Raw genomic sequence first — 72,089 nt, 5'->3', positions numbered from 1 at the left:
GTAATTGCTTGTTTGTAGTTTGTATGTTCTAATGTTATTGATGTGTTCGAGTATAAAATTTTTCAAATCATATTTTCCTGTATTTTTTTGTATGCATGTTTGAGAACTTATACTCGTATAAATAAAAAAAAGCACATTTCTTAAAGATGGCTGGACTAATTCAGTTATTTTTTCCTTGAACTTAGAGGAAGGTTTTTATAAAGAGAAAAAATAGAAACAAAAATTTGCTTTTATTTAGTAAAAGCAAATAACCTGTATGGGGTAGCATAACAAAATGTTCCATGTGTTTGTTATATAGCTACTAAAAAAGGTAGGCTAAGTAAAAAAATCATATTAAGGGGAAACGATGTTCACCGGGCAGCTAGTAAATAAATAAAAGTAAGATTTTTTTCCTTTTTTTTTTAGTTTTTCTCTTTACTACGGTTGGCTGGAAGCGATCGCTTATTAGCGATAAGGCCGCCCGTTGCATCCTTTATAATTTGTATGTGTTTCTTTTATTTTTATTGCAACGAACTGTATATAAATAAGATTTCATAGCTTCTCATCATTGACATTATAACGTTTGTTACATTAGTATTACTTCATTTATAATTAACCCTTTTGGAATTTAACTCTTAATGTTTTTCTTGATAATTTCTAAATACATTTATAAATAGAAGGGCGTGTTTACATCTATGTTATCGTTTGGTCTAATTACCGATCCCTTTCATATTTCACAATCAGTGATGAAATATGTATACACTTTGATTGGAAGTATATATGAATACGATCCTCCTATATCCACGTTTGTATCGGCCATTACAGACAACCCAACATTTGTCCAGAACCCATTGTCTCAGCTGCCTTTCACGATTATTATTGTTATGTGATTCGAATCGAAATACAATACGATTAAATTCCCTGGAAAATCGAGTTTCCTTAAAATTATAGCAAACGGGGCTTAAAAATATAAGTATGGTATATTTTGTAACTGTAGCCAGTTTATACTAAACAATATCTACTTTTTACTTATATATTGGCTTAAATAGAGAAGGGTTTTTGGTAAAGGACTAGTTTTATAGAAACACTTTAATATTTATTAATATGTTACACAGCAATAAACTAATTGAATTTGTTTTTAAGATTGATTTAAAATTAATTACATAAGTTAGATATGCAAGAACTTCGAGAACAGTAATATATAAAATTCTCGTGTCACATTCACGTTCGTTCCCATAGGTACACCTCCGAAACGGCTCGCCCGCTTCTTATGGATTTTTCTATGCATATTCAGTAAGTCTGAGAATCGGCTACTATCTTTCAAACCCCTAAGCGATAAAGGTTGTCTAAATTTTTTTATTTTTTAGACAATTTTTTTTGTTTTTATTTTTTATACAACGTACGAAAATACATACAACCCCTTTTTATTATATGTAGTAGACAGTTATTTTTATTGTACTAAAAAAATGTTTCCTAGAAATAATATACATGGCAAAACAACGTTTGCCGGGTCAGCTCAGGAATTGACAAGTTTGATGTATTCGGCTGTTATAACAAGTGTCTGGTTTGTATGAAGACTTGTACAATGCTTATACAACGCAGAGGCCTAGTTTAACGGGTGTATAAGACAAAAATTGCGTAATTTTATCTGATTTCGCGTTTGTCAGCATTTTTTGACTGTTTAGTTCAAGGAAAGATTTAAGTTAGTAGGTATTTGTGTTTGTTGAAAATAGATTTTATAGATCAAATGGAAGATTTAGATAATATTGATATGCAGCTAATACATACGATTTGCCGCCTCCAAGGAAAGTCTAAACATACCAAACTCGGTACAATCCGTTATTACTTTCGCATGGCGATTTCAAAACAAAATACCGCTTTTCAAAGAAGTATGTTATGAAGATCTGTGACATAGTGCGAGTTGATGTCGAAAAGAGTAATAGAGGTGGAGGGTTTTCGATTTAGGTGTCTTCTTCATGGCTTCTCAGTGTCATTAGAAAATGCCAAATTATATATAGTAGCACTGGCAATCCTCCACAATATTGCTATTGATATCAAAGAAGACCTGGATGTTACGTATGATGACACTGAGAATGCTCCAGAAGTACCAAGGCCAACCTAGACGCCCCCAAGCAATCTGGCTGGACAAGCTGCTAGAGCTGCTTTTATTGAAACATATTTTTAAGGCTGTTTTATTTACATAGGTGTAAAGGTTTTACATAGGTACATACTTGAAATAAATAAAAAGTTATATTTCATTTAAAACAGGGGTTTTTTTTTATAAGTATATAATTATTCATTTAATTGCTGCTGTAACAATTTGAGCCTTAGAAGATGCTCCTGTCTAGCCCTTTCGTGAGCTTCGGCAAGTTGCTTCTGTTTGACCTCATGTGTTTCAGCCATCTGCCTTAGTTTTGTTTCGTGCTCTTCCTGCAAACACTGGAACATTACCGTGTTGCGGAGTTTGGCACTTTCCACTATTTGAGATGATCTAAAAAATTTAAGTATGATCGTTGAGGGGTTTTGAATGAAATAGTCCTTTCTCTATCACATTGATACTATCCTCTTCTAACTTTTGTACTGCAGAACGCGGCTTTTTATGTAAAATTCTAGTCCTCTTTGTCTGAGGTTTTGGAGTTTCTATTAGCTGCAAATAATAAAATGTTATTAGTATATTAAGTAAATGTGTATATAATTGTGTTGGTTCATAAAATAAATACAACTTACATTAGAATTATGAGTTGTATCAGAATTATTAAATCAAACGTCAATCAAACACGGCGGGTTGCCAGGGTAACAATAAATAAGGGTCGTTTTGTTATTCAACCAATACACATCGATTATTGGTCAAAGAGGTGTTTATGCCCTGTACAAGCTCTATTCACTGAATTACTATCACCTTGTTATAACGCATGTATAGTAATTTTTTATTAGTAAGACCGTATATGTTTACGTATAAGAGCGTATACGTATAAAATATTTTAATTAAAAAGAAAGTCCACGAAGTTGCAAATCCGGCTAAGCTTACCCGCCGTATTACGGATAAAACTTTTCCATATTAAAATCATTTTTCATCTCAAGGATTTGAACTTTTGCTGTAAGGAATTTTTAAGTAATGAGTGTCAGTTTTTTCAATTACAAAACATTTTTCATTACAGTTAAGAATTTGTTGACGAGCACTTCACCATTCTCATACACTCTCACCTCCCTTAAAATAATTATATCGTTTTATCAAAGCCCTCTAAAATAAATTTATACTAAACTATCGTATGTTAAAAGTGTAACAATTATGAACATGAAACCTACAACAGAGCTGGTGCGGCTTGTGAAGCGGCTGAAAAAGCTAAAGCATGCAAATACAGGGGTCTAGGCTCAGAATATGATTTTGTTCTATTCGGTGTCGAGACCCTTGGTCCGTGGGGTCCTAGCGCTTTAAGGATTTTCAAAGAAATATCAAAAAGGTTAGTCGACATCACAGGAGACCGAAGATCTGGCTTCTAGCTACCTCGGACAAAGAATTAGTCTAGCTATTCAAAGGGGGAACGCTGCCAGTATCTTCGGATCCTTGCCTAAAGGGACACCTTTTAATAATATATTTTATTTATTTATTAATTATTATTATTGTTATAAAGTAAATTATTATGAACATACACCACTTGGCAAAATTACATAAATACATTGTGGTAATAAAATACATGACTATTGTAAACTTTCTATTTTTCATGAAGTAAATTTAAGTGAATAATATTATTATTATTATAATAATAGTAGCAATTGACGTTTAAGACGCCAGTAAAGTTTTACCACTACTTAGCATTTTTGGCGAGCACCATCACTATATGGAACCAGCTGCCCACTGAAGTATTTCACAACCATACGGTCCTTCAAGAAAAAAGCGTTTCGATTCTTAGTAGGCCGGCAACGCACTTGGGAGCCTTCTGTCAATGTCTATAGGCTTAAAAGTGGAGCCTCTTGCCCGTTGCTCTCTGTTATATAAATATATAATAAAAAAACTGATTTTTCAATCTTCTTCAGAATTCGATAAAACTTTAAAATGTACTTCAATGTCAATTTTAAATTACGTAACAACTTCAGTTTTATGTATTGATTTTTATATTTATCGGAGATAATAATAAAAGAGAGATTTTGTATTCCCAAAGACATTTTACGATTGCAGTTAGATAAAGTAATAAAACAGAGCGCATTGTAAACAATGAAACGCGTTAAATTTATAATTGAAACAGATTTCTGTCTTTATTTCTAAAGTTATTTTAAATATACAGATTACGTCTATTAACATACTAGTAAACGAGTCCATGTCATAGGTTTAGTAATCATTACAATGAAATATACCTACGGTATTTATATTTTTTTTTACAGTAAGAATAAAAATTATTAATAATTAATAAAAAGAAAATTAAAACAAATCTAAAAAGTTTGGTCCCTTTGGTAGTGTACTTATAACGCTGGCAGCATTTCTTCGCTGTATTGCGATACTTAAATCTTCAATTAGATTTATTATTTATTGATCTACTAAAGTTTTTATTATTAGGGTAAATAACATTGGACTGGTCTTAAAATAATTTAAAGATACACCAATGCAACATAAACTGATTAAAATCTATAACTTTTTTAACATTCACATTAGTAGGCAAGAATAAGGGTCCTTCAATGTCGCCTCTTCCTAAATAGCGACATAATCTTAAGTAAATAATAACGTGTATTTAAATAAGTGTTTGATCCAATTATAGAGACTAAATATATTGGTTTGTGTTATACAATAAAAATAAATTTTATGTCAAATAAATAAACCTAACCAATTATTCTTTATTTTTACACGCTTTATCTTCAGCTTCACCTGTATGTATGTATGTAACCGACTCCTTCGGACTCGATTTTGACCCACTTTTAACGGACAGATTTAATTCAAACTTTGCGCACCTGTCAAAGATCGATGACAATGCAATAATCCGAAAAAAAAAAAAAAAAATTTAACTAAAAAATCTATCTATCGAGCAACCCACGCTTTTTCACAATAATACCAGTATTTTTTGTTCATTACCATTTTCAGCCTAAATTAGGACTTATTTTTCACTTTTTAGTTTGATGTGCTTTAAAAGCGTGTTTTTTAGTTTTTTTTTAACTATTATTTATTTATTAATTAAAATATGTAACACCAACTAATGACGTGTTAATATAGAATAATTAAAAGAAATATTGCAAAGATTGGAAAACAAAATTAGAAATAAGAACTTTAAAGTTTCAACTGTTCCGACACGTGACTTTTTAAGTTGAGAGAAATTAAAATAAAGCTTCGTCTATACAAGTTACTGTATTCGAGACGTCGCTGAAACTACTTGAGACTCATAAAAACAACTTGCAGTGCGCGGACGTTTTTATTCCAATTTTCAAAGAATGAGAGGAAAGCATTTGTTTCATAGTACTTTAATAAAGTATTGTGGAACAATGTATACTTTTGGATGAATAACGCTGTTATATGAAGAGTTCTAAAGCTTGCCTGAAATTGTATTTTCGTAGATTTTTATGATTAAACTAGTAGACTCGGCCTAGCGTTGCCGTGGCTAAGATTTTTGTTATACATAGTAGTAAACTATTCAAGAGAAACGGCAGGAGAACACCAATCCACCATGCTTTTTTAGTGGTTATGCCATTAAATTGTAGCTTATGTGAAACGTTGGTAATTATTTTGATAAGGATCAATACCTAGGTACGAATAAAGAGCCTTTTCTAGCGGTGGTATTTTAATAAAAACAATTTTTAAAGGGACGCTTATTGTGACGTAACTATAAAACATAGAGACGTGCTGTCGCGACATTTTTTATAGATAGTGATATGTCCTGAAAAATTGTAGTACATCATTTAGTTCTATCATTAATAGTTTTCGCAGCGCACGAGATTGAAGGAAGTTTTTTGTTTATTTTTTTACACCTTGGGTTAGATTATTCATGTTTTAGTAAGCATTCCTAATTTTTTTTTAAATTAAACATAGCCTATGTCACTCGGGAATAGTGTAGCTTGCCAACGGTGAAAGAATTTTTGAAATCGGTCAACAAAAACCAAACAGAAAATCAAATCTTTCCTCTTTATAATATTAGTATAGATGAAGCATATGGTAGATACATAATAACAGTGGCGCTACACCTTTTAAGTCTAGGTCTCAGATTTGTATATCGTTTTAGGATCCTTTAAGTTCTCTAATAGGCAAAAAGGTGATCTCTATGCCTGACACACGATTAACTTTTTTTGGCTCTAAGGCATGTCGGTTTCTACACAAGGTTTACTTCACCTCACTGTAGTACTTCTTAGTGTAAATTGCCTGCGAAGACAGAAAATTCATTGGTGTACAGCCGGGGTTCGAACCTACGACTCTAAAGTCGCACGCTGAAGGCACTAAGCCAACGTGGCACATACATGTCTGTCTTTTCTTTACCGATTTTGAAATAAAACATCTTTCAACATCGGATATAAACAGCGAATTTCATATTAAATATATACCTACTCGACGTTTCGAGAGACTGCTACATCAAGTTACCATCACAAACTTATCAATAATGACAAGAAATTTAGATTTCTTTATTAAATATATTCGTCTTGTTCAAATTAAACATTATTTAGTTTCAATCAACAAAACAAAACACATAAAACCCTCAAAAAAGTTCTACGAAATTAACAAAAAAATGGGTTCAATGCACTCCAATAAAAATAGACGCTCATAACCGCAGAACTAATATGGTTTATTGGAAGGCAAATTACTTTTTTATAACCCTCGCATGCTGTGTAATAAATCTTGAAGTCTGTGCGTCATTTCTCGCACCTCAGTGGGCAGAAGGGCCGGCATTAAACACTTCGACCTACGCCCTTCACTTTAATTCTCACTCGAGTATCTATAATTCATAATTATAGGATGTGTACGTTCTATTAAACATAAAAGCAGATAACCGCGGCATTATTTCAATGGCCTTTATAAATATGTGAGGAACATGTATACTAACTTTTTAAGTATAGTAGTTTTATTCTAAGAGTACATTGTCTTCACATATAATTATTTAACTATTGTAAACCTATTTTAAAAGACAACTCCACACTTACGTGTTTCACTTGGAGTTTCTTGCCCATTCTTCTCCGCACGAAACTACCTTTTGGAAGGTGCAACTAGAATCATCTTTATATTTTATTTGACGTTCAAAGGTGCCATTTTAGGTGGTCTAATTGAAATAAATGATTTTACTTTGACTTTATTATAATGATAAATACATTAATGGGAATCTTGTATAATAAATAAACAACCAAATACGATGTATATTAATTAATATAAGATCAATTCGGTAATGATATATTCCAATTTCATACGTACTAAAGTATACAAATATGTTGCCAATTGGAGTATTAATTGTACTTGGTTTGCGTGCATCTAGATTTAAGTAAATATTAGGCTATGTTAAAAAAGCCTTTACTCGATTACTATAATAGAAATTATATTATTGTTACATAAAATACTAGAACATGACCTCAGAAGGTGTGAAGGTGTCCTCCATATTCTTCCACTTGTCTCTCATCTCCCGAAACGGCTCGACCAATTCTTATGAATTTTTTTATACATATTCAGTAAGTCTGAGAATCTGACAATATCTATTTTTCATACTCCTAAATTTTAAGGGTGGGACATTTTTATTACCCCTACATTTCTATTTTTTAGACAATACTTTATTTTTATGATATTGTATAAGTTTATTGAACTAAAAAATGTTTCCTAGAAATAATATACATGGCAAAACGACGTTTGCTGGGTCAGCTAGTAATGCTATATTTCCCTTTAAATCATTTTCATAGGATTCTTGTGGGCGCCCTATCGTTTTTCGGCCCACAGCTAGATCACGCTATATCTATCTATATTTTATTATATTTCTGTTTATAAAGGAGTAGATGCCACGTGTTTGTACATTTAAAAATATAAGTAAAAGTGAATAAGAGCCAGAAAAAAGAACATTATTATCAAACTATCTCTTCGTCTATGGCTCTGTCCGTACACGAATCTTCCAAACTGCACATAATTCAGCAAAAGATAAAGTTTAGTTTATTTAGTAGGACTATGAAAAATTATGAAAGAAATACCGTAATTAATTTTGTGTAATTAGTGTTCATCGGTTTAGTATTCACGAAGCTATCTAGGTAATAATTAACATACATATCTTGTATCTTAGACCAGAGAAAACAAGTAACTGGCAAGTTATTAACAGGTTGCAAATTATTGGTACGGTCATGCTGCGTAGGCGCCGGCGCCGACCTACGCGGCATACTTGATGATTCGACTTGAAATATTGTAAGCCAATTATAGACTGCAAAATTTACCGCTCAAGACATAATTACTTATTGGTAACGCATTAATCAAAGTGTTAATACATGTGGAAAAGTAAGTTAAGTAGTCTGTGATGAGAATGGCATACAAACTCTGGTACTAATCTATACCCAATAGAAATTCTAATAAAACAAACTAGTAGCGCCAAAACTCATGGTTATGGTATCAGATTACTGTTTCTATTTTTTTTTCTTAATAGGTAATGAGTCTTCTGTGCATAATAAGGAAAGTTTTCACCAAATTTCGTTTAAAAAAATAAATTTTTGTAAAAGATAGAAATAAAAAACCAAAAAGTTGTTTTTTTTAATTTTTCACATAAATTTTGAGGTTATGTGAAAAATGTGTGAATACAAAAGTTTTAGATCTTTTTATTACCTACAACTTTGCGATTTAACTTTCTTCGATAGGACTTTTAGTTTTGCCGGAAATCGAGATAAACCGTTTTTTACCCTTAAAACTCCCCCCCTACCCCTTCCCGAGCTCAGATCGACCGTAATTTATTTTTCCTTTCATTTTGATCATATTCCCCTGCTTTTCTAATGGGTTTCATCCTACTGTAATTTTTTTTGGTTTCAAAAATTATCGGCACTGGTCTATAAGGGATAAAAGGGATCTAAATCAACAATATCTTAAGCTGTTCCGAAATCATAACACAAAATTGACGAATTTTTATATTTGTTCACTTACCGTCTGTCTTTATAGAAGATTAAAAAAATAAATACAATGTACTCGTGATTTGGACACGTCTTAAATAAATTGGCTGTTGGAAAGCTATTTGTGAAGTAGGTATAAAATGTATGACGATTTTTAAAATATCTTTCCCATTAACATTTAATACGATCGATAAAAAATAATTCATTAATGATTCGTATGATATGTAATATATAAATAATAATTAATACCTATTGAATTCATTTGTATACAGATCCAATGTCATCAAACATAAGATCTTGCCGCTGATATTGCAAAAACGTTTGATTTATTCTCATATAATATTGTATACACCTCCAGTAGAAAGCGAGACAACACACTAGCTGCACTTCAGAAGATTAATGACAATTTCAGTGATTCCTTACTAACAGATGTTCCACATTTAAAATAAAACTCGGAGACAAATCGTTTAATCTATTAGCCTTAACACGCCTTGACTTTGACATCCACGCTTCCTTTCAGCATCGAAGCGTACATCCAGCTCTTCAGCGCTTGATGGGTGGCGCATTAATCACTTGATGGCAGACGGGTTAAGCGGCGGAAGTACCCGTAAATAACTGCAAAACATGCCAGTAGTCCACTCATTAATCAATAGCTGCTCAGGGTATTACAAACCAGCAATTGCGTGGTCGCGATGTCCTAGGGAATAACCTCGTTAATGCGGGTATGACGGTATTACGTTTTTTCTATTGTCCCTTTTACGTTTAATCTAATACAGTGATATGTAATTGAGTTTTACAATAATAAACTAGTGGCGCAACCTTTTTGTAATGTAATTTCTTGAAGTCCAAGCATTCTATATGTCAACATCAAGTATTGGGTCTAAGACATTCCGGTTTACTTACGATAGACTATAGTGTAACATTGTAGAAAGTAGCAACTATTAATTGCGCAATATAAACCCCTATTTTTAAAGTATTAGTCTCTGTCAATATTATAAATATAATAAATAAAACAGCCTTTAATTTTTTGTTTTCTATCCCAAGCAATATTCACAATTATTCGTACATGTGTCACAATAACAAAATTGAATTCAAAATTTCTATACAATAGATATCAATGGATAAATTGTAATTAGTAATAAAGTCGTAAGTTTGTTTTCTTTTTTTAGTCATATCAGGTATGTCTTTAGTTAGTTATGCTTTCCTTGCAGGAGAACAAGTGGAACTTGGATAGACCCTTAGAAGAGAATCATATCCCAAGCAGATGCTTGATTGAAACCCCCAAGGAAAACGGAAGCGCTCTGTCAAGCAAACTTGGCGACGTACAGTTGCAGATAAAACAAAGAGGGTCTCTTTGTTAAAAGGAGGAAAGAGCGAAGTGAAATTGTAAAGTTCAAGACCAAAACGCGATGGAGGTTCATTGTGGACGCCCTGTGCCATGTCCCCAGGACATAAGACATCAAGTTAGTTGTATGAACCCCTTTTTGGAGGGCAAAATCTCCTCTAGTCGTCATAATAAAAGTAGGAATGAAAATGATTTAGGGATAGAGGACGGATAAGTTCTACATAAGTTCCAAATTAGCTATTTATTACTTATTGATAGGATAAACACTATTGTTTCGTTTCACGACTGTCAGATAGCGCTATTCGTCACATAAAGTCCATCATATGTTATGAGTCCGATGAATGTCAAATAGCACAATTTATCTTCCAAATAATGTATGTGTTGCATAGCTATTTGGTAATTTATGTGATTGCTATTGCGTAATTTATTGTGAAACAGACCCTTAATGATATAACTAAGACACTTTTTAATCAACACAAGAAGATACGTGCTCACCACACCGGTCACAAAATATTCTAGAAGTATAACTTGTTTCTAAACAAGGATACATATTTTACAAGCGTTTGTTTGAACACTCAAGCAAACATACGCCTCGTTCTGAGAAAGCGACTATTTGTTTAATGCTGGTTAATATGTTTCTTATTGAAGACCTTAATGCGATATTAATGTGGGTATAAGCTTTAAGTGCAACTAGTAACACTGATTCACTAAACATGATAACAGGCAGTCTAGTATCTAAGACCTAATAGCGACTTTGATCTCGAATAATATCGTGTTTTTTGTGCAACGTAATTTGCGCCATCAGGAATGTTTAGAGAATTGTTGAAAGATTTTGTCGTGTCAACGACAAGAGATTGAAAGAGTGTCAATATCAGTAAATAATTAACTAATACTAGCGACCCGCCCTGGCTTCGCACGGGTGCAATGATGATACTAAATTCAAAGTGCTATAGGGGAACCGCGGCGTCCGAAAATATTAATTTAAATCATATGCTGTAAAGGGCCATATAGATCTATATTATATCAACAATGTATTTAAGGTATTTAATTGGAATAGGATTAATGTGGTATTGGTTAAAATCGCTTCGAAAATTAGCCATTATTTGTCGTAAAATGTAAATGACAAAAAAAATTTATTGTGGGATATCCATATGAGATAGACATATACCATCGCGGAGTTTTCTGTAGACCTTTTCAATACTTAGTCCATTATTAGGTTCAGCTTGCGTGCAATGTAAGCGGGAAAAATTTAATTATTTACGACATCACATTAGAAACCTCAAAAATAACAGTATTTCTCCACTATTCAATGGATGTTATTAAACATATACACCTTCCTGCATCAAAATCCGTACCGTAGTTTTAAAGATTTAAGCATTCATAGGGACAGAGAAAGCAACTTTGTTTTATACTATGTAGTGAAGTGAGTTTCTTATAAAAACCAGTAGTTGTACAAACATGCGTTATCTTTAGAAGACATAAGTAAGACTAATACATAAGTCCTATATTATGTAACATGTAGATTGTAATAAAACATACAGTTTATGAATGTAACATAAAATATGTCTTAACCCATTGTTAAGTATTCAACGCCCGCCACGTTTTATGTTTAGGGACAAGGAAATTGTCACAGTATTTTCGATTTGATAATATCAGAACAGACGAGTTTCTTTTGTTTATGTGTTTTGTATTGTAAATCTCTAGGGTACTTAAAACTTACACTATAAAAGATAAGTTGGTAGTGTGTTGCCCGTATTTAAATTTATTAATTACTTTTTTAGTATTACATAAACGGAATAAAGAGGAGAGAATGACTACCAGAAGCCTGGGAAGTTGGAATAAATACCGAAGAAGGATTGGAAAATGGTGGCGATTATGAGAGTCAAGTGGAAGAGGAGGTGGCCTTCACTCCGTCGGAAGTCGTGTACTAATGGTAAACATAGTGACATGATTTATGTTATGTATTATGTAGTAGTCGAATATAGCCTATTTTTAATTTTAAGACAACTAATAGTTAGCAATATTCTCAATTGCATAAATTGCCTAATAATCTACGAAACGAACGATTAACTATTACGTCATACTTTTACAAACCTGCTTATTTTACATAATCTCACGCAATTTGTTTTCTTTAATAAAATTTTGTAAGTCCGTTTCCGAGATCTTAACCGAAATTACTATTTTCAAGACACTATTTTTTTTAAATTACTATCTACCCATAGCCGACAAGCATGATTGGTGAATGTCATAAAAATGATGCAGATGTAGATGGATGCAGCATGAGAGGTATGTCCGGACCGTAGCAGTAGAGATCAGAGGTCTCTAAGAAAATATAAATAAATAAATTAAATAAAAAAAGATTTTTTTCTGAATAAATTACAGATGATTACTGGTTTTGTTTCAGAAATGTATTTATTTAACAACAAACAACTCTTTTCTAAGTAGATAATAGCACAACCCTATAGTTCCAGCCAAAATTGATAAACCACATGAACTAGGGGCGATATAATATTCAAAGGCCCAAGATAATTCTCGCTTCCACTGTTTATTTTGTGTCTATTGGCATTTCGAGCACGTACACTTGGCATCCGTGTGTGGCTTCTGTTTTTCTTCTCTGATTACGAGTTTGTATTTACTCCACATTTTCACTGCCTCTGTTACGTCATATTTGTACAAAATATACGAAATTACTTCGTAAGAACCACGTTTTTTGTAAATATTCGATTGCGTAAAAAATATATCCCAAAATTTTAAATTTTATGCGCAGCATGCTATGTTCTTCATGAACTAAAGAGGAATAGACATGTATCTTTATTATTATACTATAAAATTATTAAATAATAACAATAAAATATTGTTTCAAATTTTGATATAATGTCAGCATAGTTTTTTGATACATTTTAAGGTTTTTAGAAAGTGTTAGTGTCGTCTCGTTCTAAGTACGCATACAAACTGCGTCTCAAGTTAACTGAAACACAAATGAAACACATACCCAACTGTACTTTTCCCAACTGAACTCTACCCAACACTACTCTTAACGAAGCTTATTCAGCGCATAAGCATGCAGTAGATAATATTGAAGCTTATTCAGTGCATATGCATACAAAAGTTAAAACTAAAGCTTATTTCAGTGAATATGTCCGCAATAGATAATATTGAAGAAATTTTTTAAGTTTGTTCAAATCAATTTTATTTTTAGAAAAAATATCGTAGTTGATCAATTCTTTTTATTAGCATAGCAGGCGGTTAAAAGAGTTTCATAGCATGGTTTGAGCTTGCCGCAAAAAACCAAAGCATAATGAATGTAGAAAATTTTCTTTATCCAACATTTATTTTTATTTTATGTGTGTACCCTCACACATAAAATTGTAGTCTAAATGTAGTATTATTTTACACAACTTCAGATTCTTTTTGTCACAAATTATCAATTCAATTTCTTTTTTATTTGTCAATTATACAACATACCAAATACCAGTTGCACTATGCAGATGAGAATGAAGCGCCGACTCTATCAGAGCAACGGTTTCTTAATTAGCAGTTTGCATACCAAATGACATGAGAAAATAAGACATAACTAGATAAAATTCTTCCGTCAAATATCTATGGGATATAATTTAAACTTTATTGTCAAATGCCTAACTCATTACCCTAGATATCGAGATTAGAAAATCTAAATTATCTTGTCAAAATGCAAATTTAATTTTGTTATGTTTATGTTTGAGGCTGATTTTTGTTGATGTTGCTATATCCATATATTTCCAATATGAAATAAACGAATTGAATATTGAAATAAAAATACTTTATCAGGTTAAGACTATGTTTACTAAAATAAAATAACTGTCTTAGAATCCCCTGACTTTGCGTCTTGTAAAATACATGGTCGGCAACTAACAAATTTGAATAAAAAAAATAACTATAAAATTGAATTTTTAATGAATTATACTCGTGTAAAATACAAATTGAATTGGTTGCATATAATTCAATTGTCAATTCCACGTCATCATTTAGTAGATTTTGTTGAATGCTAATATGATTGCAATCTTAGACAAGATTATAAGAATTTTATTTCAAGTAGGTTTTTATATTCCATTTTCAAAGTACACACACAATGAAGCTCGTGATTTAAATTTAAAAAAAGAATACCAAAACACAGCTCTCGAGACAAAGTGAACTAAAAAAAGGGTTAGGTGCAAGCCTCACCTATTAGCGGCTCGTAGTTGTATGGGTGCTATTGTGCGAACTGTGAATGACCTCTTCAGCATAATAATGGATGGAGGGATGCGCAGGAGCGCGTGCGGGAGGGGCGACCGGTTTGAAATTAGAACGTTTTTTTATGAACTGCCTTTGTCGGCGCCCGCCCGGTGTGCATGCGCTAACTCGACAAATACATCTAATGAAATAAGCCGTATTTTGTTTCGTTTCCTTTTTTGAATTGCCTTTTGAGTTAGGGAATATCTTGAGGGGTTAAATCTCAGGTGATTTCAGCTGAGGCTGAGGTGAAATCTGAGTATGAAAGCGCACAGCTGCAAGCAATTAACTATTGAAAAAGTACAATAGTATATATAATAATGTTTAAATAAAAGAGTAATTATAATTTTGGAAGAAATTTTTATAAAATATCTACGTAATTCAATGAAAATTACCATATATTTTTAAATTGAACAAAATTACCGCAAATTTGAAATATGATATGAAAATAATATCATAAAATAGTAATTAAAAGTAATCAGCAAGATTTAATGTACTGGAACTAAAGACAATATGCCGTACATTAGATTTTCTGAAATAGTTATTATTTAATGTATTAATTTAGTTTATTAAAATTGTAACACTGAATCAATGAGGAACATCAAATTTTCTTTTGTATTATGTATTTTCGATATATAAGGTTAGCAATCGATAAAGTATTATTTACTAAGCTTTCTATTTCTATTTATCTATTCGAAAATCTTTACGCTTCAGACAACGCCCTTACCCTTTGTTAATAGAGATTGCTTACTCTCCGAAAACACGCAACAATTAAGGGATTAAATACCATATCATCGCAAGTTCACAGGGCTGAATGTTTATTTACATTAGGTCAAACGCCAGTTGTAATATCACGTAAGATCAACGATACGGCGCCGTCGATTCCCCCCATTAAGAGTAAACAACTAAACAGATGTGGGAGGGACGCGATAGTACGAGACACGACTCGGCGCGGCTTGGTTGTGTTCGAAATTCGAACGCACGTTATGTTTGCGCGGGAAAAAGTTTTGACAGTGCAATAAATGGAACGTTTTTTTATGCTGCCAGTATAGTGTTGTGTAAAAATGTAAATTGTCAAATAGGAACTCCATGGTGTGAATAGTGATTTATCTGTGGCAGTATGGTGGATTTCGGTGGGAATTGTGATAATGTCGTAAATGGAAAGAGTCAATTTGTTTATCTCGTTTTTGTGCATTTGTTGCTGATCAGTTTGGATGGAACTAATGGTAAATATTTTTTATGGATATTTGTAGATTAATCGGTGATGTATGACTAAAATTATTAAGCTATAAAATTATTATTTTGAGTAATATTTTATACAAAACTAATGAACCCATAGAAAAATAAATCTTTTGTTAAATTCAACAACCCAGTGGATACCCCAATTTTTGACCCAACCCACATATTACGGCGAAAAATCGCCAATTGGTTCGAATCTTTTAGACTAATAAGTAATAACTGGTAAAAAAATTTTTTTATATATTTCTTTAGTTAGTGTTAAAATTGGCATATATAAATATTATAAAACATTATCTCGTGTTGTAAGACACATTTTCTTAAGTATTTACATATCTTTTTTAATAAAAATGTACTGTAACTTAAGTTTAATTTTGCAAATATTAACACAAATTAATAGAAACAACGAGTTGTATGTTGAAATCTAGCAGACAACAGTCTGAACTAACAAAGGATTCTTTCGATTTTTAAAAATAGAATAATTTTTAAATATTGTTTTTGTTTCGCACAAAAATAATTCTCCTTCTCTACCCCAATTCACATTATAACATTGCACAAAACCGATTGAATTATTATTAGTCAAATAGCCATCGCACACATCTTTTATATTCATTTAATATCTTAATTATTTTACGCTTCCGTTTAATGTTTTAGGCAAATACAATATACTATTTTTGTTCCATATTCAAATGTACAATTTCCTATGTCACTATACAATTTGTACATATATGTTGCTGTGTTTGATATAACGGCCAATGTCTTGAGGCTTGGCTTACGAGCTATATGATAACATTCACATTACGCAATATCGGTATCTCAATGTTTGACTAACGTCCGTCGTGTAACTGTCCATAACCAAAAAATACAAAAATTAAAGGAAAAAACGCTTTGATTAATATTAATAGACAATAAACCAGTGACTCCACAACCCTTAGATTATTTTAATTTAGTAGCCTTCTGATTTAAGACCTGCCAGTGTTCCCACGATGTTTTCACCGTATTAAGAGCGAGTGTCCATTGGTACACAACCGGGAATCGAACCCACGATCTCAGGGATTATTTATATAAATATAAATTCTTATCTGTTGTCTGCCTCCACTTCACCTTCACACCTTCAAAACAGAATTTTTAAATGATTCGTTTTTAGAATTAGGAGTTATAAGGCGTAGAAAAATAGTTCTTGCATATCGTAGTTAAGTTAGATTATATCATTAATATGGTAAAAGCACTTGTGTATATAAAGTGTAGTCTTTCTTAAGTAATTTAAAAAATACGTTTTTGTTAAATAGCACTAGCAAACAGTGACATGGGACAGTTTTGTTATTTTTAATTCATAAAGATTATCCGATATTAAACGCGTTAATTGCTATAAATTATATTCCCATCCATATTTAAGTATTTCTCTTAAAGTGTGTCTTATACTGGTATATAAACCAAGATATAAGAAACAATAAGAGGATCCAAAAAAGTAGTTTCCTAATTTAAGAATTCCTGCTTTACTAACCTGATAAGTACCTATTTATTAAAAAAAAATCTTGTGTTTTAAACTGTATACTAAAACAGTATTGTCGTCACGCGGTAAATACATTCAAAAATGGAATATTTGTCATTCATGCATGCTTCTAATCTTTTTTAAAAGTTTGTATTGCCATGCTTCAAAACATCGCATGTCACAGAGAATAAACAAACGAAAAAGTCATAGATAAAATAATAGAGTCAACATTTATTTAAATAATCCCATATGTATTCCGCCATAATATAACATCCTGCCGTTATTGTAATCTCAGTATTGATGTCGTGTACCAAAGGAGCAATAGAACTGGATTTTAATTCCAAACGTGACATACATGTATCGAATTACATTCTCAATGGCTGTCTGAACGATGCTCGAACGCATATTAATTGGTCATATTTATAGTCAACCCTGAATTTAGTGAAAAGAAATCTATGATCCATTACGAATTATTTTTTTTAAAATGGAAATCCATGGAGTAGTTAAAGTTTCTTTAGTCTTAGTCATATTATATATAAATTTTGTTCATTTATACCGCCGTACCTGTGGACGAAATGCATAGATAGAATTTGCATTTGTAGAATCTGTGGAGAAGTTGGTGTTTCTTTAATAAACGATTATAGCTTATCTATCGATTTTCCCGTAAAGATAGCTTTATTTGATTCATTTGTACCGCCGTGTCTGTGGACCAAATGCATAGATAAGTTTTGTATTTATAGAGATTTGTGGAAAAGTTAGTGTTTCTTTATAAACAGATTAGCTGGTATAAAGGTTTGCACATAAAATATTTTGTTTATGAAAGGGTGGCAAATAATTATATAATGAATATTCGTATTTAGAATTTGTGTTTCCTTGCTGTAAGCAAAAAGTAGATGTAGATGATGTAGAAGAATAAACACTGTTATCTGCACAATATTTTAGTTAATAACTTTACAATACAAAATATTATGAATGTCTGGTGTTCCTTTGATATGAGAAATGGCTATACAATACAGATATAAATTTAAATTCACTCTATGTGTAGCATATAAATAAGTAGAGTTGGTTATAAATACCAAAGTAAAAAAAAGCATTTGACGTAAATTTTTGTTAATAAAAAGTTTCTAACCAATATATGAGACTCACCCACGCGTAGCCAGAAATAATTCTATTGTTAGGATAATATTATCGGAGTAATATTATGAATGGGAAGACGGATTCGTTTGTTAGACCACGCTTAAACCTTTAATAAATTTTCGTATCTAAGATCTTTGTCAAATGCTACGTAGGTGAATTAGTAAAAAGTGTGTTATAATAATAGTAGGTATAATAAATTTGTTAAAGAAGTTTTATTTAAATTTACTCGAAGTGTAAACCAATGACAATATTATTAAAAAGTAATATGAATATTATGAAACCAATTTTGTTAGATTGCCATTTTTTTTCATTCCATCCATGGCGCAGGCTTTAGTCTTTCGACCATACTGGATTGAATTTGTCACAGACTAAGCATAGACACAAGTTATACATGTACTTTTTTGCCGTAATTGCACGTTCCCATAGGTTTATTTCCACACGGGCAACACTTCGTAATAAAACAACCTGTCAATACAATAATTGCTCTATGGGTGGTACTTGTTCATTGAATAATTAAAAGTAGCTTGAGGCCAATTAACGAAATGTTCGGTAAAAGCGATGTTAACGAAACAAAGGAGTTTTTTACTTCGGTTTAATTAGTTCACTGGTGGCGAGCAACAGATAACTACTTTTTGTTAAGACACTTTTTGTTATGAACATTGTATGTACGTTAATTTTGCGGGATTATTGAAAAAAGAATCTAATTTAAATAAGTGGAGTTTGAATCTTTAATTGTGGTCACTTTGTTTATAATTATTAATTTTGATATAATTTAGAATCTACTGGCATATTATTATCTTAAAACTAATAACTAGCTGACCCAGCAATATTTATTAAATATTGTTTATTTTACGAGTTATTTAAATAAAAATCATTTGGCGTTTACTTAATTTTTGTCCCGCGAAACACTGTATCGTGGTGAAATCATGAATTTTGCTAGCCCAATGCTAAAGCAGTTTCTTCCTGACCCAGACGTAAGAATACAAACACTTAAAAGTATAATACAAAACTTCAACTTACAACATACGGCTACAGGCATATTACAATAGTAGTATGTTAGTGACGGTGAATGAGGAATTGAAAAAGTTGGATCTATATTTAAAGGGAACAAGAGTGACCGACTATGAGATATATATATCATATATATATAAATAAGGCGTTAAATTGAGATTTGTATGGTAAGGATTCCAAGTTTTCGACACTAAACAATGTCGATACATGTATATTGTATATAAATCTCTAAATTTCATAGTGAAATATGTGCATATATTCTAAAGACCATTCACACTCAAGTAATGCTTCACACCTGGCGTTGGTGGAGATCAGAGCCCTTGTTGCTTAAATTGGCTAATTCATAATTGCAGCTATGATAAATAAATAACGAGATTAGCATCGATAGAGGAATCTTTTTTGAATAAATTGTCTATTCACTGACATATCATGGAAAATGTAAGACTAGTAAGTGATTTAAGTCTTAACCTAATTCACTAGATAACACTGTCTACAGTCTATTAAGGGGAAGACGCTTTGTTCTTGTTTTATATTTATAAGTTAGAGAACAATTAAAATAAAATAATTGAATCGTAAAGTTCATGTCAACTGAGTTTTGTATTAGTAAGAGGATGTATTAGTATCCATAGACATTTTTAGGCAGATATGGTTAATACTTTTATATTTTCAAGACGCTCCTTTATGGTAAGATTCTGAAACGAGACATACAGCAAAGTCTGACTCCCGTACATTAAAAATATATTGTATTTTGACATACATGAGTCATAGTTCCTAAGTCTCGTTCCTGAATCTCACCATTATTTAAATGTTAGGTAATAATTTATAGTATAATACTTTTAGCTTTATTAGATTAAAAATTAAGTAATAATACATCAACAGACACACACTCACGTACACACACTAACACACAGACACACACCCACACCCATACACACACTTACGCACACACACCATGTGGTTTCCTTATATGTGTATCCCTATGAATGCTTCTTTGTTTACGTTGCAGCCTATGATTGCTCATGATTGTTTATTCTCACTCAATTTTTCTCTACTTTATAAAGTAGAGAAAAATCTTATAAGACCTGTCGATCCGAAGTGGTGGGGGCCTGATGACCTGTAACACAGGTACTCTTACCTTTAGCAGGCATCAGTCTAACACAAACTAGCATTTTCCCTAAATGGAAGTAAGACAATTATTTATTTATAAAACTATATAACTGTCACCTGTTTATGTACTAAGATTTTGTGAGAAAAATGAATAAAGATTATTATTATTATAGCCTATGGCGACCACATCTATATCTTGATGTACATTTTAATCAATAGATCTTATAGATTAAAGTGACTTTTCATAAAAAAGTTCAATTATTTACATCGAGCATTGCCCCCACAGACAATGCAGTCACAAAGACAAACGTCATAGATAATGTATATTGTACGGGTTATCGTGACATGACAAGTTTTAATAAATGACAGCTAGTGCGCTTGACCGGCGGGGATTAATTAAAAAATATCTTATTTTAACTTTAGTTACGTATCTGTGATATTATATTGTTTGTAATTTGTGCAATTGAGTAGTTGTTCGTATAGATACTTTATAATACTATATATACTTTTTATTAATACATATACAAAAACTCTTTATAGCGTCATCATGAGGTACATTTGTTTGGTTTAAAACAAAACCCATACATTACTTCACTACCTCTATTACGAAGAAATATTTAGATATTTAGACAAGTAATTGTTTTTATTATCAGATTACAAACGAAAACTATATATAACGAAGAAAAATGCTCGGTACCTCGAAATTCGTTATAAAGAGTTTACACTGTAATTTTTAATTTATTCCACAAAGCTATTAAGTATTTTGTATAAAATAACACTTTTTTGTAATTACACTAATAGATTTGAATATGAGCAGTGTTGGTTTTATGGCTTAAGCATGCGACTTTCATCCCTGACGTCGTAGGATCGAACCCAGGCTTTGAGCCAATTGTCCATGTGCGCATTTGACACTCGCTTGTACTGTGAAGGAAAACATCAGGAAACTGCAATGCCTTAGACCCAAAAGTCCACGACGGTGTTAGGTACAGAACTGCTGCGGCTGATCACGTATTTGTCTTCTGTCTCTATTTGTTAATTTGAAAAAAAAAATAACAAAGCCACTGGTATTTTAAAATCTACGATACATCGATTAATCAACATATTAAAATGAGTAAATGTTTCTTGTTAAAGCACAAAATCGAGCACCACGGATCAAAGAGCACCCATCCAACACAGTATCGGGCCGGAGCGAACCGGCCACTCTAAGATGTGTGGTTGAAGGTCGGCCAAAACCAGCCGTGCACTGGTTCAAGGATGGGTTTCCCTTGCCACCAGCTGACGATGGACACAGGGTCATGTTAGAAGATGGGTTGTTATTTCTTAGGTAAGTTTTTTCGTTTTAGTATAAGATCCCGATATACGATCCCGAGATGCTTATTTAATGAAACGTATTTTATATTTAATTTAATGTCAATAAATATAATCCATATGGGTTGACTAGCAAATTTCAGTCCAGAATATGTTTAATTAATATTTAAAAAATTTTTTTTTTTTATAATTTGCATGTAGTAAATTTTTTTATTTTTTTTCAATCAATATTTTTAATCAGGGTAGTATTATATATGTATCACTATAACTTTCTTTTTTACTAAAGATGTATATATATTATATATACGTACTTTAGTGTCACATAAAAAATATACACATAAATAATTTATTGATTAAAAACAACCTGACGTTTGCATATTCTATGGGCTTCATACTTTCGATCGGTATAGAATTTATGTAATAAACATACCGGTGAAATGTTTAAAAAAATATTTTTTTTTTAATATTAATTAAAATACTCTGGACTGAAATTTGCTAGGCAACCCATATGGATTATATTTATTGACATATTAAATTAAATATAAAATACGTTTCATTAAATAAGCATCTCGGTGAAGGTCGTTGTATATCGGGATCTTAGACCATTTTCGTCTCTAAAAACAAAAGATATTTTAAATTACGACAAAAAATGACATATTATTTGTTTAAAATAAGGTTCTTCTTCCTCGGTTTATCGTTATCGCTTCATGGAAAATGGCGTATTACCCGGAGAGCGTGGAATCGATTTTCAAAACAAGTATTATTATGGGCAGATTGAAATTTGAAATACAAAGATCACTTACTTGCATAAAATAATTAAAAAACTATTTTTCGCAAGTGCCCCATATCTCATTGTGAGGTTAAGATACTTCAATAATAGTTAGTCTGTCTTTTTATTAAAATGTCATGGTGATAAAAGATATTGATTCAGTCGCATAAAACCTGCCTTGTTTGTTCTTAGATATTGATTTGTTTTGACGTGGCGATAGATAATTTTGTTTTTAATATGTAAAACCCACTAAGTTTTTAACTAACTAATTGTCAAATAGATAGATAGATCGTACCGTTAGCATAACAATTTTAAGCGCTTCTAGACTAAACTGGATAGCAACGGAAGCAAGCATATTAATGAAAAATCTATTTGTTCGTCTAAATTGACATTTGACTTGTAAAAATAAATAACAAGACTATAGGATAATTTCCTTAAAGTATTTACTAAATAAACTAATCCTATCTTAACTGACGCAGTAGTGGTCACTGGAAATTAATATTTTGGAATAAATTAATTCCGTTATTTTATTAGGGTTAATCGAGGGAAGAAGGAAAGCGACGAAGGTGTTTATTGGTGTGTAGCACGAAACATTGCCGGAGAGGCTGTCAGTCAAAATGCCACTTTAAATGTTGCCAGTAAGTATTGTCAAAAATAGCAAAACTATTTTTTTTCGTATAAAAATTGCTCTCTATACAAATACTATTAATAATCGTCATAGTCGTAGAATAGTGACGGATCTGACAAATAGTAAACTTTACAGGGCAGCCATTTTAAAATAATAATTATAATCATGTTAGTTTTTGTTATTACTATTTTAATTCATATTCTGTGATTATGAAAATTGCCATACAAGCAAACAAAAAGGTTTTTTTTTATTATTAATTACACAGTTTTCTAGAAAAATCACATGTTTCTATCAAATCCGTCACTTTACCGACTGATTAATTTGAAATTTAAAACACATGGATTTTTTTTATGTAGCCGTAATATTTAGTTAATGTTGTATCCAAATATGATAAAAAGTGCATTTTGGACTTTTTTCAAATCATTGTTCTACAATTATGACGAATTCAAATTTCGTATGGTTTAAGAAAGTATGTACGTTGTATAAAAAATTAAACAATTTGATGATAAACTTACTCGCCAATCAAAATGGATGTCGAATATCCTGGCCTAAACCAAAGCGAAGCGAATGTTAGAATGTCTCGTTTATTTTTGTGTGACATCCGTCATCCATAAAAAACTGCGACCATTCCTTTTTTTTGGTCGCTCACTGTCCATTGCAACCATGTACTAGTGTTATTTTCATGTGTGATACAAACTCAATGTTACAGTATCCACTAGCACTGCATATAATAGTCACAAATGTTTGAGAGAGTCAAGCCAAGTGCCAAGTTTTTCTTATGTACTGTTGTCTTGTAGGAATTGGCATGTTAATCTGACCGTACAGATACTGGCACACTTTTTGAAACTTAAACAAGGGAGTGGGGGAAAGTTTGCGCGTCTGGGACACAAACGTCAACGCCGCTCCTCCCATTGATACCTAAAAATCGCTTCTGCGCAGGCAAGGACATTTGTGTAAGATGTTTGCCGGTATCTGTATTTAATATTACTATTATTATGATTCCCCTTTTAGCGAGTTTAATTATGGAGATTTTATACCTTAGATCGTGGTTGATGTTATATTAGAAGACTCTGTGGATACAACAAGCTAATTCGATTTTTAAATTTTAGTGTTACGTGATGAATTCAGAGCAGAGCCAAGAGATGTTCAGGTCGCGGCTGGAGAGCCTGCTATATTAGAATGTGTACCACCAAGAGGAGTGCCCGATGCATCAGTACACTGGATGAAGGATGGACAACGTTATGATGTTGAAGTTAATGGAAGGTATAGAACGAAGTTCTTATTAGAATTAAAGATTTAATACAGAAAATACTTATGAATTCTTAATATATATTGTGTGTGTAATCTAGAATATCTCTATATATATAAAATTCTCGTGTCACAATGCTCGTTCCCATACTCCACCGAAACGGCTCGACCGATTCTTATGACATTTTTTATGCAGATTCAATAAGTCTGAGAATCGGCTACTATCTATCTTTCAAACCCTTAAGTGATAAGGGTCAACCCAAAACATATTTTTTGGACAAAACGTTTTGTTTTTTATTTTTTTATGATACAGCATATAAAACTACATACAACCCTTAATTTTCAACTAATATCACTCTACGATCAACCCCTATGTTTTATTATAGTAGATAATTATTTTTATTCAACTAAAAAAATTAAAAAACAACGTTTGCCGGGTCAGCCAGTATATTATAAATTCTAATATCTATCTCTAATATCTATACTTTAAATTCTATTTCGTATTTTATCTCGACAAAATTCATATATACACGTGCAAACATTTGAATATCCAATTCAATATTTAAATTACACTTTCTAGGTTTGACCTTTGCGTCAAACGCCTTTTTAATTTTATTTTACAATATTGCACATTAACTTGAATACATTATAGCAAACTATTGACAAAGATGATATTGTACTTATAACGAACTACACTTCTTGGCTTCCAAAAACGCTTTACTACACGTTATAAATGATAAACGAAAGTTTTAGTAATGATACACTTATTTTTAAATCAGGAAACCATTACTACTTACAGCTCCAATAATGTCTCGTATTATATTGAATTTATCGGATTGTTTATACGTAGAATGATACAAAAACAGTACACTGTAGATATAAAATTGGTGTAACTTTAATTATGTAAGTATTTGTACATTAAGCTTGCATAATGAGCTCTGGTTATTCAGATGTATGGAGTTTTTTTTTTATAAATTTCCCAATATCCCCGACTCTTGTGGTGCGGGACCTTATTTTGTACAAACATATACATACATACATTAAGAAATTTCCTGGGCTTGGGCTTTTGAATGGGCTAGTGGGGGCCCGTCTCACCTCTGCTACGCTCTTGTTGCAGCGAGTGACACATCTCACTACCTAACTGCAGAAATCTTCCAGTTGCGATCTGAAGTTTCTTAATATATCCGGTAAATTCTCGGTTACCTTTATATCGATTTGTTGCTCGAGATCGCACCTGGAGGCTCCGAATACAGGACATTCTATAATGAGATGTATCACTGTCTGACTGAGTTGACGTAGTATAAAATTTTAGGGTAACAATAACGGAGACTGGAAGTTTAAAAATATTAGAAACATTACCGAATGATAGTGGAGTGTTCAGATGTGTGGGATCAAATATCGCTGGAGAAAGACAGTCAAGGGCAGCTGCACTAATAGTACTAAGACGACCGCACTTCGTCACAAAACCCACCAACATCACAGCGTTAGTCGGACAAAACGTTGAATTTAATTGCCAGGTAAATACCACGTGTGAAACCAACTGAAATTGGCTTAAATAGAATTAATGTTAATCACCCTTACAAATTGGGTATATAAAATTTGCGTTCACGCTTCATTGGTTTTGTTAATTTGCATTTAATACATCTGTGAAATTGGTTTACAAATTACATTGATCTGATTAAATTGAACAAATGAATCTTTTATATATGCACGCTTTATGAAGTTCATTATATTACATCACGGTAGATTCCTTAAACGTTTTCCCTTTGCAGCAAAGGAAATATTTGTTTAACTTCCGTGAGGGCGATAGATTTGTTCTTAAATAGCATAGATCTTCATTTGTTATTTCAGAGTTACGATACAAGCGTAAAAATAACATGGGTTAAGGAAGATGGGGTTTTGCCGTCTCACGCATCTATAATCCGTGGACTATTACGGTTAGAACAGGTGTCCGCATCCGACGCGGGCGTCTATTCCTGCCGGGCCGATAGCCACACTGGAACTAGCACTGCCAGCGCCACACTAACCGTATACTGTGAGCATTCTCCGCTTTATTGCTCTACATCTGATATCTGTAAGGGCTATTTCAATACGGCCATCTGTTTCAGCGTTGCCGCACTTCACACAGATACCATCCAATTTAACCGCATGGGAGGGTGACGTCGTGTCAATTCCCTGTGAGGCGAAAGGGTTACCGACTCCGACGACGTTCTGGATTTTAGAGGGCATCGAGGACAATCTATTGTTTCCGGAATGTACAAAGAGCAATTCGAGTTTACTGTATTTGGATGGGGTGAATGTTGAGCACAGCGGAAGAGTTATTTGCGTCGCGGTCAATTCGGCTGGGAGCGTGATGCAAGAGGCTCATTTGAACGTGCTAAGAAAAGGGTTAAAGAACGACGATGAGTTTGGGATAAATTACGAACACAAAATCCGTATGACGGAATACGAGTTTGTTCAAGCGCGGAAATATCTGCAACAGAATGTTCTGGTATTAAAGAGGGTGGAAACTTTGTCGTCGACTTCGCTTAAAGTCGTGTGGGATGTGAGTGTTTACGTCACTTCAAGTAATGCAATAATTAACTTGAGTCTCAAAGTTATCTTGTTTTAGGTGTTAACGGATTATAATGAGTATTTGGAGGGCGTGAAGATTTGGTATAATGGAACGAGTTTGAACTGGCGGAATAGTTCTGAAGATGTTATTCCACATGTGGAGACGTGTTCGAATGGGTCTCTCCTACATGTGGATAATAGTGGATCCTCATCTTACGTGCTGTCTGGCTTGAAGGCGTATATGCAGTATGACGTATTCTTGATGCCATTTTACAAGATGCTGTTGGGGAAGCCGTCGAACTCCATGACGGGTGTCACCAATGAAGATGGTAAGTTTCTTGTTCATGACCAAATGCAAATCTTTCAACACTATATTTTAGTGAGTCAAATCGATGAAATTAGTGATCGAGTAATCGATTAAAAAAGCGATATGCTTATAAAAATACTTTAAAATATATAAAGAAAGCCTAATTTATTTATTTATACATTCCAAAACAATGTGCATGCCTAAAAAATTACAAGAAAACATGAGGTCACAAATTTAACACACATACACATCAATTACATTAGAACATAATCTATCAAAGGAATGAAAGAATTAAACAAACAACCACAAAAAAAGTATAAAATTAATAATAATAATAACTAAAAATATTTAAAAAATAATATAAATAAACAAAAATGCTATTATTAACAATGATGAAGTACTTTTTTATCTATAGATATTATTGTTTTTATACTTACCTAGTTCTTAAGGCAAAACTAAAAAAATATGGATATTTCATTATTGGAAAATAAAAGTAATCAATGATACAAACTAAATATATAACAATTAACAACCAATTAGGAAGATTTTGATAAATTGTTTATAAAACAAAAAGGTTTTAAACAAATTAATGGGCGTAAATAATTGTTTTAGTGCCATCGTTCCCTCCCCTAAGTGTGACAGCGGGGGTCATAAACGCCACGTCGGCATGGATACGATGGGAACCACCACCTGCGAACACGTGGAACGGAGAACTGACGGGTTATATGGTGAGTTTTTTTCAATAATTGCTTTTTTATGACTATGCAAATTGTTGATTACTGTTTATCACGATATGTTTGTTTTCTTTATAGATTATAGAGAACTGGCGTTATGCGCTAATATTCTTATTTGCGACGCGTCATGTATTCACAAAAATTGTATTCATTGAATTGTTTCGTATTAAAGATTACTGTCGAAATAAAATAACGAAACAGCATTTCAAACATAAGTTTTACATCTACTGTAAAACTCATTCTTAACCAACTATGGAATCGATTCCGAACTCCAATTGTTTAAAAAAGCATTCCCTCCCTTAAAGGTCGGTAACGTGTCCGTGGGCTGCGATGACTAGCCTTTACGGGCGTCTCGTAGTCGAGATGCCTATTATATAAAAAAAAAAAAACAAACTGTGTGTTAAAACAAAATGCTTCATTATTAGGCTATTGTTTTGTTTGATTGGTAGTGAAATTAATTTTTTTGATATCATAAAAGAACCAAGTACGTCATAAAGTAATTGTATACTTGAGCAATAAAATCTATCCATTATAACATCAGTGTCGTTGAATTTTTGTCTGACGCTAATAAGTAAACGAACATCTTTAATGTTGTATGAAACTTTAAAAAAGCTAAAGCTTAGTCGCACGTACAAAATTGATATGTTTTTTATATATGAAAAAACACTGAGAAATCTGTACGTATATGGAGTAGTATTAATACGAAGCTTTGAACGACTACTATTTTTATGTCTATTCCTTTTGTGAAAATAAAAATAAAGTAACAAATTAATTAGCTCCTTAGAATTTTATAAATCACAATATATATGTAATAATTGTGAGTATATTATTAGCATACATGTTCATTAACTAATTTCCCCGATCATTATGCACGGTGAATGCGAATGAAAGTGAATGACGAGAGATAGAATGTCAGGACCCTAGTAAGTGGAGATCTGTGGTCTATGCCTACCCCTTTGGGAAAAAGGCGTGAATATATAAATATATATGTTCATCTATTTGTAGATATTTAAGCAGTATTACTATAAGTTATCTTTAAATATCTCCCATCTTAAAAATATCTTAGGTTTGACCCAAGGTTCAAGGTCACTAAAGATCACATATCCCCAGATCGAAATCCGCGTCGGAGGAGGCACAAACGGTCGTGTCGTGGGTCAAATGTCTTTAGGCGCTCGAACTCGGGCCGCTGCGGCGAGCTCGTTACGTACGGGAGGGCGGTATATTGCGCGCGCGGCGGCTGTCACTAAACGCGGTCACGGGCCGTTTAGTGCGCCCGCGCAGATACATATGTTGCCCACACAGTCGCAGAGGCATTATGTTCAGTAAGTAAAGTTTATTTGTGATATATGTACTTGAAATTATGTTTTGTTGTTGTATCTTGTTGTTTACTAATAAATTACTTCTTGCCATATAAGCGACGTTATATGAAAGTTTATTAATATTGCTTATTTACGTCGCTTCCGCCACAAAATGAGTCTTGGTCATTGATATTATAGATAAATCTTTAGTTAAGATCATCGATAAGATTTGACATTATTCGTATAGATAGATAGGTACATATCGTCGCTGTAGAATGATAACCTCGTATGTCAAAAAACCATTTATTTTTTAGTTTTAGACTCTTGTCATTAATAAACAAGTCCATTTTACCATCTAAAACTATGGAAAAAACACTGTATAATAATATTTTAACGAACAAAATAAAAATTAATTAAAAAAAATTAGTTTCCTGTAATGTTTGGTTCTCTGGACAAACGAGGTAATCATTCTACAGCTAGGTTATATTTATTATTTAATCAAAATGCCCAATACCTATTCTAAGTTGAAAGGTTGAATTATTAGCTCCTATATCTTAATCCACCTGAAATGATTAAGGAATAATCATAACATTGGTAACATACAATAAAATAATAAATTCTTGCTTCATTGGCGTCTCAAAGAATTGTGTAATCCCCCGAATGAAGCAATAAATTTATTTTAGGACCGAACCACCTCACGATTCTTCGATTCCGCACATATTTCACGAAACGTGGTTGCTGGCGCTCGGCCTAACATTATTCTCTGTGATTGTTATCGGACTTGTCAGCATTTACTACATCAGACGGCGAAATGGCATACAAAGGAAGAAGGCTACTGGTAAGCGAATAAAAACTCTTATTAAGAACAATAAATATCGGTTAATTGACCTTATCATTTGTAACTTAACTTATATGATGTTTTAAGCTAGGTTCAGTCACCTCTTGTTGGAATTCTTCGCGATTTTAACGGATAGTAGTGATAGAACGGTAGTGGGCTGATCGGTTTTAGAGAAAGCATTGTGGGGTCTCTAATTCGCTGTTTTGCTGATGGTTTTTTCTTTTTTTTCTTCTTTAAGTTCCATCAAATTTCTGTGTGCTTATCTTATCTTGTATATGTTTTAATTTATATTTTTTTGTAAAACTTATGTTAACTTTAATTGTCATATATTTTAGATGGAAGATTTTGTAAAATAATCAGTAGATTTAGTACTATGTATGATGTCGTAAACTTAATAACTAAATAAATAAAAAAAATAAGCTTGTACATATGAGTAAAGATTTGAGGTAAAATCTTCATTTCCACCTTAGCTTGAAGCTTAAATTGTTTGATCACTCGAATAAATATTTGAATCTTACATATCTGTTTCATAGAAGACGAGCTAATTCAGTTAAATTATTATAAAATAATTATAAAAAAACTTTATCGATTTGCATTGCACGCGTAACTCCAGTCATGTAATATAACAATTTGTTACCTTAAATAAATTCGTAATATCTAAATATCTAAAATAAAGGAAACGATAAATTCCAATATAAAAATGCTATTTATATTTTATGTTTGTATAACAAATAGTTTATAATAAAAGTTATTTGAGGTCACGATCTCAACCTTAGCATAACATTTCAATCAGTTAGTTAACTCTGAACTTCGAGTGAACTAAACTTCAACTGACTAGCTGACATATTATAGAGTCATTGCTCCCTGGGTCAGCGATAGTGAGCACTTAATAAAGCTATGATCTAATAAGTCACAAGTACCGAAATGATTGTTTAAACTTCTATATTTCAAGCTCAATATTTTATACTAGCCGACCCGGCAAACGTTTATTTTGCCATGCTATTTTTTTTTCATAATATTATTTCTACGAAACTTTTTTTTAGTTGAATAAAAATAACTATCTACAGTAATAAATAATAGGGGTTGATTGTAGAGGGTTGAAAATTAGGAGTTGTGTGTATTTTTGTATACTGTATCATAAAAAAATAAAAACAAAAAAAATGTCAAAAAAATAAAAACAACATTTTTGGAGTGGACACCCCTTATCACTTAGGGGTTTGAAAGATAGATAGTAGCCGATTCTCAGACTAACTGAATATGCATAAAAACTTCATAAGAATCGGTTGAGCCGTTTCGGAGAAGTAGGTATGGGAACGAACATTGTGACACGAGAATTTTATACATATATTAGATGTTGGTTTTACGTTCTTAATTCATAGTGATAATTTTATTCATTCAAAAAGTGCTAATAATAACACATCTTTTAAATTTAAAATTGGAATTCTTCAATGAGCTTGACATTACATTGAAAATTACATCAATTAAAATCATTTGAAAACAACGGAAGAATCTAATAATTTTTTATATATAATTATTAGGGATGCAACGGGTGGCCTTATCGCTAACAAGTGATCTTTTCCATGCATCCCTAGTAAGGAAAAGAACTTAAAAAAATACTACTACACTACAAGATGATAACCATAACATTAAAAATAAAAATTGTTTTTTTATCGGTGTAAAAGTAGTAAAGTAAGGTAAAGTTTAAATTGTAGGTAGGTACTAAATACAATTAAGATGAAAAAGAAAGTGACTATGCATTTTTAACATAATAAAGAGGTTAAGCTTGTTGGAAATTATCAAACTATTGACGAAATAGAATAAGAAAACTATTCTTGAGTGAATCTCATTTTAGTCTGTAATATTGCGTCTTAATTAGTTGTATCTTTCAGGCTAAATAATAGTATTTGTATGTTGTATATAAATGAGTAATTTAATTTAAAATAAAAAGAACTTTAGACTATACCAAAAATGTCTTCTTTTTCTTTTTAGGCAAGTTAGCTTTATTCACCTGACATTTTTGATTTTGTTTCTAAGACGCTAGTTTCCTTACAATGCTTATAACTTCATCGGCAAGTGTAAAGGTTCGCACATAGAATCTATTGCAGCATACAGTCTTACGCTTAACCTAAGCATGTGTGTGTGTTTGTCTTCCGTCCGTGGGTTCGTATTTATTGTATATGGCATTAGCATTGAATCATTGCCCACAGGCCAACCGATAGTAACAGCACAACAGTGTTTATTGAATAAGGACACGATCTGGCTGAGAGATCGTCCTGTATTTCCTGACCCCTCACTTGACGTCAACAGCTGTCATCAGAGCCTGCTTCAGTGTGAGTTATAATGACGCTTTGTTTTACATTACTCATTTGTTCATTAATAAAGTTATCAAATTCGTATAGATAAAGTCTTAGATGTGTATTTAATTAGGTTATTATTAGAGCCCTCTTTAAGGTTGCTCATGGGACAGGTTAATTATCAGATAAATAATTTGATAGGAATATAGTAGTTTAATACGCGTGGAACTTAAATGGTAAAATGGCCGAATGTACTTGTGAGCATTTTTCTGTTTTTATGCAATTTTTTTTTAAATAATTTTATATTTTAGAAAGTACCCGCAAACTTCTTATTCAGTGATAGTATGGGTGTTCTATAAGTTTAAACATATGTCTAAAAATAAAGTAAATATCTTACAAAGAGCAGTGGTGACCAGATACTCTTCTTAAATTGTAAGAGTCATTTTGATCTCTCTAGCAAACAACATCAAACTTTTAAACGATTGGTTCGTTTAAAAGTTACAATATCGCAGACATAAAGACATGACAAACTTATAAGATCCCTAGTTGCGTTGGTGCCAAAATATTATTGAAAATAATAAATTTGAACTTTAATTTCGAAGTATAAAATTCATGGACTTTCAAAAAACTCATGTATTAAATATGTCTATGCCTAATATATTGCCATTTTCCTAATAAAACATACATTGAACTGCAATAATATGGTTTATTAATATGTGTATGACGACATTATTTAAATTTCAATCAAAAAGAAGTCTTGATTAATGATCTCATTAAATATTTATGTAAGAATTATTTATACTTCAACGTGTTATTGTCGATAATTTTTTATGAATAAACATGAGGCAAATGATCCCATTTGTCTGTTTTAATCGCAGCTATTAATTGAACTCAAAGAAACCATAGATACGTGAACTAGAAAGTCGTAATATCTCTGTGTGAAGCCGTATATTTTTCTTTTCGATTTTTAAATTTAAAAGAAAAAATGCAATAGTTTTAAATTTTTGGATGTTCTATATTCAAAATTAAAATACTTGGTTGTCTCACGTAATTTTCTATTGTGACAAATGACAATTAATTATGGTGCATAGTTAGTAGTTTGAAAGAAATAGATGCGCAATTTTTTTTTTTATCTCGACTTCATATTATAAACTTGAATCCGTTCTCAAATACTAGGAGCGGTCCGCAACTTCTTTTATGACACAAATTAATAATAGTTCTACTTCAAGACTAAGTTTCCTTTCGATAGGACCATCATCAGTCTTACAATGCTGTTTCAATTAGAACATTAATCTCATCAGCATTTGTGATACTTTTGTTAAAACTCACAATGCTTTGATATATATATATCAAACAATTTTTTACACACGAACGTAGAGTCCACACATTATAGAACAAGAGCTGGTAATGAACATTACCTTAATTGAAGTATTGACTAGTATTGGAAAAAATTAAGTCAACATAATATTATTGTTGTATAATTATTGTATAGGCTAGATCGTCATTCATGTAGTCGCACTCTCTTTTGTGAACTTGTAGGAAAAAAAGCTGTATTAAAATAATATAAAATACTAAATACTGTTTACAAGAATTGTCTAATAATACTGCTATGTAATAAATATAGATCTAATGGTCAATTCCCTTATAGCTGGCCAATCAAGCATCTTAAACGTAGAACCGGAATACTGTCTGCCACAGAACTCTATTCAAGGACTAGATACATCGAGTGTGGACAGAATCAAACGCCCGGAGCCCTACGCCTCGAGTGCTATTTACACAGAACTCAATTTCAAGGTTTGTGAGATAAGCTTGGGAATACATTTGTTGATCTTAGATAAGACCCTTTCGCGTGTAACTCAAGTATTTTCACATAGGATTTGTAATGTTATTCGACTGTGATTTTACATAACTGATTTACAACTAATAACTAAGTTAAAGTGAGTATAAAGTGTATACCTATTGATTGCGGTTTCACTCGTACATACATTCATTATATTTAGGGCTTTTATACACATTAGGTCCTCCGCAATGTCTTCTTAATATATTAATTTTTAAAGGTATATTTGAATGTATACCATGAAGTATTGAGTTACACTTTCAGATTCTGTATTGAATCAGGGACAATTAGTCCGGATAACGATAGGGAACGTAAATAGATATTAATTGGCATGATACATACGTGATTATATCTTAACTACTTTAATTGGGTATGACTTTTATCTTTTATAGAATATTTCTAGCTACCAGGTATCTCAGAATTTTTCTAAGGTTTTATAATGTAAAAACATTTATATTTTTAGTATCTGAAATTTGTTATACTCAAATATATCTAAAATATATTAAAGTTGTTAAAGCTATTACGAAATCATATAGATTGCCAAATACATATTTATATATCTTTTTAAATACATTTGAAACGTTTCAATATCTCCAGCAGGACAGCAACGACAGCGGAGATGTCAACTGTCCAGAAAGACGATCACACAATAGCATAGTTCGTTCGTGCAACGGAAGTATTCAGTACTCCAACGAATGTTCCACATGCCACAGCTCATCCAGCCGTTCCACAAACTATAGAGACTTTAGAGAATACAAGGAATTCAATAAGGAAGAAGAGGACACTAACAGATCGGGCTCCCGAAGCCGCCAGGACAAAAGCAAAGTTTGCCCGAATGATTTAGAGTACGACTACCCGCAGTGGCATTGGCTCGGACGAGAGAATAGTTTCAAAATTCCCATACAGAGGCACTCGACCGGCCGCTCTGAACAGGGCTGTCAAATAAATCTGTGTGATATACTGCCGCCGCCCCCGTATGAGGTAAACAATGATTTTGTGATGTCTCTGTTGTACCATTCATCTCTGTCCGAGAAATTATTTGCATTTATTAAAATAATTGGTCATTTTACTAAATAATTATTCAGTAGCATTCAGTAACTTTCACAGATCGCTGTTTCTATTTCCTGATCAGATTTATATGCCCGATATGCGCCGTCAAATTGTGATTGAAGTCATGATGATTTCCCTCGCCGTTTGCGAAAGTATTCAATGCGCATTAGGTGAATAGGAATATCCAGTGTATAACCGAGTTTCGAACCCAGGACCTCTGGGTTCAGTTACGCTCCTAGGGAACAAGGACAGGCTCATTTTATAATAATTAGTAAAATATTAAATCACTATAGCATGTTCCAAATGTTAGGTTATACATGTTAGAAAATAAAGTAAATATCCATTATTTTAGAGTTTATAACGAACTTAAATGAAATTTAATATATTGTTTACAGAGTCCAGAAAATAAGGGGCAGCTGAAATTGCCCTAAACGTTGTGAGGTAGATTAGGTGAAACGAAGCAATAATTTATATCATTTTGAATTTGTAGATATAAGTAATAAGTGTACATTTTAATCAGAGACCATGGAATTTTCTTGTATCAGCCTATACAACTGAATACGAATCGCCTTTGAAATTTTATAAATATACAAACTTGCTAAATTCTTCTTTAACATAACTCATTTAAAATTGCAACTCATCAAATTTTTTTTTTCATAATGTATCCACTAATTATTTATATCATTTATTTGTAGCCAAAACAATTTTCATGGTTTTTTGTGCAGATCCTTTGACGCATACGCGTTTCAAACAATTGTTTTGTTTCTCTTGTTTTTTTTTTTCATTTTTCCTGTATATATACGAATTATGTATCTGATACACTATGTAGATCGTAGACAATTCATCACTATTATTTTTAAAAGTACATTACACTGGTATAAAATTGTTGTATCTATTTTATAAAATTACGTTTAAAAATTAAAAGTAGGGTCGTTCATCTCATAGGTCATGAACGTATATGACCCAACCGCTGTTTATTAGAAATATAATTTACGCAACTATGAAAGGAAGTAGAAATCCTTTATTAATCGGCCTTTAACTTTTAGAGGTTTTAGTGAATTCCCATGATATACATACTATAGTAATCATAACGGTAGATGCTTGTAGAAAATCATATATTATAACTAATTCCTAAGTCTAGTCATCCTGTATAGACTAGTTATTAAGGGAAATTGCGGTCTCCTTCGTCTAATCAATTCACAATACGTTAAAATTCCTATTATGCCTTTGTTCATAAAAACGACTGCCTAATACTTGTCTGTCTCTTTTCATCACAGTGTAAACAGAATTTGACAGAAAGAGACAAAAGTCTGCTTTTATTTGATTTCAGCTGATTTCGTTTTTTTGAATAAGGGGGTAAGATTGTAAGGTTAGGGGATAGCGGCCGCAAGTGTCATCATTAGTAATATTAAACAGTAACTAGCGCTGGTTCTAGGAAATATTTAGGTGACCCGAATTTCGCTTGACATTTATGGAACACGCCGTCAACCTAAAATGCAAACAAAAGTGTGCATTCGGAAAATGCTGCAAAAAATATTTCTATATCTTTATTTATTATATATTAAATACATATCTTCATATGTATAAATGACGTAATTAAAAGAATCATTTGGTCCATACATTGGGTCTGCGAGTTTGTTTTGGGATATTTGAAATTACTGGACTGATTTGAAAACAATTTCCAGATTCCCATAGTTTTCACATTCTACAGATATAGTTCTCTACAAATAATCTGGCCATTAGCGTAGTACTTGCGCGTGTACTTTTAGCGAAAATTCTTAGAACTTCCGGGTATACTCTTGCCAACCTATTTGCCGGGAACTATACTGCAAGTAACTTCTTAGCGTATCCATTTTCAATATTGTGTTTACATCTTACGTAATTCTTAGAGAATTTTATATTAAAATAACTATCTATTCATCATCTATCAAATTTGAGATCATTGTGTGGTTATAGCAAGCTTTATTCAGTGGTGGAGATTGCTATTCATGGTAAGCCTGCTGAACTCAGCGCAAGTTACAAGTAGGAGGTAAAAATCCTGGTTGTATGTAATCACTGCCATTTTATTAGTATTTTAGTTGTAAAATTTTTGACTGTGATATTTATGTATATTAATTGGTGTTAGTCTAAGATTAGAATATTGTAGAACTTTTGAACATGTATTCGAGTAAATTGTTTATAATTCGTTTGCTACCCCAAATATTTTGAGATCCAGTTGTTTTATTCAAAATCGAAATATAGCTTTTTAAACATTTCTGAATTTTTATTTACTTTCGCTAACCTACTACGCATTACTAAATACAAACTGGTCGTTTTAATTAATAACCCAATACCAATTTTATCTTTAACACCTGAAACTGTAATAAATATATGAAGCATATAAAATAAATGAAAGAAAATATATCCTTTAATTTCCAGTTAGTACAATAAAATTACTTTAATGAAATATAGTATGTTCGTTTTTATTTATATTATTTTCAAAAACTGAAAATCTTCAACACTGAACATACACCATGGGCACACTAAGAATTTGCATTTGCATTGGTGCCCTTAATCTAAATAAAAAAACTCTTGTAATGTAAATTACTAGAGTTTTTAATATAAATATATAAATAATATAATAAAATTTAATAAATTTTTGAAATCAATAAATGTTTAATAAATAACCTAAATGAATAATTATAAAATGAAGCTTTATTAATTAAACATACACACGCTGTTCCCCACACTTTGGCATTCATGTGGGTGACCAGACTTATTCTAGGTACAAGAAAAATATATACATAATATTATATTTCAACTTTAATATATAGTTAATATATGAAAAACACGTTATGGAGGTTAGAATTAACAATGAGTTAGTTTTAATTAAAGTTGTAACGCGTGACAGTTTACAGGACCAAGGTCGCCAAGTATTTATTATTGCAAGAATGCTGATCATGTAAAAACAACTATTGTGTGTAAAATTGTATAAATAATTCAATAAATCTAGTAGACCTCAATAATTTGTTTGATAAACTGAACCAAACACAAATAGCAAAAAAATATTACAATAATTATACAATTTTCTAACAAAATATAATCAAGAAAAATAAACATCTAGAATATTCTACGAGTAACAGACCCGAGACACAAGACTGCATTATTGAAGTTACAGTGAAAGGTTAACGATTTCTACGATTTGCGGGTAAAGCTATGACACGAAACAAACTGTTCTATCTTCGATTCCCGGAGAATAAATAATGATTTCAGTGCTGCCCTGCGATTCTGTAATTCACTTTTCGAACTCACACAGCGGTTTTCGCATCGGCGGTCGCTCTCAAATCAGTCGTGAAGCAGTCATTTTATGATTTGGCATTCTGAAAAGGTGGGAGCTTGTAGTTTATTGTTTATCGAATCGCAGGGCTGGTTCTCTTACGTACTCCAAAATCATATAAACATGTTAAAAATTAAATCTTCGGCTTTAGATACATCTATTCGTCCCAACGCACTACTTCCCCAGAAGTCACGCTTCTTAAGACGAGGTAAAATTATTTATGCTTACAAACATTAATGGAAATCTGCGTTTATGTTTGAATTTCGAACCGGTTACGGTATCGTCTAATTCAATAAAATGAAGCAATTAATTACTGTCAGTAAGAAATAGAGATTTCGAGTTAAAAGCTTTTGGCAATAAATTGCAAAGTTAAATCGAGGATTTACCTTGAAATAAGAAACTTTTGTCGAAGGGTTGAAAGACAACGAAACAATGCTTTGATTCAAATGTATTTTCCTTTACGTTCTAGTCTCATTAATCGCATCAAATAGAATATTTTCGCTTGATGTTTAAGAACATATAAAAAGTGTTCCAAATACAAAATCGGCTAGCAAATATGAAACTTTCCCTATTATAAGTACTACTTAAGACAAAGGTAATGCAATCTGACACAAGAATTCGGTTTCTGGAGAACAATGGTAACATACCAGTATCTTATTTCTTACAAACAACTCGCACCACTAAAATTCCTTAGAAGAATGGCTATTCAATTGTCTCCATGGGAAACATTTATACAGATAATAAAATTCTAACCTTTATCTGTAGGTTTTTAAGCCTAGACCCTATTTGTATGTAGAGTCTGGCTAATGAAAGAAGATAACGAAAAAGCGCGGCAAATTAATAAAAAAATAGTATGCCTAAAAGTTTGATATATTTTGTGGATTAAACTTACTTGATACATGATTTTATTTTATTATTTTTTACATTAATGAAATTAAATACTATACGTATTTAGTTTTTTACTATTGACGCTTAAAACATTGCATGGAAAACTAAAACTATATTTATTATAAAACACAACTTTATTCGGAATAATCAAATTCAGAATCCAAAAAATCAATAAAACAAAGTTTAGGCTGTTTACTATTCTGAAAAAATATTAATAGAAATAAAACTGAGCAATTGCATGAAGTATCAAGACAATAAATCATACTAACCTAAGAAATTCAATGAAATTCTGTGTTGCCAACGGAAAGTTTTCAAATAATTCAATTATCTTCTTTCATTAGCCAGACTCTAAACACTATGTTATATTAACTATAAGCGATGTATTTTTAGATGAATTTAGTCAGTTTTGAATAATAATTATTTGAATTATAATATTGCGATTATAATTTTTAATAATTCGCGGAAGTGTTTGTTTCTGAACTTATCACTATCGCACAAAAGAAGTTAAAGATAGCGACTTCATTATAAGATGCTGATTTATCTTTGTGAATCGATTTCTGTATAATTGGAAACTAGGATTTTATCTTATTACTACCATTTACAGGTCAACTGGTTAATTATAAATAGCAAAACATTTTAAATTCATATTACTTAACATTATAAAAGCAATAAAATGATAAATTAATTGCGAGTTTTTTGCTTCGTTCTGTTGAATTCTCATTTGCAATGTAAGCACTTGTTACATTCAACAGGACAAAGAAAATTTGGCACAGATTGTGCAACGTTGTGGTAACTAGCAACATTGGGAACATACAGCTTTATCAGCGGAAAATTAATTACACCGTATGTGTTGCCAGATACATTTCATTATTTATCGCATTTAAAGCACGTATAATTTAATTATGGAGACACATTGTGTATCGCTTTAGATTCCTTTAATTATTACACTACCCACACAGACACAGAGCCACCGAGCTCTGTGTGTAATATAAATTAACCCATTCGCCACTGTTTTCTTTAATATCCAGAATGGATCTAGATCAACACAAAAATACACTTCGATCATAAATGTGACGACTCCGAGATGATTGGGTAATTTAATGATGGTTGGAACTGCGCATCTCTTCACATATTTAGATAAAAATATAATAAATAGGCACGATAACAATAGCTTACGCTCTTCCGAAAACTATATCCTTGAAATCCCGTGTCATAACTCCTCCTTTCTTGGCGAATCCTTTAAGGTCTCTGCAGTTAAGCTATGGAACTCACTTCCACTTCCAGTCCCTATTCGCTTAGCTCCTTCTCTATCTTCCTTTAAATTTCTTCTGTACAAACATTACCTGTCCACATCGTATCCCTAACTTTAATAATACCTACTAACCGACGTGAGACTGATCTTAAATTAAATTAAAATGATTCATGTGCACTATTTTAATATTATTAGTATAATTTTTTTTTAATGTATCCATTATTAGTTTAGTTTGTTTTCTTTTTTTGTTCCTGTTTAGTTTCTTTTTCTTTACAAGTATATGTAATACATGTGTTTTTGCACTTTTTGCCTACCTTATGTAATTTAATACATTTTCTTTTTTTCTTTTCTTACAGTGGTTGCCTGGAAGAGTTCGCTCGAAAGCGATAAGGCCGCCAGTTGCCTTTCCTTTACTTGTAATTTTGTAAAATTTTTATATCATAAAGCAACAGAGTGTAAATAAATAAATAAAAATAAATAGATAATTGGTTTGGCCCATAATCAACTAGGTATGTCCACCATATTAAGACGCGGTCGGTAAAAGGGATCCTTCGCGAGTTTTCCAAGGTTAAAAGTAAATTTATATTAAAAAATAAACATTAGGTAGCAAAGTATTCCAATGTGGAATTCTTTTGTAAAGGCTCATACAAAGTAAAGATAAAATCAAAACAAAATTATTCTGGTTTCATACATTTACAACAGAAATGATTATAGAATCAGTTCCTGCGTATAATCTATGTACATAGGTATAGGTACCTTAAGATTAAATCTGTGAGTAAAATTTATGCAAATATCGACTCCTGGTTTATTTCCATACTCAAAACGTTTATCATAACATCGAATGTCGAGATATACGAATATAAAACCGAATACTTAGTGGAAACTGAGTTACCTTATTATTAAGTATTTCTTCGTTGAATTTAAAGATAAAATACTAGCTGATCTGGTACAACGGTTATTGGTTTATTAGATGGTTATTTCTTGGAAATATTTTTTTAGTTCAATAAAACCAACTATCTACTATAATTAAAAATAAGGGTTGATCGTAGAGGGGTGAAAATTAAGGGTTGTATGTATTTTTAATGCTATATCATAAAAACAAAAAAATATTTAAAAGTTAAAATTTTTTTTAGGAGTTATACCCTTAACATTTAGGGGGATGAAAAATAGATGTTGTCCGATTCTCAGACATACCCAATATGCACAAAAAATTTCATGAGAATCGGTCAAGCCGTTTCGGAGAAGTTCAACTACAAACACTGCGACACGAGAATTTTAAATATTAGATATATCGTCGTCGTCCTATAAATCCGGCAGATTAACTAACTATTGTTTTATTGTACATATAATATCGACGACATTGTTAAGTATCAAAAGATAAACTACCTACCGAAATTACTTACCACTACAGTAACTTCTAAGAGTTTAATATAGAAAAATCGAAAATGCCTTTTGCCCTTGAAGTCGAAGATACATCGCTTAATAAGGATTGCTAAACTCAGACCACAAAAGCTTTGAAAATTTGGACAATAATGACACTATTATTTAAGTCACGATAACACAAAACGTGAACAAAGAACAATGAATTAGTTCTGCCTCAATATGGTATACATCTTATAAGGTCGGAATTCTTTACCGAAGAAAGGTGCTCGCATAAATTAACCAGAAGAAATATGCGTGGCACTTAAATCAGAAGTTTGTTTCTTTTAACTGTTTTAGACCGCGTTCAAGGTCTCTTAAAAAGTCTCCGAGTATTTGGTACTGTCTAACATTTGCTTTCTTGGCATTGAGCATGAGAAAAAGATATAATGATTATTTATTTATTTGCTCATCAGTATTCCTACGGCTACTCATTAAACAATTACATTATACACAAAAGCCAAAAACGGAATACATAAATAACAACAGTTTTTACCTATTTAAAATATATTTATAATAAATTCTAAGATCATTATAATATATATTTAATATAAAGGATTTTTTATATGAATTTTTAATTTTTTTTGTTACATTAAATATATCTATCTGCTAGTAATTTGTGTTATAATCTGAAGGTTATACGAAACATGACTGAGTTACGTAAATAGTTTATATTAGACCAAGGAATTTGAAATAGTTGGGTTTGCCCAGTATTGTTTGAAGAAGGGAAGTGAAATAGTAAAAGCGACAATAAGTCAGGGCAGTCACTTAGCCCTTGCAAATAGTGTGTAAAAACATCAGGTCGTTTACGTCTACATTCCAGGGAATTAATACCAAAGTACTTGCAGGAATCTATATAGCTTCTATACTTTCGGAAATCCTTAAAACTTAAAAACTTTTTTTGAATGTTCTGTATTCAATGTAATTCTTGTAGATTGTGTTAATATACATAATTCATATAAGGCTTGCATCTGCATTATCAATGTCTTTTGTTTACGAGTATTCTACACTTTTAAACGCGATCTTATTACATCATTTATACGGAAGGTAAGTTCTGACATTACACCATTAAACTGTTTTTCTGTGCTTAAAAGGTTACAAGCATATTTCATTGGTATTGCTTTTAATTGATAAGTCAAGCGACAATGAAAAGATAAAAGCCTTTTAATTCAAACCAAGCTACTGTCAGATAAAAATCAATACCTTTTTACTGCGCAAGAGCCGCTCGAATTATCGATAAAGCGCAAAATGTTTAAACCGAAGACTCGTTTTAATGGTCTCATACTCACTTAAAATATTCCGTTTGGGAATATTGTATGATATAGATGGAAGATAATGGAATAATCGCTTGCTTGAAACTTGAAAATGTATCAAGGTTGGATGTATACTGCGGATTTTGGGCTAATGTGTATTTTGGGAATGTTAGCATGTAGTGAGAGAAAGCTTCAGAAGTTATTATAAAAGTGGTCTATATTATTTTTATGACTTTAATCGTGTGTAGCTTCTGTCCGTTGCATTGCCGGCTTGGATTTCATATATTTTTATAAGAGTTTTGCGACTAATTTGTGTGTTGCATGTTTATTTATTTTTATATATAATGGGGGGGGGGGGGGAAACGAGCTTACGGGACGACTTACTTACCAAACAGGGTAGTCTTCGCAGCCCATAGATACCCATTTTAGTGGGTGAGTTGGCGGCCTTTGAGGGAGAAATACACTCGATTTTTAAACATTTGGATGCCGTATCTCTGAGGGACGACCCCCACCGGGAGTCGATTCCACAGTTCGCTAGTTCGCAAAAGAGACGCAAAAACGAAAGACCTCCAACCATCAAGATGATGTTGGTGAAATTTAGAGCTCGTACGGTGTTGAAAAGAGGCAGGAGGGATTAACCCAAACAATGTAAATTACGTGTTGTTCCCACGAGACTGTATGTGCATGCTCCTATTTCACCATGCCTCCTGTTGATAGAGGACAAATCTTTGTTTTAATTTGTTTTATTATTATTAATTAACTACGAATTACTTAAGATGTCATGTGGAACACGGTGTAATGGTTGCAGCTCCAAACAAACATTGTGTAAAACAAAAAACTTGGCGATTAAAACGAGTGGCGGAGGGTTTATTGCCAGTTCTTCTCTTCCGTTCTACGGCCTTGATTTGAGAACTGGCAGTAAATGGAAAGCTAGAAGTATTTAATATATATGTATATTTCTTTATTGACGTTCATAAGTGTACATTGAGTTACCTAAATGAATAAATCATTTTGATTTCATTTGAATTATATTTCATACGCCTAAACCATATTCAGGAATAACACTACTTATTGTTGAACTGTACAAAAATCCATTCACTTTATTTTTAAATATCTAATGATATACACGGTGAAGAATTTCCTATAGCCAGGGGTGTGAGACAGGGCGATCCTTTGTCCCCAAAACTCTTCTCAGCCATTTTGGAGAGTTTATTTAGAAATTTGGAATGGGATAAGGTCGGCATAAACATAAACGGCAGACAACTGAACCACCTAAGATTCGCAGACGATTTAGTGATCATTTCAGATAACGCAAAGACGCTTCAAACTATGCTGCAACAGCTGACAGAAGCAAGCAAGATAGTTGGGCTTTCTATGAACAAATCTAAAACGAAAATAATGACAAATAGAGAAACTATTATGATACAAATAGGAGGAGATGCTATCGAATATGTAGATCACTACGTATATTTAGGGCAAATAATATCATTTCATGACCAAATGGATCTTGAGATAAAAAGAAGAGTGTCTAGCGCCTGGAAGAGATTTTGGTCACTCAAGGAAGTACTTAAAAGTAAAGACTTCCCAATAGTAGCTAAGAAAAAGGTGTTCAATCTATGTATCCTACCATGTGTTACATACGGCTGCGAGACTTGGGCTTTATCTCAGAAACATCTTCTAAAGTTGAGAACATGCCAAAGAGGAATGGAAAGAAGAATGGTGGGTGTAACACTGAGACATCGAAAAAGAGCAGAAGAGATCAGATCAACGACCAAAGTAGAAGACATTATAAAGAAAATAAGGCAGTTGAAATGGCGCTGGACTGGGCACATGACGAGAGATAGCAGGTTGAAATGGACAAAAATAATTACAGAATGGCAACCACGTGATGGAAAAAGGAAAAGAGGAAGACCGACCAAGAGATGGGCAGACGATATTAAGATAATAGGAGGCACAACTTGGACAAGAAGAGCTAATAACAGAAAAGAATGGAAACAGCTGGAAGAGGCCTACGTGTCACAGGACACGCTGATCACCAAAAGCAGGTCATATGATGCATTAAATTAAGTTTTATTTTATTTATGTGTTAGAATTAAGTGTTTTTTTATGTAACTTAAATAATTGTTATTACATTGTATGGGTGTCAGCAATAAAGGCTAATCAATCAATCAATGATATACATGGTTCTGTTACCATAGATTTAAGCCACGGGGACAGAAGTGCAATCACATTAATAAAAGTATATACGAGTACACTAATGTTTAGCTAACCCTTTCCCTTTTGACAAGTTAAGTACATTGAGAAATAAATATACATAATTTACGAGTACATAATATTATTCAGGGTCAGGACCTTTGTTGATCATTTAGTTTAGCTAAGATTAAATATAACGCACACATTTTTATTTCTGAAATTATAATTGTAATATTTGAATAACGAACTTATATAAGTGTCTAATATTTCATTCAGGACCTTCAACATACCATCCGATTCGGCAGACAGTCCGAAAATAGATCTCTCTAAAAGTTAGAATCCCCGTCAGTCAAACCGCATGCAAGCTGATATTTTATTGAAACTTTTTGCTCATATTCCCTCCAGGCCTAGACTACATGACTACTTTAATCCATTAGCCTTACATGAAAAGTTAATATAAAGCAATAAAATAGCTACGGAGGGTGCAGCCCTGCACTTTGAAATATTCGGAAGAATTTTTGCCTTTTACTACTGTATTGCTTAGTTATATAGGGAACTAGATGCCTGGGACTTCGTCTCGCGTAGAATCAGTATATCGAGTAGCTTATATTAGCGTGGCGTAAAACTACTAAGGTAAACATTTCCATTATACATTACCGGTCTTACTAATAAAAAATCACTATACATGCGTTATGACAAGGTGATAGTAATTCAGTGAATAGAGCTTGTACAGGGCATAAACTCCTCTTTGACCAATAATCGATGTGTATTGGTTGAATAACAAAACGACCCTTATTTATTGTTACCCTGGCAACCCGCCGTGTTTGATTGACGTTTGATTTAATAATTTTGATACGACTCATAATTCTAATGTAAGTTGTATTTATTTTATCAACCAAAGCAATTATATACACATTTACTCAATATACTAATAACATTTTATTATTTGCAGCTAATAGAAACTCCAAAACCTCAGACAAAGAGGACTAGAATTTTACATAAAAAGCCGCGTTCTGCAGTACAAAAGTTAGAAGAGGTTAGTATCAATGTGATAGAGAAAGGACTATTTCATTCAAAATCCCTCAACGATCATACTTAAATTTTTTAGGCATCTCAAATAGTGGAAAGTGCCAAACTCCGCAACACGGTAGTGTTCCAGTGTTTCCAGGAAGAGCACGAAACAAAACAAAGGCAGATGGCTGAAACACATGAGCTCAAACAGAAGCGACTCGCCGAAGCTCACGAAAGGGCTAGACAGAAGCATCTTCTAAGGCTCAAATTGTTACAGCAGCAATTAAATAAATAATTATATACTTATAAAAAAAATAAAACCCCCGTTTTAAATGAAATATAACTTTTTATTTATTTCAAGTCCTTAACTATCCACACCTATGTAAATAAAACAGCCTTAAAAATATGTTTCAATAAAAGCAGCTCTAGCAGCTTGTCTAGCCAGATTGCTTGGGGGCGTCTAGGTTGGCCTTGGTTCTTCTGGTGCATTCTCAGTGTCATCAAACGTAACATCCAGGATGTGATCTTCTTTGATATTAATAGCAATATTGTGGAGGATTGCCAGTGCTACTATATATAATTTGGCATTTTCTAATGACACTGAGAAGCCATGAAGAAGACACCTAAATCGAAAACCCTCCACCTCTAGTACTCTTTTCGACATCAGCTCGCACTCTGTCACAGATCTTCATAACATACTTCTTTGAAAAGCGGTATTTTGTTTTGAAATCGCCATGCGAAAGTAATAACGGATTGCACCGAGTTTGGTATGTTCTTTGACTTTCCTTGGAGGCGGCAAATCTTCAATCGTATGTATTAGCTGCATATCAATATTATCTAAATCTTCTATTTGATCTATAAAATCTATTTTCAACAAACACAAATATCTACTAACTTAAATCTTTCCTTGAACTAAAAAGTCAAAAAATGCTGTCAAACGCGAAATCAGATGAAATTACGCAATTTTTGTCTTATTCACCCGTTAAACTAGGCCTCTGCGTTGTATAAGCATTGTACAAGTCTTCATACAAACCAGACACTTGTTATAACAGCAGTATACATCAACCTTGTCAATTCAGACATTATTAGTAACATTTTTCTTATAACAGGCTTATACGATGTGCATAAATCTTTATTAGTAAGACCGTACATGTGTAACTCTAGCGGTTTTGGCAGCGCACGCCAGAATAGCTCGCAGATCGTAGATTTTTCCTACTTACTTGATATTTTGGATAATTCACACAATATCTTTATAAATTGTAGCCAATGTGTTTTTCTGATGTATAAGCTATATTAATGCAAAGTTTCATTAAAATACAATCAGTAGTTTTTACGTGAAAGAGTAACAAACAGCCATCCATACTTACAAACTTTCGCGTTTATAATATTAGTAGGATGGTGATAGGATTTGTAACTCGCATGATATGTGGAGTTTATTTCATAAATAAATCAGAAGATTAGAAATATACTTGCTTAAAAAGTATGTGATAGATGCTCACAGTTAGACAGAACAAGACTATTATTTTAAAATCAAAGAAAGATCTACGTTTTTGGTCATAACAATAAAGAAAAGTAGCGATGTATTAAAACCAATTGAAAGACCATAGGCTGCGTTATTTATAGAGTTGAGTATAATTATTTCAAATTTAGAACAAAGATTCCAAAATTATTTGTAGAGTCTCGAATCAAAGTGTAACGAAGTGTAAGGGAGTGGTTGGCGAAGGCCGCAATTAGACGAAGCGTTTAATTACTGAAATTCGAGGTATCAACGAGGCTTCACTTCCCCTCTGACTTCATGGGATTTCTAAGCTTAAGGTTTTATGTCATAGGCGGAAGCGGGTACATTAATATTATAGATTATTATAGTCTATACTAATATTATGGAGAGTAAATATTCTAGAGTAATTTAGTAGTGACAAATAAAAAATATAAATTTTATTTGTTCCAGCCTACGCGCGATCGGATTCAGTAATAACTTTTTGAATAGTGTAAGTGTATTTATTAATTCGGTGATATCCTATTAAATGGTTTCTAGTGATAATTCGACTAAATACCTATAAAGAGTATAATATAGGTTTATACAAGGGGCTAAACCGTGCCTCCTTTAGGCTGCATTTCACTTAACATGAGGTGGAACTGTGTCCAGTTCTGTATATAAAAAAATACCAACCAAAAGTTTTAGGGATAAGGGCCAACTCAATATAATCGTATTATACCTCTTATTAAATAAAAATCGCTCCGCTTTTGACATTCTATAGTGTACCTAGCAACATCTAGGGCTGTCTGTAACTCGATATAAGTATTACCATCAAAGTAAATTGTCTCGAGGATAGGTTAAGCTTTAACAGCCAGGGTTGAACATTAAGTTGAATTATTCTCTCCGCCTCCATGACCCGGCCATTACAATTGCGTAGGTCAATATAAATGAACTGTGTTTTGGATATTATAATTTATATTCTCTATCCTGTATCTCTATTAGAGTTGCTTTGTTGTAAATACGTAAATTGTATAGAATTTAATTTAAAACCTTTTTAGGTCTGGGCCTCAGATTTCTGTCTGTTTCATGATCATTTGTCTAATAGGCAAGTAGGTGATCAGCCTCCTGTGCCTATGACGGTGTATACGTCGACTTTTTGGGTCTAAGGCAAGCTGGTTTCCTCACGATGTTTTCCTTCACCGTTCAATGCGCACATAGAAATGAATTCCATTGGTGCACCTACTTTAGGGATGAGGATCGCACGCTGAAGCCACTAGTCCAATACTGCTCGCTAGAATATATAGAATTTAATTACTTATTTAAATTAATGAATTAAACATGATCTGAAAAATCTTAAAGCACGTGCCATATTTGCCCATTTCACTCATGTTTACGGTTGAACATCCGCTCGAAGGCTGGAGTCGGAATAGGGAAGATAATATAAAACTAGTGGTAGCACATGCGCCTTAGCATTCTTCAATTTTAAAGTAATAAAGTTTATGTAAAATGAGTGAACTGAATTATTGTTAATCGAGTTATTAATGTTTAATTTCCTACACCTGATCTAGCCTTTATTATATAATAATATAACAGGATTTATCTGAAATTCATTCATAATTTCGAAATAATTAGACGTATGGTGTGGAGCGAACTAGCATTAAATCCCAAGTGAAATGACTTGCTAAAGTTGTTAACTATTTCTTATCTAGATGTAGGATGCCAGTTATGTAAGTGAATTTTCGAAACATTTCAGTGAAACTAACTCAGTTTGAAAGTACAAAACGTACATTTGATTTGATTTTACTGTTACATACATAAAAATTATAAACAAATAAATATAATTAGCAATCACTATTTTGTTTAATTGCTGTTTTGAATAGATGATACACCACAATTGATAGAGTAGTGTTGGCCTAGTGGCTTGAGCGTGGAATTCTCATATTTTAGGTTGTAGGTTCGATCCTGAGCTGTGTATCAAAGGAATTTTCGATGTGCACATTTAATACTCGCCCAGTATAGGAGAACAACGTGACGATACTGGGCATGCTTTAGACCCAAAAAGTTGACAGCGTGTGTCAGCCTCGCGTTTTCTCAGGCAAAGACGAAGGGTTGTCCCCTGGTTTTTTAATACATGAATGTTCACACAACACAGCGTTTTTTAAGGTAGTTTTTGCCGCACACTACCACTATGTGGAACCAGCTGCCTATTGAATTTCCAAACCAATTCCACTTAGGGTCCTTTACGAAAAGAGAGTATCATTTCTTAAAAGGCCAGTAACGCACTCGCGAATCCTCTAGCATTGAGGGCGGCGGTATCACTTGACATCAGATGAGCTTCCTGTCCGTTTGCCTTTGTTCTATAAAAAAAAAGAATTAATGGTCAGTAGTAAAAATTACGAAAATTTCCAAAATATAAATGCATAAACGCACTAGATAGTGAGTGATTACTAATACAAAGATTCATGATGATTACAGCCGGGTGTTATAATAAAATTGTTGCTCAATTATGTTACATATTATTTTTCATATAAGCCTTCGATTAACCTCGATAAACTTTTTAATAGTGATCGAATTTCGTTCATATCGCTGTAATTTTAATACAGATAGAATAAACACGAAATTGCTTTAATAAACGCCGATCGGTGTCGGGAACGAAACCTATTATTAGTTGATCTTTTATGACCATTTCGAGTAGACAGAATAACTACAGCATAAAATATGATTTATTTTACATAGTGGGAAGGTGCTATATATTTTATTGCAAAGATAAAAATGGTCTACAAAGTTGTTCGAAGCACCAAAATACCTTGGGGACGGATTTTATTTCCTTTTTTTTCGACATTTAATAACTTATCTATGGTCGCGGGTAACGTAGGTTCCTACTAATAGATAGCGGTCGATACAGTATCCCCATTTTCAAACAAATTTTAAAGTATCATAGACAATTTTAATAATTTGTTTTTATGCCTTAAAACGAGTCGTTATATAAATCATTGAGTAAAATAAAAATTATAAAAATAATTTAGAAAAATTAAACCGACAACATAACTGTCAAGTTAACCGAAATTTAAACATTTTCTTTAATAGAACATGGGACAGGCTCACCTGGCGCCAGAGGGCTCGCGAGTGCGTTGCCGACCTTTTCAGAATGGGTACGCTCTTTTCTTGAAGGACCCTAAGTCGAATTGGTTCGGAAATACTTCAGTTGCAGCTGATTCCACATAGTGGTGGTGTGCGGCAAAAACTGCCTCAAAAAACTTTTAGTTTCCGAGCAATTTGTGGACAAACAACGCAAGTTAACACAGAAGCTTTAAGGAACTTAAATGTTGTCCAATTCTAACAATAACACATCAATATGGGTCAAACTGTTTTGGAGTCAGTTAAAAATAGTATATAGTTCTGTCACAATTTCTTACAAAACTTGTCTTAAGATTTGTTTAATTGTATAATAATATCGTTTCATTTAACGTAATATACGTTATAAATGCACCACCGAACGATGTTATTATTGAACGATGATGATTATTTTATTTTCATTCTCTTTTAAACAAAGTTATCTATAGTCGCTGTATATCTTAAGATTCTTTCGAATAAGGATAGTAACTCTTATTTTATCAGCCATATTGAGATGGTACAGTAACAAATTACCGCTTTAAGAGATATAGCTGTAGCCGCCCGTTATCTAGGCGACGCCCACGCGCTTTACGACCTACTATTATCAGTTACAACGTTTTGCTGAAAATAAATTACTCAATTCTAAAGAATTTTGATAATTCAAAGGATAGTTTTTGTTTGTATAAGGTTGGACTTATCAATGGAGTTGACGATTTCAAATGAAACTGGGTTACACGTGAGGCATGTTCCCATAATATAAATTTAACTTATTAATCAAAACTTGAATTGCTTGTACTATATGCAGTCTTACTTTGCGCAGTATTTAATTTGTTTGTAGCATAATAGCATCACTTATATTAACATTGAACTGTTTTTGAAATAAATCAAAGACTTTATAAATTATAATTTGAATTATTAGGAAGAGAAAACAAATATATTCCTAGATGGGAAAGGGGAGTGGACCACACAAATATGTATAAGCTATAAACAGTCTTTGTATATCTTAATTTTATGAAATGAAATCCCGGGTTGCTATATTTAAAATAACTATAGGAGTTGAAAGACAATACCGAAATAACGTCGCAACTGACTCAAGTGAAAAACAAAACTAAATCTAAATAAAGATATGGTTCCCGAAAATATTCTCACTTCGTTTCCCGGCAAAAAGAGAAGAACATCAAAGCATTCGCAAGCCAGCGAGCGGAGCCGACGTGATATGCTTTACAAATAACCACGGTAGTCAGGACGAGCTGTCGGCAACGACATCCTCGCCCACAGCTCGTGTCGAATTGACTGTGAATTTAAACCGGTGAGTTATTACTGTATATTCCAACAGTAGTTTTGAAGTGAAACTTCAGCGCATGAGGGTAAACTTGGGTGAAACGTCACGAAGATGTGAAGCGTTTCTGTCGAAAATGGAGAGAGCGATTGAGACCGACTGAGAGAGTGAGAAAGGGAGATCGAGAAAAAATACATGCTATCGGTTGATGTATTTGTTTAGTAGTTACATATTAGAACTTTAAATGGCAATTCTGTCGCATAACGTCTTGTGTAGTAAACGCAGATTTTTTATTTGTTTATATTATCATTAGCACGTACATACAGTGTGTTGTCTTGTTCATCTATTGGGGTTTTTACCTTAGTAATAATTAATTTATAAAGAAGTTTCACTTCTGACATGTAGACTTTGTACGCACGCACTTTTATTAATTACACAAGTCAACAAAAAAATTATTTTTTTTTGAGTCTGTTATTTAGTGAATATTTTCTGATTGTATACATCAAAAAAGAAGCAGAAACTCTATTTATAATAAATAAAGTTTGCTTTTGTACCTTTACACAATGTATATACAATACAATGTAAATAGAGCTCTTTCATAAAAAATAAATTTCGTTGTAGTAACTACAAAAGCAAACTTTAATAGATAAAAATATTTTTTCTTTAATTAGTTAGGCATAAGTAATCAAAATCAGAGGTACAGAACGCAGACTCAAAATTCGTGTTGACCCGTGTTATATTTAGATCAGAACTTGCCTTAATTGGGTCGAACAGACTGAATTATTTAATATTCTTAGAAAGTTGGTTTGAGATTTCCTTTTTTAAGAAAAAAAAACAAATGACAAAATATTCGAACCAATGCTTCAGTAACCTAGAAACTACTGTATTATTCGATATAAATATTTTTTCATTAGATTTAGAGTTTAATCATACGTTATGTATAATTTTATATAACTTACAAATACAGTAAATCTACTGAATTTAATTCTGGAGGCACTACTGTGATAGTTCTGTAAATTATTACTGACTTGTTGCGTTCCGTTTCAGCAGGCTCACGCTTTAAAATAATTTACCAGCAGTGTCTGCACGTCGCCATGCCTCATTACGATGATGTATGGAATTGTACTTCTTTTGTTATGGTAATGTGAATAAATTTAATATCTGTTACAGGTACAAAGCTCGCTTTCTCTGGTGCTTTACATATACCTATCAAGAAGTATGAGGAAATATAGAAATGTGCAAAATCTAAATCTATTCCAAATTTAAAAAATATGTCTCTAGTTAAAATGTTTAACAACAATCTGTTAATTACAATTTTTAACTAAGAATTAAATTAGTCTAAATCTTTAGCATCAACATGAGATTAGTATAGAAGAAGAATGAAAAGACTCAAGTATACTCAACTTATAGCTTCAACTGGTCAAGACAATATTTTAGTTAACATTTGAAAAATTAAATAAATAAATATTTATTATTATTCTCTTACATTAAGTGTAACATAAATTCTATTATTATTCGAATGTTGTTTTTGAATTATGTCCAATGCCGTAGCATCCTCCGTGCAACTTCATTCTGTTAATTTTGTGTCACGGTGCGCGCGCATCGTAAAATTTCACTCTCATCAATTTTTCATAACGCGCCTAAAGAAGTATAACTTCAAAAATCTCTTCAACTTTACAGTCCTTACAAGTCCTTCTTCAGGTCTTTTAAAACAACATTACGTAATAGAAGGTTTTAATTACGGCGTTTAATTAAAATTTGGGAAGACGTATTGTTACTCTATGACGCTCTGTTCCAAATAATTATATGTCTGCGTTCAAAAATTACGGCTCCCCTAGACACTGCTCTCGGTAATGGCTCGTTAAACTTGATGAGAGCTTTCTGATGACTCGTATTTCGCTGAGCGCTGTGGAATCCTATTTCGTAACAAGTTTGTGTCTATCTAGGGTACCTGTTGGGTGTATTTTATGTACTAATGTGGGTGTGCAGTAGGGATAAATCAAATATTCATGTATCGAGTTGTTCGCTACGCTTTGTTTATGCATAACTGACAGCCATACTCGGTTATCTATTGGATTATCTCTATGACAGATGAACAAATATTCCATAGAACGATGCGCTTTAGCTATGATATTTAATTTTATAAGTTAATGATATATTTAAGGATAAAATAGACTCTGAAAGTCTAAGTAAAGGTGTCTGTGATAAACTTTTATAAATACCTTATTTTGGTCTATTTGAAGAAGAGCGAGAACTTCTATTGAGGAAGAACGTTGGAGACAAACCAACATGTTCTGAACCAAAAATCTATAGTATGTGTCAGATCCAGCTCATCACCTACTAAAGATAGACCAAAAGACAGACACAGAAAAGTGTCAAGTGCGAGTCATACAAGGGAACGGAACTATCAAACTCATAAATGATCATGAAAAATTTATGTCACACAATAAATTTAAAGTTGTGTTAAATTGATGCTTATAGTGAAAATCCACCTCCAAGACCAGCGATGGGCAAAAGTGTGACAGCGTGGGCCAATAGGCAAAAGAAGAAAGCCCCGAAATAGATAGGAGGACGAAATAAATAAGTGTCCAAATTGCACGATTTCAGCAAAAACCAGATAAGACTGGCTCACTTTGGAGGAGGTCTATACCTGGGTTCTTGCAGAATAACAAAAAATCAAAGAAAACATATTTACTCTAAATGAAAAAAAAAATATGCTTTTGTGTTACTAACTTGTTAACCTTAGATTCTGTAAGAAATATATTTAATTCATAGTAAACGTAGGGTTTATGGGTACAACACGTTTAAATAATTATTTTTATTATCTCCACTTATCTTTGGCAACGACACAAAATGCAAAGCGGGCCTTCTCAAATCCCTCTAATTATATCTAACGGCCGTGCTTACACTGAGACATTAAAATTAACTGCACAGCGCGTTTGATCTTTCCATTAAGACAACTATAAATAAATTTCTAATAAAAACACTGAGTCAATCCACGTTGAAAGGGGCTTCAAACAATGCAACTCATCACTATCCGAGTTTTATAAACTTTGGTAGGACACGACGAGAATTCAATATAAGTTGGGCGGTTTGGCGAAGTTATTTCGGCGTTCACAGATAAAATATTTCTCTAAAAATTTGAACTGGAACTTTCCGAATGGTCTTTATAAATTGGGAATAAAATTGCGAGAAACAGGGCCGCGACAAAAAGACGAGAGTCGTTCGTTGGCTTCGAGATAAACGTGTTGCTTTGTTCTAGAAATGGTGAGTAAAAACAAAAGCACTCGACTTAGAGAAACAGCGGTAATTAATTACAGTCATTCGAAGAAACCGATGAATGTATTTTTATTGAGATGTGTGCATAATTTATGAACTTGCGGCAATATAAGTGAAACAGGTTAATTATCTCGTTAAGAAAATATTCATGTTTTATTTTCGACTGTTTTTAACAAAGAAAGCTTATTTATCTCTATCACTGTTGCGCATGAATAATGCGTTTCTTTTAGTTTCTTAATATTAAATGCATAAAACATAATTTAAAAGTACTCCGTTTGGACATGGGTACTTAAAGAATATTGGAACATATTTTAAGCCAAATAAAAATTCACCTGGAGCAGATCAATCAATGTTTCGCCGGGAGTTGAACTCAGATCAATAATGCCACAAAATTAACCACTAAGCTAAAAGACGCATCCACGGTGAAATTGTTTATATTTGTTGTATTTTGTTAGTATGTATTAACATTACCCGCAAAAGTACAATAATATAATTTACAATTAAATTGATTTTAAATGAGTAGATATACCTTTAAATAGAACGTTTTAATGTTACAATTAATAATAATACCTTGAATTAACCTTACTTTTGTATTAAAACGATCTAAGAACCACCGTAGTAATAAAAATAAAGCTTTCTGCTAACGTGGTCGTTTTCCATACTTTACGTACTTCGAGAGAGGCCATTCAAAGGCAAGTGCCAACCTGATAGAACCAAGTGTGTTGTTAAGGCATGCTCGATTTTCATTGCACAATCCTAGACATAGTTAATAACTGTTACAGATTTAGACAACTTTATTTATAATAGTTTCACGCTGATGACAGGTAAAATAAATTCGAAATGTCGAAATGTGAAGAAATTCGCATTTATATTATGAAGATGTTTTTGTATTATTTCCGTAATCCAAGGACAATTAATAATTATTATTAACTCAATAGCTCTTGGAGAAATAAACCGACTGAATATTAGGGAATTAATTATAATATTCATCTTAGTGTATAAAAAGTCTCCTATGTGACTGTTGTTTGTTCGGATTTTGACATTTGATCAAAAAAATCGATAATAACTTGCAATAAACATAGAAATTATACATTAAAACCTCATGTTTTGGGCTTAAAGTTAGTATAAAATTACGTTTTTTAACATTTATTTATTATTGACGTGACAACGTCTTATAATTCGATGGAGCCGGCTGCACGCTCGAAAAACATGACTCATGCGGCGTTACCTCGATCTGAGGCGTTCCATTTAAGGCTTGTAGTGCAAACGAGAGCTCGGGACGAGCGACAAAGAGGCACAATCGGCCTCCGCGTTCGGCTCAATTCAATTGTGATTTCCATTTACCTCCTTCTCTATATTCATACAAAATATCTATCAAACAAATAAAATTAAAAATTTCTTTTGACATGTTTAGTAAACCGACTTTACAGACAACCGATTTTTTATTATAGAATTAGTATTTCTATAAATGCGTCTACGTCCGCATAAGTTACTTCAAATTACTTGCTACTGCATTCAAAATCTACTCCCACGTTATTTGAGCTTCTGTCGTTCCAAAGTTATGTTAATAAAAACGGTAGGAAATACTCCAAACGTGGAGTTTAAAATGGAAATGAGGCTACTGAATGCTCATATGATTGTGATGTGTGTCACGTCACACTCGTGTAGGTTTTATTTGTTCCACGGCTAATCCAACCGTCGACATTTGTTCCCCGTGACCTAATTTTGGTGAGGAATGTCAGGAAAAATGTGTTAGGGTCGTAACAGACTAGCTGCTTATCGCAACACGACGATTGACATAAACAGAATGTTTTTAAGGATATTTTTATTCTTGTCGGGTCTTAACAATTTCATAAATACTCAAAAATAAATAAAAATCTATACTATTTTGTTATGTTAGTTCCATCTCGGTTTTCTTATAGAATTACGCTCACTTAATGTTTTACTCGCCGGAAGGCTCTCAAATGCGTTGCCACCCTATCAAACATTTAGACTGGGGATGCATCCGATACCGATACCGATACCGATATATCGGCGATACTTTGGATTTGTCGATATATCGGTATCGGCGATATTTTAATTGCCGATACAACGATACTTTTCAAATTTCGCGCTTTAAAAAAAGTAATGTAAAAGCGCATCTTGTTTGATCTGGGGCGTGGGAAACGAAGCACGGACTATCTATGCCCCTCACACCCGCTTAGTCTCCGCGTATTGCATTTCGCTAGAAACTTTAGTTGGTTTTTAAGTGCTATCGCGCGAAGTATTTTTTCAATACCAAATTAAATAAAATACAGAATTACAAAAATCTTATCAATGTTAATTTTAATTATTAACAGTTATTTATTTTAATTTAACTATTACTCTTAATTTTATTTACTAAACCTTTAATCTTATTCAAAGTTTGTAACTGTTTATATTTTATAATAAATATTAAAAACTTTAACCAGACTTGATATATTTTACCTTAATTTAATTTGAATTCAATAAGCATTAGTATCGGTATCGGTATCGGAATCGGCGATATTTCTATAAGAGTATCGGTATCGGTATCGTATCGGCAAAAAGGCGTATCGATGCATCCCTAATTTAGACTAACATTATATTATATGTAATCAATAACGTAAAACTGCGTTCAAAGCTTTAACAGGCCAAGTGACAATTACACAGCATTCACCATTTATAAGCAATTGTTAAGACATGACAATCAGCTTGCGATTCAATATAACAGTTTGCGTAGTAGATGCGTTTGCCATGTTTGGTTTATCCTGTACAAACATCCAGTTATTAACTAAGTTATAGAAAGCTTTGTTGAGTCTATACTAATATTATATAAAAAAATGTATGTATGATTATGTTTGTAAAGAATTGGCTCAAAAGTACTGGACTGATTTGAAAAATTCCTTCACCATTTGAGTGCTACATTATCACTGCACTGATATAGGCTAATAATATAATTTTATGTGCAAAAAATGGATACCTACTAAGACTATAATATTGTAACCCAAGGTGTGAAAAAAAATGTCTATAAAATATCTTTCATCGCCCGCGCTGCGAACACTATTAATGATAGAACAAAAAAATGTTCCACAATATTAAAGAACATATCAATATCTAAAATGTTGCGAAAGCATGTGTCTAACTATTGTAGTTATGTCACTATAACTACTTTAAAACATTTTAAAATTAAATAGAAATTCCGACCAAAATCAGAACAAGTTATGTATACCTTTGCCTTCATCCTTACATAAATGTATGTATGTCCTGCATTTCAAAAACTAAATGTTCACCCGTGCGATGCCGGAACGGGCCGCTAGTCATATACTACTTTGGAGGTAATAAAAGGTCTGACAATGGGTTGTGTGTACCGAGCCTTACACTAGAGGAAAAACGCGTGTATTACTAATGCGACGTCACTATTAATCATATCAGCACAATGCGTGTCAGCATATGAGGAAAAGGTCTGATGTCGCGTTATATTTTTTATACTGCATTGCTATTTTGGCTAAGGGTGGAAATCATGGAATGTATGGGCACATCTCGACTTATTTGCTTTAAGATGTTAAGGTGATAATCTATTTCGATTATTTTAACATCTTACATCTATTTTTATATTATTTAAGTTATACTTCTTAAGGCAAGTTAGGTAAAATGATGAGACTAAATTTTTACGATGCGCGCGTACACCATCACATAAAACCGATACCCTGAAGTTAGCATAGTCAACATTTTAAAATAAAAATGTCAATTTCTTTAATATATAGATTTTTTTTGTGATATTTAAATAAACATTATTTAACTAGATAATTCGTTTTAATAAAACTTTCAATGTATCAAATACCTTTTTTCTATTGTTAGTGTCGTTTTTTCTACAAACGTAGAATAAGGCGAAAGATATTTTTTTTTTAAATTATTATTACGTAAATAATTTTATTAATAAAACTATAATAATAACAATGCCTAAAGGCTGTTATGCATTGTCAATATCTTATAACAGCTTTAATAATGCATCAAAAAATGGTATCATATTAAATAACCATGGGATTTAATAAATATGTAATTTTACCAAAACGGTCGAAAAGGGTATCAAGTTTGAAATAACCAAACAATTTTTATGTGTCTCAAACGAAGCTGAACGCAAATCTCTATATTGATCCTGGGCCACGATAGTAATGTTCTTACGAGGTGATTCTATCGCCCAAAGACACCAAAGAAAACTACTTCTGACGCAACACAATGTGAATGAAACACACATGACCGAGTTAAACAAAACAACGGCAACATACCATAAATTCAAAAGAACTGACTCGACAACACTCGCTATGTAAAACTTCACATTATGCGTGTCGCGGGGACGTTCACGCTCACTACGGCTCAATTATACGCACCTAAAATAACATTTACCCTGGGTGGTCTACCCGGAATCGGTAATGAACGGATAAAGAATTCAAACTTTTATTGAACGTGAGGTAAACGTGTAAAGTTTTACAGCTTTCCTTGGTATCACTGTACTAACAGCAAAATAGGCGAGCAATGTACTTCTAAACGTCGTGGCAATTTTAATATTATTATTCCCGAGTTTGCCCATATTTGAAGCTTGGAAATTTCATTTTATGAAAACAAATAATAATATTTATAATGTTTCTCGACATTTATTTTTAATCTATACACTATAACAAAGCCGTACATTAATCGAAATTCCTCATTTGTACCTGAGAAATTCCATTCACTCACGTACTCACATGTACCGCTCAAAAATGACGGCATAGTGCTCAGAGTTATTTTCATATATAGTAACAGCCTTCTAAGCGTTATTCACGTTGGTTCATTTCACAGGTATTTTTTTTTCATGGGCTTGTAGTCTATTATTAGTCAGAAGGTTACAGCAGTACTAGCAATTAGATATTCGATTTTCAAACTTGAAATCGCGCGTTTGTATACCGGCTGTGTACCAATGCATTCTTCTTTCACAGTTACTATTTGCTTGTACGATGTAGGAAAAAGCTGTTATTGAAAAGGCTGGGCAATATAATTAATCTCATCACATACAAAGAAAAAACAAATCTATATATACGTATAAATTAGTTAAGTTTAAGAAACAAATTTCTTTGTCCCCATAACGTTCGCTGTAAGCAATTTACTTTAAAAACTGTTATGGTAGCTGTACACACTCGGCGAGACACCCCGAGACAGGCCGAGGGCGAGAGTGTACAGTAGAGCTCTCGTCTCGCCTCGCTTCCTCGCAGTCGGTCTCGCCTCTCTCGGTCGCCTGTCGGTTTTTGCGCACGAGTCAAAGGGTCTCGCGAGTAAAACGAGAGCGACCTGTACACACTCGTTCAATCACTTGCTCGATGACTGTGGTTGTGACAGGACGTATCGCACAATGTGGTCTAACGAACGCGAATTAGAGTTTTTGGAGTGTTTTTTTTGTTTTTGATGCGAATAAGCCAGCCGATGGATATCCCAATTGAGGAACTAAAGAAAAAGCGAGATTCACTCATGGCTACGTACCGTGGACGTAACTTTATGAACCTAATTACCTATTTCTGTTGCGGTGCATAGTAACCATCCACCATCTTCTTCTTCGCCATGGCTTCGTAATTTTTTTTTATGGTAAACATGAAGAAAATTATAATAACTTATTGCACAAAGACAAACAGCAGCAACGGTTTCCACGTCCATTATTAACGGTGTTTTAAATACAAATAACGTAACGAGTGTGTACAGGCTGCGCTCTTCTCTCGGTCCTCTCGGTCGAGACTCTCGGCGAGAGGCTCTCGCCGAGTGTGTACAGCCACCATTATACCGTAGCGTCTGCTGATAGTATGTGCCTTATCCGGGCTGTATTTCACGAAGTTTGTCTCTGAAATATTGACCAACTTGGCTTTGATCTAGACTGGAGTTTTCTTTGCACAACGAAGTTTGAGATAAAAGAGACAAACTGCGCTTAATTATAACTCTGAGTTGTATCTTTTGTTGATAAATTACTGAAGTCTTTGTTCTGATTATTAAATTAAATGTTCTTGTAAGTTATAAAACATACAATTCGAGACAGATAAAATTAAATAAATCTAATAATAAATAATTCGCTAATATTATTACTCAATATACACATACGCATTGTATAGATTTTTTTTTAGAATTCAGTTTGATAAAATAAATATAAAATATATTGAAAATAGCCTATATTTGAGTACTATTATAATGATTACATTAACTTTATGTTATTGTATTTAATATTAGTACACGAACTCCGACGGAGTGAAGGCCACGTCCAAATTCTTCCATTTGACTCTCATCTTCGCTACTATTTAAAAAAATCCGTTATCTCTTTTATTTAATTTACCAAGTTTCTGGTGGGCGTCTTTACCTTTTTCTTCCTACTGGGCCATTCCAAGTAAGAGTTTTTGACCAAGATTTTATCAGTCAAATTCAGTATTACAATTTCTTATAGTGTACAGATACAAAAATGTTAACTAAAGCAATATTGATCAATCAATAGCTTTTTAGTTATATTGGTATATATTATAAAACCTCTTACATAAAAGGACATCGCCCACTAATCGTTTTTATAGTACCTAGGTGAAATTTAGCATGTCTACAATAGATTCACTGTACCGATATACGCCGAAAATCACTGCACGCTACAATTTAAAGCCCTCACATGCAATCGAAGCATCGTTGGCTGTATTTGAAATTTATTTGGCAGAGCCTAGACAGGCAAATTGGTTCGTTCTGATATTATGCCGTCGGGCAACGGTAATAGCGTGGAACACAGCTTAAAATGCAAAATAATTGTTATAACCTACTCGTATATTTGCGTGGGTAATTATGCGATTGTTCACGGCATGCAATCTGTTCGCGGCTTGCTAAGTAAATATAGTGGATTTATTGTAGCTATAACTTAGTAGTTTAGCTGTATTAATTGTATTTTAGTGTATTTAGTCACGGGGTGATGACATCAAAAAATCGCGGGTCCTCAATGGATGCAAATAGCTCGGGATAGAGAATGATATCAAGCCTTGGAGGAGGCCGTTACTGGAGAGGGTTCCTGGTACATACTAGTTGTAAAAAATATTAACTATCACATAGGATAATTAGATACTAAAGTATCAGGAACTAATTTAAGGCTAAAAATAAATAAAATAATAATTAGTGTATTTAGTCATATTCTCTGGACATAATCAACACTGGTAGGTATATACTATTTATCCATATAGGCTATGAAGTCACAGACAAATTAAATAAACAATTATGATTTAGATTACTAGGAAATCTCTTTAAAAACGCCGGCACCGCGATATGGAGCCAACTATCAATGTTTGTTCACAAGCGTTGCATGTCTCTCAACATCTGGATCTGGATACATGCAGTTATTTACTTTATTTTATATTAAACTAATTATGTTAATAGTCGCTCTATTGAGCGGACACATTTTATCTCTTAATAGAAACGTTCTGTTCAATGTTTTCAAATCAATATTTGTTACGAACGAAACGAAACTTACACGGCGGAATAAAAAATGCTTCTAGGTAAACGCTATAATAATAATAATTTATTTATTGTTAGAATATGGTACAAAAATGTGTAAGGTGGTACAATCATATGTTCGCATATTCCGCCACACACAATGGCGCGCAAATTTGTCTTAGGGCCGATTTAAATTATCTTAGTGTTTAGCAGAGTGCTTTAGGATAGTACTTTAGTTGAAACATGTAAACGCTACTTGCTTAAGTATGGTTCTACTTGACTTTCAAGTTGAATCAAAATAGAATCGCTTTTTATTTTTGTTTCAAGTGATACCCCTCCCGAGCCCGCGCAACCCCCGAGATCTTTCCTCGTTGTGTGTAAACACGTAATTTAGTAAAATCTTTAGGAGACACAAGTGCCGTAAAACGCTTGCGTGTTTTTTGATTTTTAAAGATGGCTAAATGGTCGGAAGATACAACTACATATCAAATTTGTGTCTGAATATGTTGTTCACGAATGTTTGTGGAACGTTAAAAACAATTTATACAAAAACAAACAGGCTAGGCATTCGGCATACACTGCCTTAAAAGAAGCTATTTTATTTATTATTTATATTTAGTTTATTTATTTCGAATAAAATCTCGACTTCTATTTGTTCCATAACTACAGTTAGTATTTTGCGTAGAATAGAGCGTATTTGCTGACGTCGTTGCACGTTCATTGTGGCGCTGTAATGATACTCTACTGGAAGAAATGTAAACGTTCACCCTCAACGCATTAAAGCACTAAAGAACTTGCCTTTCAAGTTGTACTAAAATATTCTCCTAAACACTAAGATAATGTAAATCGGCCCTTAAGGAATTTTACATTTTACATTAATAGTCAAAGTAAATTCTTATATTATTTGTATCGTACATATCATATCATACTTTATTAAATTTATATCAACTACAGTGTCTCACGCAATTATGATACTCAGGCATAGTTTTAAACTTCTGAATATTAAACTTGTGCAATCTACAAACATACATATAAAAAGAAGTTCTCAGACAGATACAATATTATTAATAGTAATACCAACAATTTAAAATATGTTCTGTGCCAAATTTGAGCTTTCTTCGTTATTAAACCACGTCATCTCTTAAGATGAGATTTTTGCCCTCAATCCGCAAGTGTTTGTTTAATTTGAATTTGTTTATTTAATAAAAAGCATTAGTCTTCGCCAGACTGGCAAGTCATGCATGCCATAAATTTTTATGTGTTTTCTTTGTAAACATTTGGTTCTGATTTAAGAGGAATTGAATTTTTAACTTGCAGATGATTAGTGTGAGTGTGTGCGTATTGTGTTCTGGATTACGATGTTTAGGTCTTACTCGAACAAAATAGCTTACAAGTTAGGTTCCTTGTTAATCAAACAGGGAGAAACGTTTTTCGGCTTTCATTAAAGCGATTCTGAAAGTTATAACAGATTATAGAGTTTTAATGTATAACATTACAATAAAAGCCCGTTTACTATTCTTTCTCTTCCTTCTCCAAGTCTGAGTTATTTTATTAAATTTATTTTTAGTTAACCAGAATAAGTAATTTTGTTAAGGTAGTTAAAGTAACTCCAAATAATTTGTGAGACATAAATGTATTTATTATTACGTAAATCATTCGAGAATGATATCGGTTTTTTACTCTATTATGTAAAATTTTCTCAAGCGTCTGTGTTATGTGTCTGTGTTCACTCAGATTTAATTCAATTACACCAAGTCTTGTGGTTTTTTTGTTTCATTAGTGCCATTCATTTTTAAACTTCGAGTATATATTATACATGTTCATTTTGCACATGTCTCAGAAGAGTAAGTAAAAAACATTCGTCGCAGTAAAATCGCACAATCAATTATAAAATTAACGATTTCACACAACCCAACTTCCGTGGAACGAATGTCTGGACAGAATCAAGCATGACATTACTTGGGAATTTGAACCGCCTTTGGGAATTGACCTGATAATGATCTTTAAATAGACAATGCAATAGCGATGTACTATACGGTTATATAAGGTTGTTTTATGTAATACTAGCAATTCACGGTTTCATGCGCGGTACACAACGATCTCGTGGTAGTGTAAAGTCTACTAAGTCGTACTATAGATATATTTTTGTTATCATAAAAGTTGTGTTTTACTTAGTTTTTAATAAATTCCTTTCATATTATTACATACAGACTTTATTTGATAACGAATATATTATATCTATCATTTATAAATTCGTAATATCATTTACGTAGAATGTCCCACATTAGTACATTTAAAAATACTCTATAGGTATTGAAAAATTGTTGATTTCAAGTAGTTAATGAAATAGTTGTGTTAATCAGTCCAGGAATTTGAACTCGATTATTATAAAATGTTTAAAATAAAAACGAAAATTGAAAACGCAAAATTATTACTTTTTCAGCCTATTTTAATTTAATATTGTCCGTGTTAGTCAGTGTGTTTTTCTAATAGTGCAAGAATTTTTTAAATAGATCCAGTAGTTTTTGTTTTAAAACATTACAAACATACATACAAAAACACAAATGTTTCCTCTTTATAATATTAGTATTGATAAAAATATATGCTTAAATTTCTAACACATTACCACGTGAATGTATTATTCAACTTGATACCACGATACTCCTAAGATTATAAAGAAAACGTAAAAAGAGTTTCCTTTTGGAAGTAAATAGAGCGATAGTGTGAAAGTACTTAAACAATGTTTTACACTTAACGCAAAAACAAAGTGCCTTAAGAGGCCTCGAACCACTTATGGTGCCAAAAATATTATAGAATACTTAGTTAATGGACATTATATTAGTTAAGTAACTAGTATTTAAAGTAGCTCTCGTGTTTAAAGATTAAACTCACAAAAGTTTACTATTCTTTCCAGAAAATGTCATCTATCTTAGTCGAGTTTTATAATGTAAAAAATATTTGAAATAAGAACAGTAACTAACCAGGCCAATACGTGGGCTTACGTGATTTATACGAATGGTGACATTAATAGCCCGCATGGATATTGCACTTTTGCACCGATTGAATTTATGTGTGTTGAAGATACTTCCGTAATATCTGACCCTATTTCCGTAATATAAACGATAATAAATCATAGACTTTTGATTTTAATCCAGTTAATCTTGTTGAACTAGTTCTATTTTAAACATTGCTTTAGTGGATTTTTCTTAAAATATTATTATGATTTTACAGATTTTGAAGAGCTCTATGTATCTATAAATAATAGCATGTAACTAATTTTTATGTTAATAATAATTTAATTTGTACTTGTATTTGTAATAAATTGATATATCTGTTTCTGACTTATATTTATTATATACAACATAGTATATTGAACATTTTGTCATTTATAGCATAACACATAAATACACCCGTATCACCTCGACGTCCGCCGTTCCACAACTGAGCGTTTTTCAAGGTAATTTTTGCCGCGCACCACCACTTTGTGGAACCAGCTGCCCACTGAAGTATTTCCAAAACAATTCAACTTAGGGTTCTTCAAGAAAAGAGCGTACCAATTCTTAAAAGGCCGGCAACGCACTCGCGAGCCCTCTGGCATTGAGAGTGTCCATGGGCGGCGGGGCGGTATCACTTACCATCAGGTAAGCCTCCTGACCGTTTGCCCCGTTCTATAAAAAAAAAAAAAAACTAATTATGTTAACATAAGAATAGATAATACAAGGTACCCAAGGTAGATGTATTTTTTTTTGTAGCAATACAACTGAAGAGAGTTGTATATTTTTTATTTGTAGCAATATAGCCGAAGAGACGGTGTTACATGTCCTGACCGACTGTCGAATGTATGAATACGACAGGTTTAACACTGAACAAGCTATGGCACATGTAACAGAGACAAACTTAAAAGAAATAATGTTCAACAATAGGTTTAAAGGCATCTCTAGAATTTGCTGTAAATGTTATACAAAAGAAATATGTAGTGCTTAATCACCATTTACTTTAGTAATACCTCCGATACAACATAGTCGGGGTATTTTCTAAAAAATATATTTAATAAAAAAAAATTAAAAAAAGAAAGGTGTGGAATTTTTTAAATATACGTGTTTCAAAATACATAGAATGTGTATAATTAGAGATTTTAGAGGTTTAAAATTGTTGTGACTTTCACTTAATTATTACATATTATATCTTTAGTTACTAATGAACTGATTGACCAAAAATCAACAGGCACGACAATCCCAGTACAATTCGACAGTGGCTATAGCATCGTACAAACGACGTTTAGCGAATACACCCATAACCATAATTACAATCCAATTAATTCTCGTGAGAATTAATGATATGAAACAGTAAGTTAACCAAGATTGAACAGCCATCTTGTCAAGGTTAAATATAAAAAGTGTGAAGAATTTGTACCGCGATGTAAGGGCGTTGCAATTTTATGTTGTCGTTTTGCGGTTACACTAAAGACCCGCACCGTAAAACTTTTATCTCCCGTGTGGTCCGAACATTTAAATCAATTGTGTTTTAAGTTTTGCAGCTTAAATAGGCTAGAAACTAACATAATTACGCGGATATTAGCGTCCACAGTGAGTTTACATCGCGTTCGTACTTTATACTGTGGATGCCTTCTGCCCCAACTAGGGCCCATAGAACATTAAGTCATGTCGACGGATATTAGGATAAGATTTAAAGTCTAGACTAAGAGCTAAGTATAACTTTTGTATGTCAAATGCGAGTGTGTCAACTCTGCGTAATGTGGTTCATTAATATTAACCAGGTTGATTCGACTACTTCAGCGGATCTCTATTGAATCTCCATTTAAGTAAGGGATACTTTATCATAATACGTGACCGTGGTAGTATAATTATTTATGAAAGTTTACCACATCACACATAGTACTAAATCTACGGTTTATGTTACAAACTATTTTATCTAAAATGCATGGCAATTAAGGTAAACATAAATTATACAAAAAAATAAAAAATATATACTTGTTAAGATAAAAATACCAGAAATTTTTGTTAAGCACAAAAAGAAATAAAAAATTACCAGCAAAAATATTGTTTTAAAAGTATCACGATTCGCATGATTTGAAGTATAAGTGACGTTTCTTGGTTACGTTTTGTTCTCGGTTATAGCTAGTCTATACATACGAAATTGACAGAAACAGATGAAACAGGACTTGTAGAGAGTGTATAGAGAGCAATTAGATTTAGTGTTTATAATTATATAATTATATTTTCAGCATTTTTGAAGTTATTCTTCTTTTAGCGCGTCAGGGATAAATGATGAGAGTGAATTTTGACGATGCGCGCGCACACCGTCAAAAAAAACCGACACCCTGAAAATAGCTATAGTCAATATTTTAGTTTTTTTGTGATATTTAAATAAACTTTATTTAACTAGATAATGCGTTATAATAAAACTTTCAATGTATAAAATACCTTTTTTCTATTGTTAGCGTCGTTTTTCTACAAACGTAGAATACAATTTTATCTTGTTACGCCAAAGAAGTATAACTTCTAACTGTACATAAGTACACACACGTTTTTTTTTATATTTGTTTAAATATAATAGAATATAAAATATATAATATAAAATATTTATAGTTATATAGTGAATTAAACGGCTCATTGGTCTAGTGGTTAGTACCGCTGACAGCGAATCCATGGGTCCCGGGTTCGATCCCCGGCTGAGACTAACATCGATGTGATGAGCATTTGGTGTTGTGCTTAGGTCTTGGGTGTTTAAATATGTATTTATATGTCTATCTATCTATAATATATATGTCTATCTATCTATAATATGTATGTATATCCATTGCCTAGTACCCATAACACAAGCTTCACCAGCTTAGCATGTGGCTAGGACAATTGGTGTGAATTGTTCAATCATATTATTATTTTTTTTAATTAACGCTGAATAAGTAGATATAGATTATAAATTTTCCCTTATTACATTTTGGTTTTCAGAATTTTGAACGACTAAATCATCCGAAAAGTTTCGCTTAACCCAATTAGCATTACCGACAGCTGTTGTCTGCTCCATTAATTCTAAATTTACGCTTAAATTGTCTAATATTATATGGATATCGTTAATTCTTGCAAATAAAAGTACTAAAGTTTTAATATCCTTATGATTTAACAGAACAAACGTGACTTACCTAATTGAGCGTTTCATTAAGCATTTTTTGCCACCACCATTATGTGGAACAAGCTGCCCACTAAAGTATCTCTGCACCAATTCGACTTCAAACAAACAGCGTACCGATTCTTAAAATGCCGGCAACGCATTTGCGAGCCTTCTGGCAGTATCCATGGGCGGCGGTATCACTTAACATCAGATGAGCCTCCAATCTTTTTAATATAACAGGGGGCAGACACATTATGCTACGGAATATAGAAAGGTTGAAAAAAAAACATGTGTATGAAAAACTTTAGAAAGTATTTGGAAACGGGAGCACGAACATGATTCAAATAGAATTCGTGTAATGATTCAAATTGTATAGAATATCTGTGTGTTCGACTTGACAAAGATTATCGTGCTTAGTAAGAATAATATTTGACATAACTATCGTAAAATACACGCTAAGGCCTGAAGGTCACAACAAATCATGTCTATACACACAGAATAGGCCTATAACACACTGTCTGTAAGACATCGCTTGGTAGCGATTATGTTTATTAATTCTAAAAATAATAATAATTAAAAATAATGATATTATTATTTTTAATTATTGTATGTGCATTCAATTTTCGAATATGGTCACTTTTATCTTAAAAACGCACACATTATGTTAGCCTTGGCTAGGTATAATTATTTTAAATTTTGTTTAATAAATAACAGACTATTTTTTTGTATCGTCTATATATTTCTAAAACACTTGTTCTAAACTCCAATTAACGAACATTTCAAATTTGGAACGAAATAACAATTCCCATGCTTAAACACCTCTCAAGTAAGTTTTAACTGCAACAGAGATAGTAAACATAATTTACAACCACGTTTTTATATTTAAACTTGTAGTTCCATAAAATGTTCCGTAAATTTCTATCGGACAGTTCTGGGACTGATCTCTCATCCGGTCTTTATGGTTCTCTGATTTATTTTGTTATCTTTTTATTGCTGAACTAACGACAAGCAACTTGGAAGATTAATCGCTCGTGTCATCGTGATTTAGCAGAGCAACCGATATTTAATGGAATTGGAATTATATTTAGACATAACCGCTTGAATACCCAATCACGGGAGAGTTATTGCAATAATTAGATTTATAGGAAGTGAGAGTAAACTAGATGTGGTTATAGATTTAGCGGACGGGTTTTAATATTAATAATAACTTTAAGTTAAGGAAGTAACATTAGATAACCAATAGGGTAAATTAAAATTAGATTCTAATTAAATAATAAATATATATGAACAATCTATAATCACACAACAATTGTCTGATTATATAAAGATGAAGATAAAGATAAGTCAGTCGCTGGCCTTGATACGTTTTTGAAGGACCCTAAGTCGTATCAATGTGAATAAAAAGTTAGGTTTATCTTAGAATAAGAGTTAGTTCTTGTTCTTAGGGCCGATTTACATTATCTTAGTGTTTAGCAGAGTGCTTTAGGATAGTACTTTAGTTGAAACATGTAAACGCTACTTGCTTTAGGAAACGCTACGCTAAAGAACTTGCCTTTCAAGTTGTACTAAAGCACTCTCCTAAACACTAAGATAATGTAAATCGGCCATTAGAGAATAAAAGTTTAAATTTATAAATGCCAATAATTTTCCTATACATAACTTTGAATTTGAATCTTATTAAATAAAATCAAACTACTCATATACGAATAAACAATGCCGTGGGAACAAAGAAATAACATAAATATGTAAACTGCATTAAATGGAGACGCCTACATCTTTGATTGACATTTTGAATCATAAAATCTTTACGATATTTACGTACTTAAACACGACATTTTAAAATAATTGAATGTGAAAATAATAATAAAGGAGTAAGTATTAAAGAGCCATTGCATAGTGTATAATATGACAGACGACCGTGATAGGACTTGGACAATATGAGATAACGGCTAGACCGTTCCGTCACCTACTAATAACATCGCGTGTTATGTCCAGAGCGTTGAGAACTGCCTTGCGATTCTGTAACTCACTTTTCGAACTCACACAGCGGTTTTCGCATCGGCGGTCGCTCTCAAATCAGTCGTGAAGCAGTCATTTTATGATTTGGCATTCTGATAAACAATAAACTACAAGCTCCCACCTTTTCAGAATGCCAAATAATAAAATGACTGCTTCACGACTGATTTGAGAGCGACCGCCGATGCGAAAACCGCTGTGTGAGTTCGAAAAGTGAGTTACAGAATCAAAGGGCTGCTTTAACAGTGATCTGAAATTTTGTGTTACTTCTACTATAAGATTATTTATTTATTTACACTTCATTGCCATAATACACATAGTTATACATATAGAAAGAAAAACAAAAAGTAAGTAGATTACATAAGTTATTAGGCAACGGGCGGCCTTATCGCTAACCAGCGATTTCTTCCAGGCAACCCTAGAATGGAAGATTATAATGTAAATGTATTGAAGTGAACTTCTTTAGACGCATGAGAGTAAAATTTTTACGGAACGTCACGAAGATGTGCAGCGTTTTTGTCGATTTTTTTTTATATAAAGA

At 32.5% G+C, this 72,089-nt stretch overlaps 1 protein-coding gene and 2 long non-coding RNA genes across 5 annotated transcripts; 2 read left to right on the top strand and 1 right to left on the bottom strand.

The window, feature by feature from the left end:
- Positions 1–2,260: 2,260 nt before the first annotated feature.
- Positions 2,261–2,931, bottom strand: LOC125060536. The gene is made up of 2 exons (XR_007118874.1): positions 2,707–2,931; positions 2,261–2,626 (listed from the first exon to the last, which is right to left on the bottom strand). It is a non-coding gene; the product is annotated as an uncharacterized LOC125060536 (long non-coding RNA).
- Positions 2,932–15,536: 12,605 nt separating this feature from the next.
- Positions 15,537–37,703, top strand: LOC125060334 (neural cell adhesion molecule L1-like). Of its 2 annotated transcripts, none has more exons than XM_047665208.1 (15): positions 15,537–15,828; positions 21,717–21,909; positions 23,197–23,300; positions 24,400–24,553; positions 25,851–26,055; positions 26,390–26,573; positions 26,647–27,083; positions 27,150–27,420; positions 28,011–28,126; positions 29,243–29,454; positions 30,114–30,268; positions 32,476–32,598; positions 34,211–34,356; positions 35,000–35,380; positions 35,845–37,703. In XM_047665208.1, exons 1-15 carry the CDS (start codon positions 15,723–15,725, stop codon positions 35,878–35,880), a joined length of 2,823 nt encoding a protein of 940 aa, XP_047521164.1. In that variant the 5' UTR covers positions 15,537–15,722; the 3' UTR covers positions 35,881–37,703. The 2 variants fall into 2 exon arrangements, with proteins under 2 accessions (XP_047521164.1, XP_047521163.1); XM_047665207.1 differs by having other exon boundaries at positions 34,997–35,380.
- An 8,722-nt stretch (positions 37,704–46,425) lies between these two features.
- Positions 46,426–47,119, top strand: LOC125060487. Of its 2 annotated transcripts, XR_007118869.1 has the most exons (3): positions 46,426–46,642; positions 46,723–46,806; positions 46,879–47,119. It is a non-coding gene; the product is annotated as an uncharacterized LOC125060487 (long non-coding RNA). The 2 variants fall into 2 exon arrangements; XR_007118868.1 differs by having other exon boundaries at positions 46,426–46,806.
- The last annotated feature ends 24,970 nt before the right edge of the window (positions 47,120–72,089 follow it).

Source organism: Pieris napi, chromosome 21 (genome assembly GCF_905475465.1).
Source record: "Pieris napi chromosome 21, ilPieNapi1.2, whole genome shotgun sequence".
NCBI lineage: Eukaryota > Metazoa > Arthropoda > Insecta > Lepidoptera > Pieridae > Pieris > Pieris napi.
Note: the sequence above shows the minus strand (reverse complement) of the source record. Positions and strands in the feature narration are given on the sequence as shown.

What these genes read in the sequence shown, in the direction of transcription:
- LOC125060334 (XM_047665207.1), top strand. Translation starts at nt 15,723, where the DNA reads ATGGTGGATTTCGGTGGGAATTGTGATAATGTCGTAAATGGAAAGAGT. An exon ending in ACGTTGAATTTAATTGCCAG is followed by an intron (nt 26,056 to 26,389) that starts GTAAATACCACG and finishes TTGTTATTTCAG; the next exon opens with AGTTACGATACAAGCGTAAA. An exon ending in ACAAAGGAAGAAGGCTACTG is followed by an intron (nt 30,269 to 32,475) that starts GTAAGCGAATAA and finishes CATTGCCCACAG; the next exon opens with GCCAACCGATAGTAACAGCA.